Below are 59,947 nucleotides of genomic sequence, written 5' to 3'. Positions count from 1 at the left end.
CTAGGACTACGTGTACATTAGTTTCGCACTTACGCGTACGCGAGTGGAGGAAAACCTTATCTGCAAGGTATTTTGGGCATTCTAATTTCCATAATTCACTAAGATGTATTTCTTTTATGAAGCTGTTTTTCTTTCTTTCGAGAAACAGAAAGAGCATGAGGCAGGCAACGCGGAGGGAGAAGAAGGACTACCGCAGCCTGCGAAGGTTTGGAAACAACTGAAGGTTTATTGTCGCTCCTCGCGCTCGCCTTAGCTGAGCGCTCGTCGTCATCTTTTGATACGGACCGAACGTGCTGTAGCGTGCTTCAGCGGGCTTGAGGCGGCGGGAGAAGAAACCGAGCGGCCGCCACTCGCCGTCAGCAAACTGTTGCAGAACAGCACCAACGGCTGTGGTCGAAGCGTCCGTCATCAGGCGTGTTGGGGCAGATGGAATTGGATGAACGAGCAAAGTTGCGCTCACCAAAGCTTGTTTAGCCGCCTGAAAGGAACTCTCTGCTTCCTGAGACCAGGATAACGGGGAAGTGGATGGTGTCGGTGCCCTTAGGAGGTCGGTGAGGGGATGTAGGACGAATGCGCAGTGGGGAATGAAACGACGGTGGAAATTGAGCAAGCCCAAGAACTGGCTGAGCTGTCGGACTGTTTGCGGGCGCGGGAAATCGCGGATGGCTTGAACTTTCGACTCCAGCGGGCGTATGCCGTGCTGGTCGATGTGATGGCCAAGGAACTGGGCTTCGCTTTGTCCGAAACTACACTTTTTTATGTTGATCACCAGGCCATGCTCTTGGAGGCGTGTGAACACTCGGCGGAGATGAGCGACGTGTTTTTGCTGGGAGGGGCTTGCAATAAGGAGATCGTCTATGTATGCATAGACGAATGGGAATCCCCGTAGCACGTCATTGGTGAACCGCTGGAAGCTTTGCGCTGCATTGCGCAGGCCGAATGGCATTCTCACGAATTCATATAGCCCAAAGGGTGTAATAACGGCGGTCTTCGGGATGTCGGGCGGGTGCACAGGGATCTGGTGATAAGCCTTAACCAAATCCAGGGTGGTAAATACTGTGTAGCCCGCAAGATCAGCCGTGAAATCGTGAATATGGGGCAGCGGGTACCTGTCCGGCATTGTCTTGGTGTTGAGGGCTCTATAATCCCCGCACGGCCTCCAGTCACCTGGGTCTTTCTTCGGTACCATGTGTAATGGTGATGCCCAACTACTGGAGGACGGGCGGATGATACCCAGGTCCAACATATGCTCAAACTCTCGTTTGGCTATGGCAAGACGAGTACCGTGGAGCCGGCGGTAGCGAGAAGAGACAGGAAGGCCGGTTGTAGCGATGTGGTGTGTCACGTTGTGTTTGACTTGGGCCTTCAGGTTACAGGGCTTCGTAATGTCCGGGAACTCGTCCAGGAGCGCAGCGTATGGCGAAGGAGGACGAAGCGCGCGGACACCGGTCGGAGCTTGCGGAGACGAGGCACCTGTCACCTGAAGCGCAGTGGTGCTGTCACATAAGCGGCGATGGCGGACATTAACGGCAAGGTTGAAGAATGCCGAGAAATCGGCGCCTAGTATGGGTTGCGTGACGTCGGCAATAACGAACACCCAGCGGAAAGTTCGCCTCAGTCCAAGGTCGAGCGTTAAAGAGCGTAGCCCATACGTCTGGATCGCTGTGCCGTTTGCGGCTTGAAGGTTTGAGCCGGAGTGGGAACGGCGACGATCAGCAGCAGACGCTGGAATTACGCTGAACTCAGCGCCAGTGTCGACCAGAAGACGATAGCCAGCGATGCGGTCGCGTATAGTGAAGAGGCGGCTGGGAGTAGGGCCGGGATCGCCTGCCGCCATCAGTGATCAGCCCGTTGGTTTTGCTGCCAAGCGCAGGGTGGGACGCAACGTTGAGCTCTGTGCCGAAAACGATGATGGTACCAGCAAAGCCGGTTAGCGGCCTGGGGTTCTTGCGGAGGAGTCGGTGATGAGCGGCGGCGGGATCGGGGAGCGGAACGGCTACGGCGTCGAGGACCGGCAGCCGTGAGAGATTGCAAGGCATCAGTGAGTTGTTGAAGCTGGAGCTCAATGCGGTCCAAGCGCGGGGACTGCTCCGAGGTGGCTGCGGCCATGATGGACGGCTAAGGGCTGAGTAATCCGCAACCCGGTCAGCCAACGTGGCCAGTCGGTCAAGGGATAAATCTTCCGACACTGCCAAAACCACACGCATCGCTTGCGGAAGTCTTTGAAAGAACAGCTCTCTCAAGATGGGTTGCTGTGCTTCGGTAGCGGAATCGCCGAGGAGTTGTTTCATGCGATGGAGCATCTGCGATGGCTTTCGGTCGCCCAAGTCTTCGTCAGAGAGTAGCTGCTGGAGTTTTGCGCGTGCGGAAACTTCCATTCTATCCAAGATGGCGGTCTTCAGAACGTCGTATGCCTGATCAAGCTGAACTGCGGCTAGGACGTCGTTCAGTTCTGCCGCAACTTCCGGAGGAAGACCAGCCAGAACGTGAAAATACTTTGACTGCTGGAACTGGATATGTCGAAGCTGAAATTGGGCCTCGACCTATCTGAACCAAGACCGCGGGTTCTGGCGCCAAAAAGGGGGCAGCTGCAGCGTAGTGGTCGTCGAAATAGGCGGGTCATCTGCGCTGGAGGAATGATTGCCTGAGGATGATGCCATCGACTCAGGCAAAGGCTGCGTATGTTCGACGCGGGTCACCAAATGAGGCACGTAACGCGGAGGGAGAAGAAGGACTACCGCAGCCTGCGAAGGTTTGGAAACAACTGAAGGTTTATTGTCGCTCCTCGCGCTCGCCTTAGCTGAGCGCTCGTCGTCATCTTTTGATAGCTGGGCTACAAGCAGAATTGCTGGCAATCGGTTTAGGTATGAGATGAATCCTTCATTTATATGCTTTAAATTATTATCCACACAGGTGACATTTGTTTTTAGTGCACCGTTTCAGATTTTCCATTATGGAGATACCTCGCTCGCACTAACTCGGAAGTCGGCAAGGGGGAGCAAGCCCTAACCTAACCTAACCTTACCCAACCCAACCTAACCTGAAGGAGAGCACTGTGGGACATGGAGTTAGAGATTGAGAAGTACGGCATTTTCAAAGAGGTCCTCGGAGGGAAAATTCGAGGGGGGGGGGTGGCAGAGCCAACACCTTGAAAACTCGAGGAGCGGTGGACTGTTCTCCCTGCCCCCACATTCGGATTTATACCGAAACTAAAAAGGAGCAGCTTTTCAAGCTAGGGCTCCGGAACGAACCGACAACAGTAAAAAACATTAAGAAAAAGAAAAAAACAAGACAGAAAAAAAGAGGAAGGAAGCACAAAAAAGGTATATTCGCTTGAACCGCAACGGGTTAAAAAACATTGGAAACACGTTTTTCTTGTGCCGGTCATCGGCATTTAGCAGCCTTTCTGAACCGCGATGTGGATTACAGGCCCAAATAATGACAAATGAGCAAGCAAGCATCCTCGCTGCTCACTTTTTGGTCACTTTACGTCGTTTGAAGAATTGCTGCGCCTACCACTAGCGCCACATTCGCGTTCAAATTGGTCCTCTATTGAACTGTCCTTGTCGGCTCGAATGGCCGCGCCCATGAAATCGGCAATCAGCTGTTCTCGTTTTCTGGAGTGTCCACCAAACTGTTCACAGTTCAAGGTACAGATACTTAATCCGAGTGGGAAAGCCTCGGCAGTCTTCCTGTGGATTCGTGGGTGCATCAACGAAGATGGGCATAGTTTTCGGGATGGCTGTGTGTTCGACAGCTGATATATGTGCGCTGAACTAACTTCTATTTTATAAAAACAACTTCAATATATTGCAGTTGTAGCGTGATAGTTTTCTTGGTTTTGTCGCATATTGCGTTCACTTCATCTGCTTTTCCTTTTCGCCAAGTGGTGTAACCCCCGCTTTGACTATTGCGGCCTCCCTAAGGTTTATGTGTCAGTTTTGGAAACACTGATATTGTTACATGTGACACATTGTAGTGTACTGCAGCCAGCTTCACTGTTTGACTGATAATTTGCACGGTTACTTCTTTAATATTATTTGAAGTACTTTCATCTGATACTGTACCATTAAATAGGATAGGAATCCGTTATGGTTTAGAATTATGTTTCCTTTGCAATGTTCCCACACTGTACTTGGTGACAAGTTGTCTCTCATTAAAGGGATAGTCGCATCCGGAAGCGTGTTCCGGAACTATTATGGTCATGTTCCCTGTCGTTCATAATGTACGCCGGCAAATTTTCTCCGCACAAATCCACTTGGTTGACTCAGAAACGATGTTTAAATGTTCGCGCTTCCGGCGCGCACGGCAATCCCCGCAAGGCTCCGACACTGGATGACGTCACCCGGATAAACCAACCATCAGGAGGCGCTCCTTCCCGCCGCAGATTCTGTGTGTGTCTGAGCGTACGTCTGACCCTTTTTCTTGTTGTCTTGTCGCGTTTGCTTTGAAGTACTTTGAACCACGGCGTGTGGCCTAGGATTTCACGCCGTTGACGTGCGATGTCACAGCCAGGAAACAGGTGCTACGTGCTCGGGTGCAGAAAGACTTATAACGCGAATCCCGAGCTTACATTTCACCGACATCGCAATGGCGAAACGAAACGAAAGTGGAAGGCAGCGATCGCCAGCCACTACTGTGGTGTGGCCCAAGGATTGAATGTTTCACGCGTCTGTTCCTGTCATTTCGCCGACGACGCCTATTTTGATGAAGATGTATTGCAAGTTCGGCTTGGGCTACGGCAGAAACAGAAGCGGCTGAAGATTGACGCCGTGCCTACCACATTCGATCAGGAACAAGGGCAGGAACCAGTAACGGAGGTAAGTGACAATTTTGCGTGGTCACAGCTACGCTGCGATAAAAAATATCAGTTGTCACAGTAAACATCATCGCGAACACCTGGCCTCGCCGCCGATTGTAACGTCACAGTCACACCGGCTACTAATGTACACAAATTATTACAATAATTGCAGCATCCTGACGCAATAGTACGCTACTCTAGAGAAAAAAGATTGGTGTGTTGTTGCTGTGCTAATTGTCGCCAGTATTATGCAGGAGTAACGTAACACTCCCACATGATAGCATTATTCTAATGTTATTGCAGCTAGTGGATGTTCCTACAGTTAATGGTGTAAGCCTGATGGCTGCATTCAGGGATGTGAAACCATCGCAATCTGTGTTTGGCTACGTCCGAGACACTTGCATCAGTATTCTACTGCAGCCTTGTTGCTAATTTCTGGCTCTATTTCAGGCGGCAGCAAGCACGTCAACGGAATCAACTGGATTTGGTATGTTTTGTCAAGCCACAAAAATATTGCAATTCTTTTTGCACGTTTCCCAAAATAATGGATATGTACGAGCCCTGAAAATTGTCGAATTCTGTGAAAGGAATCTTGTGTGATGCGGCTGCCAGCGTTTATAACGTAATGTCGACAGGAAAATAACTGTGCCAGTGAAATAGGGACCGCAAAGGGGAAGATTTATTTCCATAGTCATTTTTATATTTGTTATTGTACCCGCTAGGCCCTCCACGTATTCTTTTGAGTGTTAACCCTCAAGGCCATATTTCAGGTGTGGAGGTCATGGCTGAAGCAAGTGCTGGGGACCCACTTCCCACTTCACGGCACCTCTCACAAGGGGGTTGTCATCCCCTGATTCCAGGAAGAGGAAAACAACGGACACAGACTTGCATAGCATATTAGTACACCAGATATGGATCTGCCAACATGAACCCTCCTAACATCCCTGTGCCAGCATACCTGTAACCACCCAGACTTCACACCACATTAATTTAGAACCACAGCACAACATAATAAACCTAAGCTATTTTGTTATTCCCACTCCGTCATACTCCACTGTACAATAAATCGATACAATTATAGGGTCATTCTTTATTCCCGTCACTACACCCCCCTCGGCACTAACTTAGTGCAGTACAGTCTGGATTTGATGCCAGAGCTACTACCGCCACGTGTAGTAGTTTTTGCTGTACCGACTGGTAGACAGTCTGTTGACTGCAACTGGAGATACACAGTGACAAGACAAAACGTCCCCCACGCTGCAATGACGAAAAGACCACACCTAAAGTATCCTCGAAAACCTCTGATGGGAGGCAAGGGGGTTGACCACTTACACGAAGTGTGCCTATGTCAGCAAAATTTATTGTCTTGCCACTACATGTCTCCAGTTCCAGCCATCAGTATGCACCAGCTTGTCTCTCTTGCCAAGACACCCTTGTTTCGATGGTCCTAATGCTGATAGCCTTGATAAGACGTAGACGGGAACTCCCTCCTGACTGCTCGGACAACGCATCCAGGAACCTGTCATCTGTTCCTTGGGCCAAGGTATCCCCAGACCCATCTTGTGAATGATGAGTATGCCGTGAACCTCAGGCAGCTGGAAAAGACAACACCACAGGACATTTCTTTTTGTTTAGCATCATATCTTGTGGGCATTTGCATACCTGCCAAATCTCCAGCAGTGTTGGGAAGACAATGGCCAGAACAGAAGAACAGACACCATTCCAAACTTGGAGTTCAAAGCCTGTGCATTCATTCCTTAGTTCCAGGGTCTCCCTCATTTTGAATGTGTAAGGTTGGCAGGTGTACAACATAGTACAACAGAAAAATGTCCGCCTCTTTCAGGATGAGCCTGATTCCAACTGTTAACTCCCTCCCAAACCAGCTTCCCTACAATTTCGGCAAAATCCAATTTCTCCCAAAATATGTTACTCTTACATTCTTCAGTAACATGCTTCCCCCCTTCATTGCCACCTCAAATGCTTCTGTTTTCAGACTTGCAAGACTTTCCTTCAGAGTTTAAAATTCCCACTGGATTTAATCAGGGTTTTGTGTTGCCAATCAAGGCATGGCTAACTGGCATAATTGAGAGCATGTCGAGACTAGCTGAGGCGGCTGTGTTGCTTCACTTTTCCTAATGGAATTGTTGGACCAGGATTCTCTGGATTGTTCCACGGCTGTCGTCCACGCTTATGATTTATGGGGGACAAACTTGTGTAGGCCAAAAAGCTGCTGAGAATAGTCTCCCTTCTGTATACAGCCCTTGTCCACTTTAGGTGCGACAATTTGCATAACCAACAAGACCCGACTAGCACTCGAGTTTACCCTTCCGAATCTTGATGGGGGGCGGGGGGTCATTTAAACCGAAAAATTCATTACTGTCGTAATCATATAGCAAACGAGAGTGCACTGCAGCAGGCTTACCTGTGGTCCTGGGGATTGAGTCGTATAGAATGTTGATCGTAGTGGCAGCATTGAGGCGCGTACACCACTAGAAGTTATCTACGGAGGCAGATGTCCCTGAGTAATGGGTGTTGTGTTATGCACTGCACGGCGGCACTGTTGCACATTTCTACCACCCTGGCAACAGAATGGCAACACAGGCGCTCGTCGGGCTCCTGTGGGTCGCAGACTCCACACAGTCACCTGCCGATTTCAACATTCTAAACTGTTTCGCACATCCGACGGCAACCATGCAAAGAGGTACGTCACCTAAAAATGTCATCCCGCGGGTTAGCCGCAGCCACACCTCGTGGATGGTCGGCGGGTTCCAGAGGCATTGGGTCCGTAAGTATGGGTCATCATCCAGCTACCGCTAGCGTGTTCGTCAGAATCTCCCCCATACAGGGAAACATCACTCTCGTTTTCCGACTCCATGTTTGCGCCCTTCGCTTCGCGATCGCCAAACAGGCGCGCGGCTCGCATTTGCCCAGGGCGCGCGCTGATTGGCTTTATCCCTGTGACGTTTGCTCCCACTTTTAGAGAGCGAGGGCGCAAGGATTCCGGTTTCTTTTTCATTGGATTGCGCGCAAAGTACGCCGCGGATCGAAATGGTGTTTTCGGGCCCACTTCAGTGGTCGGCAAGGAATTAGAATTCGCATTAGTTTCGAAATTGACCTCGGAGAATGTGACTGTCCCTTTAAATTCCTTTTGGGTTGTATTTCACACTGCTTACAGCATAATGTGAGAATGAGAAAATGTATGCTTCACATGTTCTCAGCATCCTCTAGAGCAACTGCTCCTGGGCTTAAAATCCAGAAACTACACACGAAAAAAACAACGACTGTACAACCGACGACACATCAAAAAGGACACGACAAAATGATTGGGACTGTGTTATGCTATACTTTTTTTGTGTGTGTGTGTCTCTCTGGTTCTGCATTTTTATGAACATGTGCCATGTTGCCGGCACCCTTGCCCTCTTGTCACAAAAACACCCTCAGACATAAAAATGCAGACAAAAAAGTAGAGAACTCCAACTTAACATAACAAGAGAGAACAAAGATAGGGACCTAGAAAGCTCCTAGAGTCTTGGCACATACGCAGTGACCCCTCGGTTTTTAACAAAAACCGTGGCCCCTCCCCGAACAATACTCCCATTTCCTTAAACAGTGACCGGTTGTGCAATCTCTCATTCAGTTTGGCACTGATGATGTCCGTCGCATGACGGATGAAACGTCCGAGTAAACCTTGTTATTTTGTTATGTTAAGTCGGAGTTCTCTACTTCATTGTTTAATTATGTCGTCTCCCAGCTTTTGGAGTATTTTTGCATAAAGATGCAGGTTGTGAGAGGCACATAAACACTGCTTACATTGCTAACCTGTCTATCACAAGACATGTGAAAGGATTGCCAAATTAAAATTCAGTAATACAAAAATGATTCTGAAATACATAATTCCAATAGAAGGGAGAGTAAACATTGGAATAACAGGTAAAGGCAAAGCACTGAAGTGTTGGCATTCTTCTGATGTGTATGATATACTGCTCTATTTAACCCATGACATATATATTGTCAAACATTAACTTCTTGCATTCAACATCAAGATGCTATACCTATTCCATCTAAGCGACTCGTCTTTACACGGACACGTGGCACACCATTTTGGCACAAAGATTTGATATCTCTGCTTGTTGGACATATCAAGCAAATACTGTGCGAAAATTGTGTTACCTACATGACATACTGCATCTGCTGAGATATGTTACGGGAGAAATATTCCTGAAGCGATTAAAGGAAGTGCATACGAGTACATATGCTTTGCAAAGTTGTTCCAAAGTTCCAAGTAGTTGTTACAAAGTACGTTCATGTTGAATTGGCAAAGCATTAGTCATCTCATAAAAGAAACTAGTGAGAAATGCGAAGCCGCAAGCACTGTTGCATGGCCATTTTCACAATGGGCAATGACGCTTTTCACTTTGCGTACCGCGGACTGACTATGCTCAATGAGTGGTTTGCAGTGTCTATGATTGATGTAGGCCATGGCAGCTACCGATGAACATTGCAGAGTGTGCAATGATATCTTTTGTGAACGAGACAAACCTCAATATATTCCCACGTAATTTTGATCCTACAATTAATTGAGTTGAGGGTTTCAGGTATTTAGGTGTGCACCTCTCTTCCGATATTTAGTGGAAATCACACAGTAGTTACGCATCCTCTAAGCTTCTTAAAAAAATTGTCTTCTTGAAGTAGACACGAAAACTACCTTTCGCAGACAGTACGCTGCTGGCACACAAAACCCTCGTACAAAGTGCCTTAGAAACGGTACAAATGACATCATACTGTTCATCATAAAAACAAATGACATCGCACTGTTCAACAGAGCCATCAATTTGGTACGGCTGAGCTACGCTCAAAGCTAGGGGGGACGAATTCGCCTCTAAAAGGCACGGTCTTGAGGGGATTACGATGGTCTCTGAGAGAGCACGCGACTTTCGGTCTTACTTTTCTTTCAAGAGGAGGCAGCGAACAAGTGCCCATTCGTGGATCCCTTTCCGATTTCTTTCGGTATCAGTCTGTCTACCAATGTCATGATGACATTTCTATTCTGTTGAGTTTCTTACGTGCTGTCCGGGACATGAATGTAGGTAGGTATGCCACGAATTTTTTTTTTATTATTAACCTTTTTTGTAGTTTGAATCCCTCGAAAAACCATTGCACAGCACCAGAACACAAAGGCTACATAATGACCCAGTTTCACCAACCTTTTCAGCATCTGAACTAAGATGAACAGTCATTAAACTATCTGCTTCACTAAATGAGTTATTACTGAAATATTCCCCACATCACCGATGGAAAAAAAGAAGTGTCTGTTAAGTTCAAGAATTGGCAACCCTTGATATTGGTTCAGTTAACCAGAGTTGGTGAAACCGGGCCTATGGAAGTCACAGAAACATTCATCACATCGCAAACCAAAGTTTGTAAAAAGAATTGAGTGCTAGCATGAAGTTTTGGCAATTGTGAGTAGCATTTGAACTGTTACCTATGTAGCTGCAGCATAATTATGAGTAATTCAGAAAAAGTAGTACACAATTTGAGGGTACTCTACTCTATCTTCCTCTGCATGGTACTAAAAACTGTGATGATTCCAAGTGCTCATCCTCTTGGCCCAGATTCCCACTGATCTGGTCCTGGTGGCAGCTTGGTCTGGTCCCCAGGGTTGACAAGACAAAACGTCCCCCACGCTGCAATGACGAAAAGACCACACCTATAGTATCCTCGAAAACCTCTGATGGGAGGCAAGGGGGCTGACCAAGGGCTCACTTACACGAAGTGTGCCTATGTCAGCAAAATTTATTGTCTTGCCACTACATGTCTCCAGTTCCAGCCATCAGTATGCACCAGCTTGTCTCTCTTGCCAAGACACTGTGGTACTGTGGCAAACTAGCCACTCCACCCCCATACCAGCATTTCTAGGTTACACATCCCAGTCAAAAAAAAAAAAAATGAATGGGTCCAGTTGGAAAATTCCGAATTGGTACCAACTGGTTGTGCTCAATTGGTTCCACTTGTGTTTTCGGCTACCCATTGCTCTCATCCAACTGGATCCAACTGGCGCCCCCATTGCAATTGACTGGCATACGAACACTTACCAATTGAAAACATACTGGCCTCCCAGCTCGATCCAATGGGTTCTAGCCAACCGAACCATTTGGCACCAACTGGCCTCCCAGCTCGATCTAATGGGTTCTAGCCAACTGAACCATTTGGACCAGTTGGTGCCAACTGGCCTTCCAGCTCGATCCAATGGGCTCTAGCCAACTGAACCATTTGGACCAGTTGGCACCAACTGGCCTCCCAGCTCGATCCAATGGGTTCTAGCCAACCGAACCATTTCGACCAGTTTGCACCAACTGGCCTCCCAGGTCGATACAATGGGTTACAGGTAACCAGACCATTTGCACCAATTGGCACCGTCTCCTAGATCAATCCAGTGGGTTTTATGCAGCCTTTGGATGCAACGATTTGAAAGCTATTTGTGTCTTAGTGAGGAATAACTGGCAACTCGTGATTTACTGACGGGTGCCTTACTCGTCATCAAAATAAACCCAAATGGTAAGCTTATTTGGTAAACCCAACTCGAAACAAGTGTTTATCGAATATGAGCCGACTGACAAAAAAGTGTACTATGCAACTGACTGCTGTCCACACTTTGTTGTCGCCTCGACGAAGAAATATTACAATGCACAAGTACACCGCTAGGAGATGGTGGAAAATAGATGTGAATTTACTATACTGCCTTTTTTTACTAGAGTTAATGACTGTATAGTAGCACATCGATGGAGAGCTGAACTGTGCCATCAGACATATCAATAGAGTGCTTCAGTGTTCCTTGAAGGCCTGAAAACATATTCGGCAATTAGAGCTTGGGTACATGCTTGGCTGTCGAGCTGCCAACAAAGCATACTGTGCTGCTGTTACCCGCATATTCGATAGTATTTACCTTTTTGTACAGTATCACCTATTCCACTGGAGTGCTTCAGTGTCCCTTCAAGCCCTGAAAGTATATACAAGCATGAATAGGATTAGCATATGTTCACTGTACATCTGTACACACAGCTGTAGTGCTTGTGCTGCCTTCATGTTCAGTAGTATCTACCTTCTCTAGCAAACGTTTTAGGCACTGTCATGTGCAAAGACTCTATATGAAATCTAAATAGATTTGAGAGGAAAGTAAAGTGATTTCCACATTGTAAAATCATCAGTGTGGCCCGATGGTCATCTGTGGAACGTCTAAAATCCCAAACGCTGGGCAAAAGACAGAACACGACGACAGAAAAGGACACGACGATTATTAAAATGCGCACACAAGCACTCTGCCTGAATATGTGCCGTACCGGAACCCCGAAGCGTACACGCAAATGTATTTTCTGTTTGACTTTAGTGGAATAGTCAAATGTCACGTGCGGTGTGTCATTTTCATATATGACACGCGACACAAACCGAAATCACACTCGAATGTCAGAACGTTTCGACTGGGTCGGATTTATAAGTTATAACAACGAAATGACAGAAGCGAACATACCTCTATGAGTCCGGATCGGTGGGCGGTGGTAGCCGCAGCTGACGTCCGGGTCTGTCGTGTCAGTGTAACGTCGACGACAGCATGGATACTAAAGTTTACGAGCACACGGTTAGTAGTTAGTATTCAGGGGTAGTCGTTTATCACGAAAGCACTGAATTACGCGGCTGAGATGTCACCGCGTCTCTCGTGGCCGTTGGTCGCTCGCGGATTCAAAAATGGGGCGTGAGGGCGCGCGACACTCAAGGGGGAGGCGGGGCCGGGAGAGGGGGCGGAGTCACGGGAGGGGGGCGTGGTCGCTCCAAAATGAGCCAATGAGAGCGCGCCATGGGGAGCGGGCGTTCCGGCGGCGGCTAGAGGAGGAAAACGATGTAGTGGGCGAAGTCTCGCGCGGGGCTTTGGACACTTGTCTTCCGGAAGTGTGGTGGCGCTGAGGGATGATATGCAATGCCAAGAGAAGTCGCGGTGGCGCTGTAGGCGAGCGTGGTGTTGAACGAAGGATCGTGGTTGATTTACCTGTTAAGATCGCGTGCGCCTGCTCGGTGTCGCCATCGGAGAGGTCGTTTCTCTGGATCGTTTTGACCGTGCGCGTAATTTACTAATTTACGGACTGCTGTGACTTGTTTTTGACGTTTCCCCTTTGACCGTGATATCCGTGCCTGTAATTCACGAGGGTACGGTTTCATGAAGTGAAGACTGGTGGTCGTTGTGATTTGTGATTACATTTTTGACCGTGATATCCGCGCGTGTATTTTACGGAAGCACGCGTTCATGAAATCAAGCGTTTGACGACTTTTTCGCGTTGTTCATAGTTACACAAAGAGATACGATGTCGTTGCGATGACTGCTGATATGAAAACTGCTGTGACTCGTGATGACTTTTCCCCTTTGACCGTGATATCCGCGCCTGTAATTCACGGAGGTACGGTTTCATGAAGTGACGACTGTTGGACGTTGTGATTTCTCTCTCTTTTTTAACCACGATATCGGCGCGTGTAATTTACTCTACGGGCGAACGCATTCACAAAAAGCGTATGACGTGTTGTGGCGACCGTGCGCGTAATTTACTAATTTACGGACTGCTGTGACTTGTTTTTGACTTTTTCCCTTTGACCGTGATATCCGTGCCTGTAATTCACGAGGGTACGGTTTCATGAAGTGAAGACTGCTGGTCGTTGTGATTTGTGATTACATTTTTTATTTCTTTGACCGTGATATCCGCGCGTGTATTTTACGGAGACCAAAGAAAACGATTTTTGACCCCAGCCACGTGTGCGCCTTGGAGTCTGGGATCATCTTATTGTCCCGCCTGTCTCTTTGGTGTACTCTTGAGTGACCTTGCCCTTTGTGGTGTGGGGTTCTGTAGCACAAATATACCAGAGTTCATTGTAAGGAAGAGCTCCAGAATCTGCGCTGGCACAATCTCCCTTCCTCCCCCCTTTTTTTTTTCTTTTGCCTGCAAAACGCACGATAAGGCAATGGGCATGCCTTGTGAAATTGAGTGCTAAATTTATTCTTCGGTTATCTCGGAACGGCCGTTAATAGGATTTTTTTTTAAATTTCGATTTGTTCCAGATGTATTCACATTACCTCCTAAAAACAGACTCGAAGCAAATTTCCACTTTTAGCAAAGGAAACGCCATTAGTGACCTTCATAAAGCAGGCTCTCCGTTCCTTGGCCTATCTGCTATAAGAATTTGGAGATGTGAAAGTAATCGCAAATGCTATGAGCTCGATAGAGAGAATGTGCCACGAAATGAAAGCAAGATACGTATAGAGGATAGCTGAAGTTTTTCAGATGTAGACTGTGACTTTCGTGTGATTCGTTCAGAGTAACCATGTAACGCATGTGACATGCGACTGCTACATTCTTGTCATTTTCCCTCCTCAGCCATCGCTTTCTTTAGTTCACTGGATAGGTAATTGCACTAGAACAGCTGGGTCTATTCATGGAGCGCCGTATTATCCATTTTATTTCCCCCTATACTTTAACAGAAGTGTCATTGGAAGTGTGCGGGCAATTGATCACGTTCAAAGCGCTGCAACTTTCACAAATGCATGTCTTTTACGGGTCACATGGTGACGCGTTGAGTGAAGCAGCATGTGATGAAACGGCACTCGATGAAACTGTTCGATGAGATGGACGGACACCAAAGTAATTCGCTCACGTGGGCAGGGATCGGAACCGTTGAGTTCCGCAATAGCGCAAGATACAGATTCGAATCGATTCAGGAAAGTGCATTTTGAGCAGATCGCCAAGGGTAACTTAAAAGGGTCTTAAAAGCAGGCACATCCTACGGTTCTGAAACAATACAAGTGTGCTTTTTTGTTGCCGACACAGCACTCGTTCACCTCAACACTGCGCGTTTCAGATCTGCATTTCAGGTGCAACGTTACGGTACATACTGTTCTCCCTATGTTCACTCATCGGGTGTAGGAAAAAACGGTCCCGGAAGAAAGGGTCCCGGAAAGAAGGGTCCCACTGGCAAAAGGCGGGAAAAAAGGCATAGAAAAAAAGGCCCGCAGGCATGGAATGGTTTTGCCATCGCTTGTGCACAAAAGCACATCTTTGGTGAGGCAGATGATGCTCCTCAGACAAAGATAGTTATTATGTTTTGTGAATACGGTGTTTCATTTGCTCTTTTTTTTTTTTCTTCTTGCTTTGAATTGCCTAGTTATAGGACCTGACTACCCCGCTCAAAAGGGCCAGTAGCAGCCCTGCAGTCAGCCGCTTTACACCACAGTTTCGTAAACAGCAGCGATCATGGCATATAAATAAGATCAAAATAAATTGTTTTTGCTTATATACGCCTAATTAATTATTGCGGTATTTTCAAGTACATTGTATCTGCATTATGTCAAGAATTGGTATCACGAAATGAACAAAAAATGATAGCTGCAATATATCGGCTTGATATCACTCAGAACATGGCGGCCGTGGCGGCCGTTTTTTTTTTCTTCGGAGGGTTGATTTCAGTTGATGACGATGATCTGGGTGTTTTGTGATGCACAAAGTAGTGTGTTTAATTATACATTTTGAATCACCATCCCCGCGTATCGGCATCATGTATGGAACGTTTACGTGATGACAGTTTAAAATTTGAAAAATAATTGGGAGTGCCAGTTGGATTTCCAGTTCGCAATGGTGGTGTGTCCAATTGGAACTTAGGAAATTAAACCTTAGTAAATTAACTAAGTAACTAAGGCCCAGTTTGTCAAATTGGGTGGTCAATTGAAGCATGTGATGTGACAGAAGTATGAGTATTGGAATTTCAGTTACCAATTAGCATGAACCGTATGTGACTCCAGCGTCTAATTGCTTATCCAGTTCAACATTGACTGAGCAGTATACAACTAATATGGCCAGGAAGCCGGCTGGAGTTGGAATTTGGTTTATGAATTCCAATTGGGCAACCCGGTTGGAACTGAAGTGCCCAGTTGGTCCCCATTGGTTTTTGTATTGGTCTAGTTGATTCCAATTGTAGCTTCCAATTGGACCTTGACTTTCCAATTGGCTGTCCAACTGGAGTCCAAGGAGCCAGTTGGACTTAACAATTGGTTTTAAAATTTCCAACTGGACATCCAGTTGGAATTAAAAAATCCAATTGGCTTTTGTGTTGGTCCAGTTGAGTCCTATTGGTACCAATTCAAATTTCCAATTGGACCCATTTCTTTTTTTGACTGGGATAACATGTAGTTGAAGTGTATACGAAGAGGGGAGTCAAGTCCTGTAGATCACATAAACAAAATACAGAAACCGACACTGAAGATTATTGTTTAAGTTTAATTTGTACAAGCTTTCGCGTGGAGGTCCACGCGAAAGCTTCTACAAATTAAACTTCAAACAAAAATCTTCAGTGTCGGTTTCTGTATTTTGTTTATATAACATGTAGTCATAAGAGTGGTTTAAACCACCTCGCAGAAGTTGCAGATGTTGTTCATCAACTTTATTTTGAGATGGACAGGGAGTTTCATTGCCTGGGGCGATACTCTACCCCATAGCTGCTTGTGGTGTGAGGAAGGAAATAATGTCCCATGGAGTCCAAAATTGCCAAAAGAGCTTTGAGAGCAGGCGTTCGTGGGCTCGATTTAGCCATAAGCCAAGCAATTTTATCTGAAAATGGCAGTTTGGAAAGCTTGGTAGTGTGTGCAATGACACAGAATATACTCTGGGTCTTCTACAGCACTGCAGTGACAGTATCTGAGAGAGTCAACTTGCCTCAGATGGTAATGACACTGAGCTGTAAATGCCCCATTGAGCCACAGTCCATGAGTCACAGTGCACTATCTTGGCGAGAAGTGTTTTGTGGCATCCTAAAACCAAGCTCTTGGTCAATATTGCTCAGTATAGACGGGAGGAAAATGTCAGTTGTCCATTGACAGGAAGACTATTTATACAATCCATTGATGTGTTGGTGAACGAGATCTGCTGTCTACATGACCAGTAACAGTCCTTTGCTATCTTTCACTGTGATTTAATTAAACACGTCCTCATGTGGCAGTGTTCCCGGCACAGTTTTACCTTGCTGGACCACTTTTTGCGGCTCTTATCAAACGTAATATTACCGGTTGTTCGTAGGCTGCGGCCGAGGAACGCAAGAGACGTTTACATGATGTTTACGTGATTACCGTCGTGACAAATGGTCGACACAGCAGTTTTGCGGTACGTTTTATATGTTGCTCATCCTGGACATTTTTCGCTACCCGATTTTCTGTCCGAGACAGCTACGACTGCAATGTCACTTCACCCATGAATTCCTTCATGAGTTGCACGCGCGTGTTAGTACACGAAGTCGTCACACGTCTAAAAAAATCTATACCTGACGAAATCGGCAGAAGAAACGTATGCTTTATTAGAGCTTGCAGTGATTATCCTTTTTATGCAGCACATTGCGCAACACCATACGGCTCCATCATTACTCCATTTTCTCAAATAGCCTCGTCCTCAATGGTAGCCGAACAGCCGAACCGCTGAAGCATTGTTTTCCTAGTATTCATACGCGTGGTTATTTACGCCTGTAACTTAATTAAATTAATGGATAATTAAGAGATACATGCTGAATACGACACAGAATTGCATAAAGACTCGTTATTCTGGACTGTGACCCTCTTAAACACTGATTTTCTCACGTAAAACCATGCTTAACACTGGACTGCATAGACCCAGTGTGATTTATTTTGACAGCTTGGATTTCAAAGCATTGGAATTTGAAGGGTGGATTTCTTAGCGTGGATTTCAAAAGTTTTATTATTTAGAGTGTGTTACAGGGTACACCCGTTCTGTCACGCTTTCCCTCTGCATGTAGTTATGTTTTTTTTACAAGAAACATTCTTGTCCTGACGATGTCAGTAGTGCTGCCCTGAATAGTGCTAGAATGATTCTTAATAAGTTTGCGGTTCATTTGGTTCAGAGAGTAACCGCAAGGGGGACAGGTGTGTGGCTTTATTCAGGAGGAACAAAGCGTCATTATTCAGTTATCTGCCTGGCTCTCGGATGAGAAGGACATGTCTCGCTGAGCTCATCGCATTTAGTCATTGATGGTGTTACTTGTTAGGATATCTTGTTTTTCCTCTATTCATAGGTCCCATTTAGGTCGACTTTGGAATTGAAATGCTTAATTCCTACAATCAGCCTTCGTGCATGGTGCTTTTCTGCAGTAGTTTTTCTGTTTCCTCAATCATTATAGTAGAATAAAAGAAATAATCTTGGAATGGTGATTCAATAAATAGCAGGTATCCTGTCTAGAGGATATGTGTCCTTGAACAGTGCAGCTGCATGCCTGGGTGAGGACGTCATGCCACAGCTCTCTTGTTTCAGGTGGACCTTGTCCAGGGCAGTTGGGTTGAGCATTAATGAAAAAAAAAAAGTGTAGCCGTGAGACAATGGGATGACGTCACGACCAATGAGCAAGGCCGGCAGAGGTCACAATGATTCACTTCTCCCTTGGACACTGGCGGGTGTGGACGTGTTACTTCTGTTCCTAGCAATTGTGTTGGCCATTAGTGAAAAAGCGTAGCTTCTGTGGGATTCAGTTTGCTTCTGACAGGGTACGGATGTGTTGTTCAGCACTGGTGAATGGTGTGTGACGATTCCGGTGGATTTGCAATGAGGGAATGCAGTGTACATGAAATCCTCCGATGATGATGAGTGTCTTTTTCACTCTGTTCAACTGTTTCTCTGTGTTTGCTTTCTTCTGCTGCACATCAGTCGTGCAATTTTCCTCGTATAACAGCGCTTGTTGACCAGTGCCCTGACGTGCCCTGACCTGCATGTTTTCCTTTGTTGACGCATCTAGCTGTGTATTTTTTTTCTTTTTTGAACGAGAAAGATTCACGTTGATCATTCTTGTCTTGACGATGACACTAGTGCTGCCGCACCCTTGATTTGAATGGGAATAGTGCTAGAACGATTCTTAATAGTTTTGCGATTAAATTAGTTCAGAAAGTAACCACAAGAGGGACAGATGCATGACTTTATAGAGGAGAAAAAGAGAAAAAGCATTACGATTCAGTTCTGAGCCTGGCTGTCGGATAGAATGGACACATCGTTCTGTGCTCCTCGTGACTGCCGTCGTAGTGGACTGTGGGCTGATTTGTTGTGTAACTAGTTCTTTCGCATGTGATTGTCCCTGCTTTGTTTGGTTGTTTGTTTCATGCCTGTGCATGTCAGGCGCTGGTTGTTGTTGTGCCTGTAAGCGCGTCCCTGCCATTTTCTATCTTCCGCAAAAGCTGCCTTGGGAACGGCGAGAGCACTAGCGTGATTCTTAATAATTTTGTAATGAAAATATTGAGAAAGTAGCCGCCAGGGGGTGCAGGTGAGTAAGTTCATAGAGGAGAAAAAGGATTATGAGTCAGTTCTGTGCCTGGCTGTCGGATGGAGCAGTTGCATCGCTCTTCACCCCCTGTGGCTGCTGTTGTGGTGGGCTGTTTTGCTTCTGTGCCTCATTCTTTTTCGTGTTAGCTACTGACGGTGAGCATCTTACTCTTGCTTTCACAGCAGTTTGCATTCCTCCATATGATGCGTGTTTTTCTTCTTGCATGTCCAGAGCTGTCTTAACCTGCCCAGGCATGCCATGATGATCTCACAGATGATGTCACAGCTGATGTCACAGGATGCCCAGAACTGGTGGTCACAAGGACGGTGGTGCCACCTGGTGTGATGCTTTGCAAGTAGGTAGTCACTTGCCGCTGTGCTCCGTCGCCCAGCGATGGTCAGCGCCGTTCCAGACCGCTTTCTTTGTGTCTTTTATCTTCAGCTGAACTTCTTCTCTCCACTCTATTTCTATCTATTTTTTTTATGGACACTGGTTGCCCACAACACACAGGGTGGTCTGGACACGACTTGCATGCTCGCCAATTTGAGTGATGATTAACTGCATGATGCTAATTACAGTGGGGGTCCAAATGAGCTCTAATTGCTAATTGACCCCTCTGGGAAAGCAACACACCGCTTTGGCCCCTGCTTCCCATAGTCGGGTGGTCCTGGAAGGCCCGGCCAGGATTATTCAGTTAGTCGCCATCTCCCTTTTCATCACTTTCTCTTCCTTGGTCTCCTTCTTTCTCTCCTTTTCCTCTTTTCACCATCCTTGGCGGCAAGGGTCAACCTTGGGCAGTCTTTCACTCTCCAGAAGCTGCACTTGGGTATAGTGCAGAGACAAGTGTTAGCGTGTGGGACACGTTCCCTCATTGGGCTCGATGGTGGGCGACACACCTCCTGCACTGAATCAGTCTTCTCTTTTATGGATTCTTCTCGTACAAAAAAACATGATCAGCGCCAAAAGAGGCGCTGCACCGATGCACCAGCTATGCAAATCCTCGACTTGACTCCTGAACCTTGGTTTGCGAAGTTCCTCATAGTCCACTCGGAAGATGAGACCAAACCTATGGCTAAGGTATCACCATTCACGATTGCAAGAGAGTTAGAAAAGACAATAGGGAAATCTTATAATGCTCGAAAGCTGACCACAGGAGATCTACAAATTGAAGTGACCACAAGGCAACAAAGTTCCGCTCTCCTTTCACTTAATAAAATTTCTGATATATCAGTCACTGTGACCAGACACCGAACACTTAACATCGTGAAGGGCGTCATCTCAGAGTCTCAACTCCTTGACTGCTCAGACACTGAGATCGAGGAAGGACTTAAAGACCAAGGCGTTGTGACAGCAAGGAGAATTGTGATGCGTCGGGATGGTAAAGACATCCCGACGAAACACATTGTCCTTTCCTTTCAATTGCACAGGCTTCCTCAGACCATCAAAGCAGGGTATCTTAATTGCCATGTACGTCCGTATATCCCGAATCCGCGACGCTGTTTCAAGTGCCAGCGTTTTGGACATGGGTCGCAGGTCTGTCGAGGACAGGCGATCTGTCCAAAATGTGCTGGCGTGGACCACTCTGCAGAATCCTGTGCAAACAAAGTCCGCTGTTCGAACTGCAAAGGGAGCCGCCCTGTCTACTCCAGGTCCTGCCCCCGTTGGCAGGAAGAGAAGGAAGTACTCAAAGTAAAAGTGACGCAGAATATCTCGTATAAAGATGCAAAAACACAGGTAGAATTTGCCAAAAAAGGCACGTTCTCCGAAGTGGTGCGCCGGGGAGTGGCACCACTGCGGAAATCTGTGGAGGCGCAGACTTCTGGGTCTCCACCCCACACTCCCCCCACACAAGAAAAGCCTGCGGAGAGCTTGCTTCCGCTGGCACCAGCTGCTCAGGTGGGCAGCCGGGAAGTAGCGGCCACAACCTCTACGGAGGTTGATGGCGAGCTGTCAGTTTGGGACGGGCTCACAGGGGGCTCATCCCAGGCTGCCACACACACGATGGATGTTGACGATGATGACTGCATGTCGCAGAAATCATCGTCAAGCCTTCCCCCCAATCCTTCCCCATGGAAGGAACAAAGAACGAAAAAAGGAGGCAGGGGCAGTACGTCCCTAGGGAAACACAAGCAGCCCCCCCAAGGGTTACACCTCCTACATAATGTACAGTCTCTCTTTGTTCTTATTCATCACTACTTTCATTATGGGACAGGTAATCCTTCAGTGGAACTGTCGAGGCCTCTACACTAACATAGATGATGTACACGATCTCTTTGAAAAATACACTGCAGCTTGCTTCTGTTTACAGGAAACCTACCTTCAGGAACAAAGTCTCAATCCCTTCCGCAGACATACTATTTTTAGGAAGGACCGTACAAATACCACACGTGCGTCTGGAGGTGTGGCTATAGTCCTTCCGCAATCTGTGTCTGTAAAACAAATCCCACTTGTTACAGGGTTGGAAGCAGTTGCTGTTCAAGTGTGCCTCGATAGGGTTTTCACTATATCTTCACTGTACCTTCCCCCATCAGAATTAATAGAACAAAGAGATTTTGAAAACTTGTGTAATCAACTCCCACAGCCATTCATGATTCTGGGCGACCTGAATGCCCACAGTCCTTTATGGGGCAGCGCAAGACTGGATACGCGAGGAAAAATGTTGGAGAGAGTTCTTCTTTCAAGGTCCCTTTGCATTTTGAACACTGGGCTGCCTACATACGTCAACTCCTCAACACAAAGTTTTTCTTGCTTGGACATTTCACTGTGCAATCCTTCCCTCTTCCATTGTCTGGACTGGACCGTGGACCAGAATCCTCGTGGAAGTGACCACTTCCCGGTAGTTTTGAAATTTCGTGGTCCTACAAATTCAATCTCGACGCGACCGCGAAGGTGGAAACTTCAAGAGGCTGACTGGAGCTTTTTCCAGAACGAGGCAAAGCTTGTTTCTTCATATTTTGAACACATGTCTATTGAAGAGGCAAACGAGTTTGTCACAACGGCCATCATAAATGCCGCTGAACAGTCTGTCCCGCAGACATCTGGCCGGCTCCCCAAGCGTCCCAAACCTTGGTGGACGGATGAATGCACACAGACACGAAAGCAACAAAACAGACCATGGGGTATCTTCCGCAGATACCCCACTCCTGAAAACCTCCTGACATTCAAGAGGGCACGAGCCAGGGCAAAATGGACCAGAAAACAAGCAAAACGGACGTCGTGGCGTAACTTCGCCTCTTCGTTAACGCGCACAACACCGTCAAAGGTTGTGTGGGATAGACTTCAAAAAATTAAGAGTGATTACACTAGTTTTTCCATTCCCCTGCTTCAGGTTAATGGCATACCGTGTCAGAGCCTAGAAGAGCAGGCTAACGTCCTTGGTCAACATTTCTCTGACGTATCGAGCTCCTCACATTATGATAGAAACTTCCTGCGTATTAAGGAGCAAGCCGAAAGGCAAACAATTCCAATTACGGGTGGTGACAACTACAAGTACAACCAGCCTTTTACCATGGTAGAACTCCAACGAGTGCTGGCTTCAGTAAAAGTCAGCGCTTCTGGACCAGACCGCATTGCATATCCAATGCTTAGTCATTTGTCCGATGATTCCAAAGAGCATCTATTGAAGTTCTTCAACACGGTTTGGGACAAGGGACAGATGCCATCAGCATGGAAAGTAGCCACAGTCATTCCTTTTTTAAAGCCCGGGAAAGATGTGTCCAGTCCAACAAGTTACCGACCTGTTGCATTAACTAGCTGCCTCGGTAAGACATTCGAAAGAATGGTCAATAACTGGCTGACGTACTATCTAGAGGACAATAACTACTTTAATAACTACCAGTGTGGTTTTAGACCTGCACGTTGAACGTTGGACCATCTAGTTAGACTAGAATCCACAATTCGTGAGGCGTTTGTGAGACGGCATCACTGTGTGTCAGTGTTTTTTGACCTCCAAAAAGCGTATGATACCACCTGGCGCTACGGTATTATCAGGGATCTCTATGCGCTTGGCATTCGAGGGCGACTCCTACGTTGCCTGATGAATTTCCTCCAGGGAAGGACGTTTAGGGTCCGACTGGGGACAACTCTTTCACGTCCTTTCATCCAGGAAAATGGAGTTCCCCAAGGCTGTGTGCTTAGTGTTACTCTCTTTATTATAAAAATGAATTCAATAGCTGCTGCAATTCCCCCGTCCATTTCCTATTGCTTATATGTTGATGACGTCCAGATTTCTTATTCGTCAACAAACCTGAGTACATGCGAAAGGCAGCTCCAACTTACAATTAACAAATTGGTTAAATGGGCAAGTCAAAACGGATTTAGTTTCTCACCCGAGAAAACTGTTTGTGTTCTATTTTCAAGGAGAAGGGGTCTGTACCCAGACCCGATACTATCCATCAATGGTCAAAACCTGCCCGTACGCACTGAACAGAAGTTCCTCGGTGTTGTGTTTGACAGAAAGCTTACTTTTGGGGCACACATCAGGAACTTGAAAAACAAATGCTTAAAGTCCACAAATATACTCAAGGTAATATCCCACAGGTCGTGGGGTGCTGATCGGGAAACACTCCTTCGCATTTACCGGTCTGTAGTCCGCTCTAAAATGGATTACGGATGCCCTGCTTATGGGTCAGCACGACCGTCCACGCTAAAGGCCCTCGACACAGTACACCACCTTGGTTTGCGACTGGCGCTGGGGGCTTTCCGAACCACCCCTGTTTATAGTCTGTACGCAGAGGCAAATGAGTGGTCGTTAGGGAGGCGAAGGTCTTATATTACCTTGTCCTATGGTTTGAGAATAAGAGGCCACCCTCACCATCCTTCGTTTCCTTCAGTGACACAAGCAACTTCAAACAGCTGTTTCTTAATAAACCCAGAGCTGTGCCACCTTTCAGCATTCGTGTACAACGAGACGTCGAATGTTATGGCTTTTTCAGTTACAACTCACCTTCCTTGGTTGCCAGTAAGTTGACTCCTCCCTGGCAACCACCAGTTGCATATGACGTTTCACTTGCAAAGTTTAATAAAAGGGAAACACCCACCACAGAAATCCAGCAGGAATTTCTGATTCTCAAGGAGAGCTTTGGAGACCACACCGAGATATATACTGATGCTTCAAAGTCTTCCACAGGAGTGTCATGTGCTATGGTATGTGGCTCGTGCACAAAGGCACATTGCCTAAACAATGTCTTTTCAATTTTAACTGCAGAACTCTATGGTATTATCATAGCACTGAACCATGTTTTACAAACACACATGACACACACAGTAATCTACACAGACTCTTTGAGTTCGTTACGTGCCATCTGCAGTATTCAATCACATAAAAACCTCATGGCAAGACGCGCACAATTCCTGGCCAGCATTATACAAGAAAAAGGGTTCCAGCTGAGACTGTGCTGGGTACCCAGCCATGTCGGAATTTCCGGCAATGAGAAAGTAGACCGCGCTGCATCTGCTGCTTTAGGCAACGATATAACTCCTTTTGAGATTCCACTTAATGACTTGCTGCAGCAACTGAAGAAAGCCATTCACACGGATTGGCAAGCTTTTTGGGATAAGCAGATAACAAACAAACTGCACACAGTAAAACCTCGCCTATGCAAACCTACACAAGATTTTGAAAACCGCCACCATGAAGTTTTATCGAGCCGTTTGAGGATTGGGCACAGTTTTTTAACTCATGGGCATTTGCTACGAAGGGACGACACGCCTCAGTGCCCTCACTGTGGAACAGACCTATCTATCATACATCTACTCATAACATGCCCACTTTTAGAACATCATCGCCACCTACACTTTCCATTCTTTTACAAATACAAGGTCCCTCTTCACCCTGCTCTTCTACTCGGTGATGAACCTCTAGTCGATTTTAGCCATATATACAAGTTTTTAAGAGACACTGAATATTTAAAGCACATCTAGGCTCATATATATTGTTTTATTTTATTTTATTATTATTTTTTAATTGAAATAATCCTTTTAAACTACTAACCATCCATACCATTGTCTTGGCGCACTATGGCCTTCGTCGCTAATGCGCCAAAAAAACCGTAATCATCATCATCATCATCATTGCTAATTGAACATGTCCAGAGGGCTTGTAGTGTTGTGGGCAGCTAGTGTCTAGCCATTACTACTAATTGTATGACATAAGAACTCAAAACATTGTCATCGTCTTCATAAGTGCTTTCATCCCAGCATTTTACGCTAATCTGCACCGTTTTCTCATGGCTGGTAGCCATAGGCGCACCATTGGTGGCGTTTCCGTGTTTCCACTACAAAACGAACAGCTCCTGTTCAACTGCATGATCAACGCTTTTATTTACTTATGCATTACATAAACAACAAGGTTTCCCCAAAGGCAGAAATGACATTACTTTTTTTGGAACACCATAGAGATTCCCACTGCCGATACCCGAGCACTCAGCTTATTCAGTTACCTTATTTCAGTTATCTCAGTTATTATATTATTTCTTCTTAGTATTATTTCAGTTATCTTTCAGTCTCATCTTGCTTTCATCGAACAGGGTAGAAGCGTGATGCAGAGATCTCATTTGGTGACGCCCAGCGCGAAATCGCTTGCTGGCGGAAGAAGTGTACGCACCTATCGGGCGTTTTGAGAAGAGAGACGCGAGCCAAGAAGGTTTGACATGGCGAACTTTCTTCACGATGCCTGCGTGTGATCGCGCGACTCATGTTCTCTTGCCAACGAGGTCACATATGTCCAGACCCTGTCGTTTCGTTTTTCAACGTTGTCCTGGTTGCTTTTTCGAATCACCTTGATTCCCTCATGCTTACATGGCTAAGGTAATTAAAAATTGAACGTGGTGATTGCAGTAGAACCGAAATGAGAAGAAATACTGACTGGCTATAGAGTCAACAGAACACATTAAAAAGAGAGCGGACGAAGGAAATATCCTGAGGAGTCTCGCCAGCCGTGAGACATAACGGCAAACGCTCCGTGTAAGAGCAAGAAAAACATTAACAATGAAAGATACAACAAAGAGAAACAAACAACAAAGAAAAACGTGCTCTCTCCCCAACCCCCTCGACGTCACCATGCCGTGTCATCAAGTCCGGCGTCACCAAGTGGTAACTGGGCATTAAGTGCAATTATTATCTGACGAGGGCTCTTGCACGTTCGCGTACTTTTTCTTTCTCAACAAATTGGGCGGGGGCGGATATATATTTGAATGGAACATATTGGGGTTGGGGTTGTTTTATGGCGTTTACCCTAGGTTGCATGGCCTCCTTGTATACGATTCGCACGGGTGGTGTAGTATGTATTTGGCTGACGGGCCTGGATATTAGCGGCAGGGGATCTCTCTGAAGCTCGTCCACCAAATTCCGCCCATTCTTTTCTCTGGCGTACTCGAAATCTTTTTCCTGTTTGAGGAATGACAGGACTATATCCATAAAGCGCTCATGTAAATCTGGATGTTGAAGAAGGTAGTCAGCCATCTTCTTCATATCCTTTTCATTGATGTCTTTCAAAAGCTTCTGTAGTCTCTTTCTCAGTTTCTCCTTTTGCTCTTTGCTGAGTTTCTTTGCGACCGAGACCATCTTCTCCTTGTGGTCCATATATACCGCTAATGATACAAGCGTGCCTGAAAATAGCAAACACATTTTTTTAAAACTTACATAACTTACTTTTTAAACTTGAGGTAACGTATTATAACCGCACCGATAATGTACCCTCTCATGTAGGCATTACCCTTAACATATTGTATATATATGTTAAAATGTTGATATATATATATATAATATCCACATGTGATATGTGCGTCACAATGTACGACGAAGTTCAAATATGCATTTTCAAATATGTGTGCCTTCACATCGAAAGCTTCAAAACAGTGTAACTTTTGTGAACTATGTTGTGGGGCATTCATTTGTGAATGCCTATGTTGTATGGTAGTGTGTTACATTTTGGGGTCCAGGAGTTGTGATTCGACGAGCTCACGTAGCATAACGGTTAGGATGATCGCTACTCTGGAAGGTGACGCGTGTTCCAATCTCGGCACGGGCTGAGCTGTCTAAGGCTATCCCTGGGTTGTCCTTCAGGCTTATTACATGCCAGTTCCCCCTGAAATAGGACCAGGACGCATACTATTCCCCTCCCTTCTTCCTGCTGTGCATCTGTCTGCGTCTCTACGCCGTTCATATCTATAGTTCCCTCGCGGCGCTAAAACACGATTTAAAAAACGAGGTGTCATTCTCACGCGCGTGAGTCTGAAGTGTTCGTCCCTCGCGTTCCCATTCTTTCCACCTTGCTTCCTCATATACGTCACCTCTTCTTCTCTTCCTCGACTTCTGGATATTCCCAATCGTTCCCTGTCGGAGTTGCAATTTCGCTTCGTGACATCGTTTTCTAGAGCGTTTAAGAAAGGCACTGAAAGTGCCCCTTGCCTTTCCAGACGAATTATATCTCGTGTATCTAAAGCTTCCTTACGACAATTTGCATTAAATACAACTGACGTTCCGTATCAGATAACATACCTGCGCACGCGCAGAACCAGAAACGCTGGCCCTTAAGTACGCTAAGGCGATAGCGTTTCGGTGCTGTCAAACACACTATATAATCTCCTAACGATTACGTTGTAAGACTTCGGTGTCTCAAACTGTTTATTTCTATTCTATTCTCAACCTCGCTTCCCCTCTTCTGCCGGCACCGCTTCCTTACGACTCTGGCCCAGGTGAGCTTCATCTCTCATCATGTGCTAGAGGATGATATTAGTAGTTGCTGCCACACACTCAGAATGCCCGGTACTACGGAACACCGCTACGTGTACACTGATTTCGAGCACTTGGTTTTTCTGAGCTGTCTTTTAGACGATGTAGGGGCGTTGGATACTATAACCATCTTCCAGGGATATCTTTGCGTAGCATGACCAGGCCTCCTACGCGTACCGCCATGATTTTGGTCACGGCGCATATCGTAAGACCTCTTCATTGACTGTCTGTAGCTTAGTTCTTCATTAGGAGTAGTGCTTCCCTAATGCAGCTGTACGCCGTCCTTGTTACCAAGTTGCTTGTCTGCAGGGAGCACTGTTTGCTCACCGGAAGCCGCAAAGTGGGGTGAGAGTCAAAGCGCTGCTGGCTCCGATCTATTGTGGTCGTGAACGGCTGTTTCAAGAAAACATTTCCAGCCTCCGGGAAACTCGGGATACAATATATACTGCTTGACATCCTGGACTGCGCGTTCGGCGACACCATTTCCCGCAGGGTGATATGGCGATGCATGTGGAAGCGTGATGCCACGTTCGTTCTACCAGTCTTGTAGGAGCTTGCTCTTCAAAGCAAATGCGTTATCGGACATTACAGTCTTGGTGTTTTGAAGCATGCGTCGGCTTAAAAGCGCTACTATGGTGTGCGAAATTTCTTTTCCCACTCGCGCAACAGCCATCAGTGCGCATAGGTCGATGGCCAGTAGGCAGGACTGAATTTTCATCGTACTCTCTGACTTCTTCGGGGGGGGGGGGGGGGAGGGCAATGAAGAGCAGAGGTCGCAACCGGATTTGAACCGGAACCGAAAACCGCAAAAAACGCTATTTTTTTGCCGAACCGAACCGTAAACATCTTTCTCTCCCCTTGAACAAACCGGAACTGAACCGAAAAATTATGATGCGATAATCGGTTCGCCAGACGGTAAAAACTGCCTATACCTTCCCACTCGACTGCCGCGCAGCAGCTCCCTGCATCGCTCGGAATCTTGCCGAATTCATAGAGCGGACAAATCGATAAACCAGGAAGTGATGCGTCCGTCCACCTCCAAAAGGTTCAGGACATCTCCGTACATAGGATGAAAGAAAGAACTCACTGAAAAGGTTAGCTAGCTGTAGGAGTCGAAACCTTCTGGATTCCCGGTTCAGGGCTCTTACCAATACCTATCCAGAAGGTGTGGGTTCGAATCCTACAGCTGGCTAACGTTTTCAGCGACTTCCTTTCATCCTTTATTTCTTAGGCACTTGAGGCTTTGAATGTATTTGTCCTTCCTATGTGATCCAGCTTCAGAACATCAATTGCAGCTATCCGTGTACATTTTTGTGACCCGGGGCGTAAAAAAAAAAGATGCGCTACACGATAGCTACACATTGCATTGTTGCCTTGGCTCCTTCCTTTCATTCAGCGTCCCAGTGTGAATGCGACCTAAATTTTAATAGTTTACAGTAACATCCACAAGCAATGTAGACCTCTAGCGACCAGGGGAAAGAGGTTGGCGTGTGGTCCAGAACATGGAGGAAGGAGACACAGGAGCGGCCTCTCGCCCTCTTTTCAACGGGGAGCAGCGTGCCGGCCTGTGCATGCGACTCTGAGATACTCCTATCTACCACCTGACCGCGTGCTTCCTTTTTTTCTTTAGAAATTGGCGATACCCTTTTGCTATGAAGTTCAATGGTATGCTATACGCCATTGCCCAGCACATTTTGGTACAGTAAAGGATGCTGTGATGGGATCTTCATGGTTCTGTGTACCTATGAAGTGTAAAGGCGAAGAAGTAAGACGAAGGAAAGAGGAGCAAGCCATCGCCGGAACCTCTCACATGTGATTAGCACAGCACACGTAAACCGGCTCGAACTGATTAATATCGGTTCAAACCGTTATTTTGGTTACGCTGAACCCGAACCGAACCGATAACCTTGCACCGGAACTTGAACCCAACCCCCCAACCCAAAAAAAACAAAAAAAAACGGTTCCGAGCCCTGCTGAAGAGTGATCTGATAGCGTAAGTACATCGGGTTGAGGCTGAAAGTTCGCTTTCGCGCGTTGACAGGTATGACAGGATCGAACGTATTCTTTTTCATGTACCTTCACTCCTGGCCAAGTAAAGCGTTGCTTAATTTTTGCATATATACCAGGGAACCCGCCATGACCGTAAGGTTGACCGCAAGAAAAAAAAAAAAGGTTGAAAATGGGTAGAAATGCCACACTTCTTCCCGACCTATTTTTTCTCTCCCCGTCGAAGGTCGGAGTACTGCATTTCTGCCTCTCCACTGACCTATCTCCCTTTTAGGGGTCAGTAGTTTTGACGACACAGCCAAGGATAATGGTGGAAGTGAACAGTTGCGTGGGGTTAGGCGTGTTTCGCTTCCCTCTCATCCCTTTTCGCCCCTTTTCCTTTCCTGTGTTGTGTATGTTGGGGGACACCGTCGGTTTTTGTACTTCAGGAATCCGGACGCTCTTGCGTCTTAGGTAATATTTACAAATGAATTTTCGTCATGATTATTATATTGAACTTTGATGCAGAAAAAGCGGACCATTGTGAAGAAAGTCTATGTAGCTCATTTCTTGGACACGGTAGTAGCAACGAAAAGTATAAAACCGTTAAACCGATACTATTCTCCTCATTATTGATGTATCTTGGGATACCGACATCACCGACCGATACCATTTTACCATACCGATACCATCGTGTGATAGACCGTCGTGATAGAGCGAAAGCATTGTGGTGTGCAGCGACGGTGGAACGAAGTACATGCCGTCTTTGAAGCTTAAGTCTTGCCATGTGGTGGATACTGTGAGGTGGTTAACGTGATGGTTGTGTGATAGCCTTGAGAGGGCGCCCGCACACTGGAGAAGTCGTCCTGGACGATGTATGACTTCAGAGTCGTAATGCTGGAGCTCTAATATACACGCGACTATCCGGTGTTTCGGTCGTGCTATCTGAAGCAGATGCGGGAGGGCATCATTATTTGTGACAAGGTGAAACCTCCTCCCATCCAGGTAATGCTCAAAATACCGCAAAGCCACCAAGACTGCAAGTGCTTCCTTTTCAGTCGCAGAACAGTTGAGTTCAGCTTTAGTAAAGGCGTACGAGTAGTATCATATGAGATGCTATTATTGCTGAGTAGATGCGGTGCGGTTGCGCTGATACAGTACAACCCGGGTTCCATAGTAGGACGCGTCACTATGTAGCTTGAAGGGAAGCTCAGAGTTTTGCAGCGTAAAGACTAGATGGGAGGAAATGGCAGAAACCAACTGGTTGTACGTAACTTCGCATTCTGCTGTCCACAGAAAAGGCACATCTTTCTGTGTTAGAAGAGTCAGGCACTTTGCTTTCCTAGCGTAATCTTTGATGAACGCGCGAAAATGTCTAGCCAGACCAAGAAAAACACGAAGCGAGTGCAAATTGTATGGCTTGGCAAGCTCAGTTGCTACGGAATCTGCTTTTGTTGTCTTTGTGTACCCATCAAATACGCGTCATAAGAAGGCAACTTTGTATTTGAAAAACTCACTTTTCCTAAAGTTGACTTTACGTGAGGCCCAAGCAAAGTGCCTGCAGCACCTTATGCAGATGATTGTGGTGATAAGTCGATTTTGATTGGAGTACACCAAAATGACGTCGATGTATACCTGACAGAAGTTTCCTATACAAGGATGCAATTAAAACTTCGTTCATAATTTTCTGGAACCAGGCGGGAGAAGTTTTCCACTCGAATGCAATCTGTTGTACTCATACAGGCCGTTGAAGGCTACAAATGCTGTACACTGCCTAGTGTCTTCAGTGAGTGTAATATGCCAGAAACGCTTTGGAAAATCGATTGCAGAGAAAACGGAAGACCCACCAGTTTCATTGCTAATGTCATCTATTCGTGGCATTGGTACAGGAAGAGTTCCGTTTGATTGTTAAGTTTCCTGTAGTCCGTGCATAAGTGCAAGGGACAGTCCTCCTTTGGTACTGTAGCGACGTACAGATGCCGGTCATCGTCAGCGCGTGGAGCATCGCGCCATCATCGTCAGTACTGATGCGCGGCTTATCGCAGTCATCGCGACCGAGATCATGTGGCGCGGCAGGTGCAGTGGGCGTGTACCGAGTTGTGGCGGAACGCTGTATTTTGAAAATTGTACTCAGTAAAAGGTTCACGTCTCGACAGAGCTGTTTCACGAGCCTTCCTACCTACCTACAAAGTGGTGACCCGAACGGCAAACCTAGAACACACCGCATGGAAGCTGCTCAGCAAACTTCACCGCCCCTCGATGCTTCCCTAATACCTTTCGTTTGCCATCTTACAGTATTTCGGACCCTCAGCTCTGGTTCGCACAAGCTGAAGTGCTTTTCTCGGCACAGCGTATCACATCCCAGACGACGAAGTTCGGCTACGTTATCGCAAACCTCCCTCCCGAAGCAGCCGCTGAAGTGCGCGGCCTCAGCATCGACCCAGATACAAGGCACCGTACAGCGTTTTGGAAGACCAACTTATCAGTCGAACATCCACATCTCAGGAACGTGGCGAAGACTTCCCCACTTTCTATTTCAAAATAAAGTTGTTGTTGTTCAGGAACGTCGGCTACAGCAGCTGCTTACCAGTGAAGAGCTCGGCGATCGTCGACCCACACAGCTTCTTGGCCGCAAGCTTGACCTTGCCGGTAACCAACAAACAGATGATACCATTCTGCGTGAACTGTTTCTTCAACGGTTACCCTACAACGTCCGAATTATTATTGCCGCCGCGGAAAAAAACAGCCTAGACGACTTAGCAAAAATGACTGACACAATTTTTGACTTCACTGGTACTCCTACTCTGGGAGCCGTCGCCACGCTCGCTTCTCGACAGACTCCCGTCACTTTGCACTGACACGGACATGTCCTCCGTCAAGGCATCACTACACCAGTTGCAAGATGTGGTCTCAGCCCTCGTGGGCGAGGTGGCCTCTTTGGCACGTCATCACTCCCCGTCCCCTCGACGTGACTTTCGCCGACAACCCACACCTACACGAGGTAGGCATCGCACCCAGTCGCCGACTCAGGATACGCACTGTTGGTAATATCGCAAGTTCGGCAACGCCGCACATAACTGCCACACTCCTTGCTCTTTGCCGGGAAACGAACCCCCACACCATTAACGGCTGGAATGGCTGGGGATGCCAAAAGCCGACTTTTCCGCATCACCGACCGCGTTCCAGGTTGTCGCCTCCCCGTTGACACTGGCGCCGACGTCAGCGTCATTCCACCGACTCCCGTCGATAAGCGCCACGGAAGATCCAACTGTACCTTACAAGCAGTCAACCTGTGCGCCAGCGCAACATACATCAAGAAAGCGACACAGCCAGCCGACACAGTCAGGGACATCAAGAACTTCCGGCCGATCGAAACAATAGGTGTACGTGCTCCGACATGAGTCTGTTTTGTCATCGTTTGTAATCTCAGTTAAATACAACCATCTGTAAAAATGTAACACTGGTCACCCCAGGGAAACCGCTAACATGGCGCAGCACGACAGGATTGACGACAGATTTCGGCCGTGAGTAAAGTTTCAACGTGCCCATCGAAATGCCGACACCCACGAGGCTACAGACGTAAGAAACATGGCAGAAAACGGCTCGAACGATGATTTCCGCAACGAAATACTGGAAAACAAGGAGCAAATACGTGCCATCACGGAGGCATTGAGTGCCTTGACGAACCCAACAAAAACGAGCGGAACGCAACACGAAGCTCTACCGAATAACGAACAACGCAACGGCGAATCGGCACAAGCTTTGGCAACGTCAACCTCCGCATCCCACACGTCAGGTTCACTGAACGTAACGGACGATACGGGCATCATCGAAGCTTTAGTGAACACCTTACAACGTCCCTCACAGCCGTTCTAAGTCCACTCCACGGGTGACACGTGCGCTGCTATCCCAACCTTCGCTGGCAACGAAAGAGAAAGTACTGGGGTAGAGTATCGCCTGTTGCGATGAAACTCCCCACTCTCCTAGGCCGAAAATAAAGTTGTTGTTGTTAGTCTCAAGGACTGGATCTTGGAGGTCGAACGAATCGCATTACTGGCGAACTGGACGCCAAACCTGACTATGCTCAACGCAATGACACGTCTTCGTGGCGCAGCCCGTCATTGGCAAAGATCGTATGGTTGTCTCATCAAGGACTGGGACAAGTGGAGGAGCGCGATTACAAAACGCTTTAACCGAAAATGACTCTCCGAGCTTTTCTTGGTTATCAAAAGGAGCGAAAGCTGCGACGAAACGAAACCATAGTCCAGTACATATACGCCAAAAACGCCATGTTGGAAAAGGTCCCGCATCGACTGGACGCTGTGGAACGCATTTCTCTGATCTTTCACGGGATCGAGGACGACAGATGGGCCAACCCTCTCACCACGCAAGGCTGCAAATCAGTGCTTGAACTTGTCGACTGTGCTGCCATGCTCGACACTCATCGATATGTCGTCCCTCAGCCATCATTTCAACGTGGCAACCAGGAAGATGACAGAACGTCTAAAGAAGATGACAACCCCTACAGATCTGGGCACACGGACAAGACGCCTCCAAAGACTGTAGGCAACGTATGCTTCAACTGCAACAGCCCGGGGCATCTTGCTCGAGACTGTCCCGAACCGAAAACTGTAGCGACAACACGAGCCGAAGAGAGACGCGCAGCCAAAGAAAAAGAAACTGCTCAACGTTACCAGCGGCCGCACCTACCAAAGAGTGCACACTGTTTCCTTCACTCAAGCTCGAAAACATTACCACCCATTGATGCCACTCTAAACGAGGACACGTCAATCAAAGGATACATCGACACCGCAGCCAATATATCAGTTGTTGACAGCAAAGCTTTGCCTCCAAATGCGAATACAACTCCTTGGTCAGCATCGGAACATATCACAGTTCTGAATCGACAAATCCAACCAAGCGAGTACACCGCCATAACAGTCTCGGGTGGCGAAACTCAAGTCACTCTTCCGAAATTGGTCATCATGGCCCAGACTTGTGCCCGTTACTCGAAAAAAGTAATTGATTACCGTTACCGTTACTTCTGTGGAAAAAGTAATTGATTACCATTACCAATTACTCGACTTCAAATGTAATTGAGTAACGAGTAGAAAAGTAACGCGTTACTTCAGTCGTTACTCTGCATTCACACAAATTATAACCGTCTTTGTGTGCCTCAGAAAAAAAAAAAGTTCAATAGCGGAACTGCTGAAATAACAAGACAAACAAAAACACGTAGGACAAGGAGATCTGTACGCCCGGGAAGACGTTGACCCGATTGTGGAAGAGCATTGTGTGGAACTTCCCCATGACTCACTAAACCTCCAAAGCTTTAGGTACCATCACACTGGTGTAGGAAGAGATTGGGGAGAGAGACTCTGAAATTCCAGAGCGTTATTACAATGACCTCCGCTTGCTATAGTAGAACAGCCCAACAAAGGCTGATGACACCAGGGGCTTGACATGGGGCAGAGCATCTGAAAGATAAGCTAATCTCTGCCAGAAAAGTAATCAATTACTGAGTAGTCGATTACTCAGAAAAGTAATTGATTACTGAAAAAATTACTTTGACATTAAAGTAACTGATTACTCGGAAAGTTACTCAAGAAGGTAATTGATTACAAGTAACGCAATTACTAGTAACGCGTTACGCACAAGTCTGTCATGGCCTTACCGTCTCCTATTGATTTACTTCTTGGTTCAGACAGGAGGCATGCATCCAACGTCGATGTCACCTTCCACCCATCAAATGATGTCACGGTCATCCCACTGACAGACATAAGATCGAGTTCCACAGTATTGCCAAAGTCAGCAGTAGCAGTTACGTACGTCACATTTCGGGAGAACAGAACGCGTCGCTGACGCCCTTCCCCGAAATCATAGGTGAGCATTTTCTCGTGGCCTCACTCATCCTCACCTCACGAAGCACAGACTTTATTCGCCTCACTCACCCTCACCACATTTTTCTCACCAGTAGCTAACCGTGTATTCACACGAGCGCCTTTTCTGACTGCGCAGCGACTGAAGGAGGAGGAGGAGGTATCAGCGTAATCACCCAATCATCCAACCATTCGGTCGCGGGCGGGGCTTATCGTACAGCAGAATCTAGGAAGCGCGCACGTTCTTATCTTATTTTTGGCGAGATATGAAATAGCACCATCACTTGTGATGGTGCTATTGTGCAAATTGTGCACCATCACTGCGCTCGGCAGCTCCGTCCGTCAGAAAGAACCACGCGGATAGTTTGTTCGCGGGGCACATAATCTGACGACTGACGCGCAGAGCTTTCCGGGAGAACAAAAAAAAAAAAAGGTGAAAAGAAGCCACCTTCTGTTGCAAATGTGACAAGCTCTTTTGTTTCTATCTAATACACCTCCTAGAGCAACACTCGATTTTGTGGAAACTTGTCGATGAGCAATACCGAAATGTACCATGGAAACATGCCATGTGAGAACAGATCGTTTTTGAAATCAAAAAGAGACACCTGGATATCGAAGCAACGGTATGTACCAAAGCACTTTTTGGGTCCCCATATTCACGGCGTAGTCGTTGTATCAGTTAAGAACGCGTTAATTATTAATAACGAGTTGGCTGCATGCTCGCATTCCAAACCAAAAGGTATCGGCTGAGGATGCTGGTAGTTTCGTTTAAAAACGAGAAAATATGTGAGCAGTCACGCCAGATAAGCCAAAGGAGCTCAAAATTTAATCCACGAGCCGGCCACTGCGGAGGTCGCGCATATTCATAGTTGTCTTGGGTCATAAATTAACCGTGTAATGCTATAATATTTTAGGGCTGTAATTACACAAGCTTACAGGTAGCACCCTGTGTTCACCATCACGTCTTGCAGTGCGCTCGCGGGAGGCCACTGTGTGCATACATTGTGTCCTTACAAGCATCAACGAGGACGAACAGTTGTAATACAGGGAGCCAGTTTTCCTCGGTTTCACTATTTTTGCGTGTTTGCCATCCATCGCGGCCACAAAGTTTGGGAACTGCCACAGCGCTTCAAAGTAACGTGTTTAAAATCTGGATAAAGCTAGTGCTAAAAATGCAACATATTGACGAACTTACGTTATAGCGTCTCGCTTTGCCATAGCATTATTTCGTAATTATTCACTGAGGGAGCTTCTTATACAACGCGATACGCAAAAAGTGCGAATTCGTAAATTTCGTTTTGTTCCCTAATTTTACATGTATGGATGGGACGGTAACGTACCCCCCCCCAAAAAAAAAAAGAAGAGAAAAGATCAGGAAAGGTCATGAGGGTTGCTTGATTGGGAGAGGATCATTTCCAAGAGAGGTTCTTCCCCCGTTCTAATTGCACTACCAACGGTGCTGGCCGATGGTGGTGAACTCTGCCTCGCTATGCCACCGGTATATGCGATGAACGTTTTACTGCAATGAGTAGTGTACGAAGGCAGTAGACACAAAAACATGGCTTGTCCAACGCCTGAAGCAATGGGCCAATGAAACGCACGAATTGGAAGCTCCCAGAGGAGGGGATCGTACCTGAACCATCCCATTTCTGCACTCTAAAAACTGAACTTCAGTGCATAGCAGGCTATGCTCCAACCATGGCCACGAGCGATAGGGTCGTCGCTTCTGATTCGAAGAGAAATGAGGGCGAACGGTTTTTTGTGTCACTTATCATATATCCGAATTGACACAAGGGAGGGGGGTAATAGCAGGATCGGCCCGCCGTTGTTTTCCACACAGAAGTGGGCATCGTCACGATTTTAGCAAAAAGAAGAAAAGAAGCAAGCCGGATGGAGGATAGAGGTGCGTAGAGGGTGCATGAGTTCGTCGGGGGGAGCAAACTGTTAGATGGGTCTTGGAGCAAGACTTGCCTTCTGCAGAAAGAGGACAAGGTTTCTTGCTTTAGCAGAACTACCACACACACGCCATTGAGACAAAAAGGTGTACGCTCCACTGTGTCTTCCAATCAGAAGTGAGCCCTATCATTTCGTGGCAATGGTTGGCGAAGAGCGTGCTATGCGGTGAATCTGCTTTTACTGTGTTCTAAAGGTGCGACCTTTACGCCACAGCCGTCTCTGCTTTACATCACACTCATCACCGTCACACTGCTGCGGCGTCACGGTAGAAAACGGAAGACACACAGCCTTCATAGCACTCTCGCCTACACTCTTTCCCGCTCAGTATTATTTACGAACGCTTTATGCATTTAGAGGCGTGTTTAAACGCACATAATTCTAAGGAACCTGTTGCAGATAGGTTACGGAAAAACGATCACTGGCTAGTATAATGCCCCTCATAATCATCTCTATACTCTCCTTGTGCGCTTTGCTATGCGGAGCAGAATGTATTCAAAAGCTGCCGCATCCATTCTCAAAACCTTGCGGTAAGCACATGGGTCCTCGTCTCGTAGCTCCCGTAGAAGGCTATTTTGCAGACCGTGCTCTTTCCTCAACACCTATTCTTTCGTCCATATCTTCCTTAACCACTTCTTTTCATGGCAGCATTCACTATCGTCAATGAGGACAGCAAAAGCCACCAAGTTTCGCTTTCTGTCGTTCATTGCGTACCAAGCGCCGCGCACATAAAATTAATGCTGCAGCCTTCAACCGTAGCGCGAACGTTATCCCCGGCATCTGAGCCGACAGCACATTGGAACACTATCTGTGTAGGCGTTCCAGAGGGGCGTAGCCTCAGCGCCTTATCATTTACCCTCTCGCTCCTTCAGTCGCTGCACGGTCAGAACGGGAGGAGGAGCCTATTTTGTGCCGTGCATAATGGCACAAAATAGGCTCCTCCTCCCGTTTTCAACAAATCGAGGGCGAGAACGTTGTCATTCGGGGTGATGGTTGGCTAGGAGCGTGCTATGTGGTGAAGTTCATTTTTAAGAGTGTATGGTTGGCGCGCAGCGTGCCGATAAAGTTGTATGCCTCGAGGAAAACACCACTCTAGCGCACCTCTACTTCCCTCCCATCAGTATCGGTCATCCTACCTATGCCGAACTTTGAAATCGTCAACTCTCCTGTCCCTCTTTTTTTTAGCTATTTGCTATTAGCTATTTAACAATTTGATAGGATCCTGTTGTCTCAGATCGAATTAAAACAGTTTCTCTCGAATGAAATGCAGTAACTGATTTGGCAGGTAGGTACTAGTATTAGGTTTCCGTTTTATTCATTAAGTTTTACTTGTATGCAGTATGTGTATTTCGACAACCTCATTGCTTGCTCGGGGTGTTAGCATTTGTATGTTTCATCTGTATGCTCTATGTCAATTGTATGTCTCAATGCTTTTCCTCAATACTTCATTGCAACTGGAAGTTGTAGCTTTCAGGTCGTCCTGTAATTTGTTATTACCTGTCGCTCTTTTCGTTTGCCCTTTAGTTATCTCGCAAGAGGACGGAGGCCTAGTCAATCTCCGTAGAGGTTTTGTGTCTCGTCCCCCGTCCACGTCTCGAGTGGGAAATAGCGTACTACACTGCCACGGATTGACTATAAAAACGGGAGGCGTGGGTCTTTTGGTGACATTTATGTAGTTACGTCCCGTCTTTTTCACAAATCACGAGTGATAACAGCATCATTATTTGCAATAGCTGGCCTCCATCGTGGTATGCGGCAGAGTGCTGTATTGACAGCACGCTTCCATCCTCCATCAAATGCTTCTCGTTCACAATTCCTGCGGTGAAGTTCACGAGTTTCCTATTTCTTTATGCTTAACTTCGAAAGCACGCAATCCCAACTTGTTTTTGCGCAGGAAATCAGAGATTTTGGACGCTTTCAACTTTGCGATTATGACCTCCAAACTTTGCCGTACTTGTACCCCCTATTTCGTCACAGAGGGGAAATTGTTGATCACATGAAGATAAGATAAGATAGTTGGTGGAAGTTGAAATGTTGATCAAAGAGGAATGTAAGGGAGTCGCACACTGCCCTGATATGTGTGTACCAGAACACCTCTGGGTCATTCCAGGCGAAATGATCCAATGGGTGCGCTCGACCCCCCACAATTTTGGTTCAAAAAATTACCACGCATTCCTTACGATACGAAAAGGCACGCCTCCGAGATTTACACGAAAATCTTTGCCCGCTCAGAATTTACGCGGGGTCAAAGTTTGTAAGATTCACGTAAACCATACCGGGAATTATGTAGACTAGAGGGCAGAATATTGAAGTTGGGGTACAGCTGTTTGGGGTGCAGAACGAGAGAGCAGGGTTCAAATAATGTGCCAAGGTTAAATTATTCCCGCTCGTTGTGCATTTGACCAGTCAAACGGACCCCGTTCGCGGTGCTATTTCGTCCCACTTTGGTCCTCGCTAAGGGCACTTTCCAGGCGAGTAAGAAATCCAAGAAAAATTCAGCATGTTATCCACTTCCAATAGAATAAGTTCGTTTATTTTGAAGATTCAATTCGCAGTAGTGTTTGCTACATTTAATCTCAAAGTTCGAAATTTGTTCCAAGTTCGGTGACTTCGATGCCAATTTTGAAAATGAAGCGGTCGGCGGGTAACACTAAAAAGGTACGCAGATGATAGCCCGAAATGCAGAGCAAAACATATAAAAAAACTAAAAAATTACTTTTCCATAAGCGCGAGAAAATATTTTTTATGTCGAACATGGTACGTGCGGACCGTGCGGGTATACTGACGGCGGCTCGCGTGGCCGTGCTTTGTAGAAGACGCCTGCCGGCGGGGTGACAACTGTACTGTAGTAGTTCTGGACCTTTCTTTTTGAGAATCTAAATGGTCTGTGTTGATACCATTTGTAATTCCCTCTTCAGCGTTCAATCGGCAGCAAAACAGGGGTCTGTGAAGTCGTGATGGCGGTGGCTGTGAGCTCAGAGGGACAATATGCTGTTTTCGCACTTCCACAGCATCAACGTGCATTCACAGGCGCTTCTTTCATGTGCTTCTTCCTTTTGTGCGACGTATAGCGTTGCGCAACCAGACGACGGGAGTTCGAGTTGGACTTGCACATAACTTCATTTTCATATTTCACATCTCATGCTTCTCGTGTAATGGGGTAGGGTACTGCTCTCAAGCGGTGAATCACCCCAGGCCATAGTCATGATTTAGTTGTTGTTGTTGTGTATTCACAGATAACGTCGGCACAAATTACTGAAGCATCGATGTGGTACTGCACAGGCAAGCATTTGCTCGTGACACTGAAGTTGGATTAGGAGGCTGGCTGGAAAGACTGGGCTGATTAGTTTATGGCCGTGTTTCCGCTGCATATGGCACCCGGTTGCCATATACGATCTATACGTATATCACACGGAAGATCTATACGTATTTCACACACTGGCGGTGAGACGGTGTTCATGCAAGGAAGCTGTGTGGCCTGGCAGGATGGCTGAAGGAGAACAACCGGGAACCTCTTCTTACTGTTACCGTAGTCCCACGTAAGCGAACGTTTCGTTGTGCTCATCTACGGGGTTGGGTTGAGATTTGCGCTCCATTATGCAACTAATGGCAGTGCAGTGTGTGCAGCACGTAACGTCACAGTATAACAAGAACATACATCTTCATCGCCTCAGCTACTGAGTCGTGCGAAAGGTGATTTGAACATCGTAAACGCGATACACAGCAACATGAATCTGTCGTAGCGTCGTTCAGTGAGAAATAAAACCCGTTGAAGTGATTCACTCTTGTGCATGGCGCCAAGTTGGCAAAATCTGTACTGTTACCAGTCGACGCGTTCACTTTTGTTTCACTTATACTCCGCAGGGTAAAATTGGAGCTGGCGAACTTGTGTTTCAGTATCGCTGTAATGTGCTGCTATCAGCCGATTTTCTGTTATAGTAGAACGCGTGTTTTCTTGTTCTCTGCAATAGGCGTGTTCCCCCACCTTGTTCACTGGGACCCTCGGACTGCCATCGCACAAGCTATTGTCATGACAAGAAGCTATTTGAGTTCGATGACTTGAGCCTGCTCACCCAGAAAACAGTTTCACTTCGTTCACGCAGAGAATGGGGCGACATCAAGAGCATCTGCAATCATCATCTGAATGTGTATATGCACAAGTACACGTCGCATGTGACATCAAAAACTGCGTCGACCCATTTAATGTACATCGGAGAGGGTGCCGCGGCACAGCGGTCATATCTTGGAAACTGCGCAAAGAGGCACCCGCACTAAACCTGTGTCCGGGAGACAGACTGTGTCCGAAATGCGTTATCCGTGGCGCTGAGGTGGTCCGCGCGAGAAGGACTGTGGACGAAGAAGCAAGCCCGGACAAAACCGACAGCCCTGGCCATGCCTTCACTGAGTCAGCCCTGGAATCAATGAACGCCTGCCTCGATGCCCTAGACGGAACGCCTCTAAGCCGAAAACGGACTCTGGCTAAACGCGCCGTATACGCAAAAAGGAAGCTACGATATGTGCAGACTAAAGTAAGGAAAAATCTCGAGCAAAGTCTATCTGTGTCACTGGAAGATGTTGCTTCCTAAACGATCTTTGTGACGAATACAAGTTGTTACTGTCACAACTCAAAACAGTGTATGTGAAAACAACATCTCACGCCAGAAAAGTGTCGATCCTCACCCTTGCGCCATCGAAGTGGAGCAGAGAGAAGGTGTGTGACTTTTTCGGCGCAAGTGATCGCATGGCAAGACAAGCCACACAATAAATTTTTTTACGCCCTTCCCGGTGTGAAAAGGGTGTACTATGAGGACACACCCGAATTACACTTATACTACACTCAACTAAGCACCCGTGTTGGTATAAAAGGGGTGTAATGTACCAATACACCCCGATCACACTTATGTTACACACCATGCTAAATTTTGGAACACTCATGTCAGTGCAACAGGGGTGTATGCCGCACAATGCTCAAAGCACCTATAGTTTTCTTTTTCATTGTGATAATCTTTGCAATATATATATACTATAACTTCTTATGTGTGTGTATGGATAGCTTGGTACATACAGATGGATGCGAGAATATATAGACCATAAGTAGCGGAGAGACTTGGGAAGCCGGATAAGGATTAACAACAATTGCTACTTTTATTGCATTAACAAAATTAAATGGGAATTATGGGAATTACTAGAAACAGATTTACAGTCGTATTGCCAACTGTAGGACATCTGTAGTCAAAATTAGGGGTCGACGTTTTGGCAGTCAGCGCTGCCTTCAGCAGGACTAAACTTGAAAATTGGTGACAGGGGCTTGACACCCTGGCTGGCACCTTACTGGCGCGGGTGATATTGAAATTAAAATACATATGTGTATGTAAGTAAAGGGCTAATTACTGTGAGTGATTGTGAAATTAATATACGAAAAGAAAAAGTAGAAGGAAACAAAGATTATGAACAGTTAGGAACAAACAAGGGAAGTTCGACAGCAGCGGCCTTCAACTGGGCTTGCAAATGTCGAAGACAGGCTACTGTTGAAGTGTCGACTTGGTTAAAGCGGAAGCACTTGGCTTAGCTAGCAAAGCCTTTCTAAGCTCTTAGAGTGCACAGCTAGCTAAACTCTAAGAGACCAGTTCCCGTGGCATAGGGGTTAAGATCATCGCTTTCCACGCCGGTGGCACGGGTTCGAATCCTGTCACCGTTCGGGTTTTCCGAAAACTTACCCAACGAATGTCAGTTCCCCCGCAAGTCGGCCCAGGACGCACACTAACCCCCTTGTTCCCCACTCCTTCCTGCTGTCCTCTGTCCACGCCTGTACGCCACTCATGGCCACAGTTGCTTCGCGGCGCTAACACGGAAATAAAAAAAACTCTAAGAGTCTAGATAGTTAAGATGTTCACACTTGCAAATGCAAGCTGCAGTGGAACTAGTGTTCCGTGAATTTCGGGAGCAAGCATTTTTTCGTTTTGGGGGTCAATACACCTAATAAACACCCGTCTTTTGTGTGTAACATGTGACACCCCTGTTACACCCATTATTGAGGTGTAGCATTTACACCCATAAGGGTGTGAGTTATCTAACACTCATTTTACACTCATAGGGGCGTAAATAAATTTACTGTGCAAGGAACTCAGACGGCAGAAAGTACCACTGGGTGAGCCTGAGCGTATGCTGGGCAGGGCTCTTTCTCAGGACGGGAAGACAGCAGTAATTAACTTTTATCAGGAAGATAGAATCTCCCTTAATATGCCGGGCAAAAAGGATGTGTTGCGTGGAAAGCAAAAGCGCATGATGCTTCTGAATCTCCGCGAAGCGTACGAAATATGGAAAACAGAGAACCCGGGCCTAAAGCTCGGTTTCTCAACCTTCGCTGCTCTTTGCCCGCGTTGGTGCGTGCTGGCAGGCGCGCCAGGTACGCACGCCGTGTGTGTTTGCCCGTACCACCAAAATATCAAACTAATGTTGGCTGGGTGCGGCGCCAGAGCCAGCTACCACGACCTACTTGACGTGATGGTATGCAACAGCAAGGATGAAAACTGTATGCTCAGCAAGTGCCCTAAATGTCCAGGAAGAGACTCGATTTTTGACTACTTTAAGGATGATGACTGGCTGAATGAAGATGATGACCATCCAGTGGTATTTCAGCAGTGGGTTCCAGGAATCAGATGTACCCTGGAAACTACCGTGCTTGAACCAGATGTCTTTCTTAATGACTTGGCACACAAGCTTGAAAGTCTTAAGCATCACCATTTTGTTGCGAAGCAGCAGGCAGAATTCCTTCGTTATCTGAAAGAGTCCCTTCTCCCTGAAGAAGGCATCGTACTCATGGATTTCGCGGAAAATTACAACTTTCTAGTGCAGGGGTCTCCCCAGTCTTTCTACTGGGATCAGGGGCAGGCTACCCTTCATCCAATGGTATTCTACTACCGCACAGTGCTCACTCAGATTTGGTTCATCGCACCTTCGTTATCATTTCTGACTGTCTGTGCCACGACAACGCGGCGGTCTCTTGCTTCCAGGCTGAGCTGATAGAGAAGATTCGAGCGGAAGCCCCAGCCGTCAAAAGGCTCCATTACTTCACAGACGGCGCAGCGTCCCAATATAAGAACAAAAAGTGTTGTGTTAATCTTTGCCGTCACTACTCCGACTTCAACATGCGTGCTGTGTGGCATTTCTACGCGACATCACACGGTAAAGGGCCATGTGATGGAGTGGGAGGAACAGTGAAAAGACTTGCCGCGAAAGCAAGCATTCAGAGGCCACTTGAGCATCAGATTTTAAATCCAGCTGACCTCTATCACTGGGCTGATGAAAACCTCGAGAACATTACTGCAATATGGATCCCGAAAGCACATGTGACGCAGAAACAGGCCATGCTGAGAAGCCGCTATGAAGCTGCACGACCCGTGCCAAACACAAGAAAGTATCACTACTTCGAACCTGTCAGCCGCTCTGAAATCTCTGTAAAGATTACTTCATTTTCTGCGGAATGTCAGGTATTTAAAGTGTCTGTATAGGATAGAACGAACAATGGTGTCCAGGACAGTATAGTTTACCCCAGCCCAAGCTTTCTGAGGTGTTGTCCTGTCATGAAACCTACTACCATTAAATAACCCAAATAAAATTGTGCCCATGACTAAGTCTTTTTATTTTTGAAAGCGGAAGGAACATTCTTCCAACTCAAGTGGAAGTAGCGTCTCAATTCCACGTGCTCAGCTTTCCAAAACTGAAAGCTTTTCACTACGCCATGCGCTCGCCTTTGCCAAGCAAGATAACGCAACGCGCAAGCCTTGTAACGCAGCTCCAGTGTCACGCTGGAATGCTTCCGTGTGCAGTACAGTCTCCATTCAGTCATTTGTGCGAACGTTACATGTGAATGCGCGCTGATCAGGGACGGACTGGGGCAGGAATTGTTACCGGGAAATTTTGTCAAACCGGCCCTCTCCCTGTAGTGATTAGCACTATGCGGCTCACAAAAGTGGCCTTCCGAGCGGCCCATGTGTGTATCCAGCCCCACCGGCCCACCGGGAAATTTCGCGGTAAGTCCTATGGCCAGTCCGCCCCTGCCGCTGATGCTGTGGAAACGTGCGAAAACTGCCTATTCCCCCTGTGAGCGTAGCGCCATCGCCATTACCACTTCACGGACCGTTGTGCATTTCTCTTATTGCGACGACTGAACGCCGAGGAGGGAATTACAAATGGTATCAACACAGACCATTTAGATTCTCAAAAAGAAAGGTCCAGAACTACTACGGTACAGTTGTCACCCCGCCGGCAGGCGTCTTCTGCAAAGCACGGCCACGCGAGCCGCCCGTCAGTATACCCGCACGGTCCGCACGTACCATGTCCGACATAAAAAAATATTTTCTCGCGCTTATGGAAAAGTACTTTTTTATTTTTTTATATGTTTTGCTCTGCATTTCGGGCTATCATCTGCGTACCTTTTTAGTGTTACCCGCCGACCCCTTCATTTTCAAAATTGGCATCGAAGTCACCGAACTTTGAACAAATTTCGAACTTTGAGATTAAATGTAGCAAACACTACTGCGAATCGAATCTTCAAAATAAACGAACTTATTCTATTGGAAGTGGATAACATGCTCAATTTTTCTTGGATTTCTTACTCGCCTGGAAAGTGCCCTTAGCGAGGCCCAAAGTGGGACGAAATAGCACGGCGAACGGGGTCCGTTTGACTGGTCAAATGCACAACGAGCGGGAATAATTTAACCTTGGCACAGTATTTGAACCCTGCTCTCTCGTTCTGCACCACAAACACCTGTCGAACTTCAATATTCTGCCCTCTAGTCTACATAATTTCCGGTATGGTTTACGTGATTCTTACAAACTTTGACCCCGCGTAAATTCTGAGCGGGCAAATATTTTCGAGTAAATCTCGGTGACGTGCCCTTTCGTATCGTAAGGAATGCGTGGTAATTTTTTGAACCAAGATTGTGGGGGGTCGAGCGCACCCATTGGATCATTTCGCCTGGAATGACCCCCCTGTACTGGAACGGCATATACTCGTTTCGGCTCATCAGTCCAGTTTGAGCGCACTTTACAGGACAAATCACCCGCGGAAGCATCGCAGTGATATCTTACAGCCTGTCATCGAAAAAGATAATGGAAACTTTCTAAAAAAAAAAAAGTTCTTAATTCCGTAATGATATTTTGTACATGGAACTATGAATACGCATGATACAACGTGTTTTACCTCTCATTGTCATCAGTCGAAGCGGTGCTCAATTGGGGTAATCATCGGCTATCTTCCGATGCTAGACGGAAGTCTCGTTACAGTTTATATGTTCATCGCCTGTATACTAACACATTAATTATATGGTTCCCGTTCTCTCTTCTGCTGGAGCTAACGGTGGTGACTCAAATAAATAGAGAGAGGCATGTTATAGAAACTAATTTCAGGTACACTCACCGAGAAGAAATCCAGGAGGCCCAGCAACAAGGCCGCCTAGAAAAACGGAAGTCGCCGCTGCAGCTGTACCCATGACCGTGTTTTTGATGTTACGCCATGTCGTATCGACCTCGTAGATGACCTCTAGGACCTCTATAAGTTCTTTCCGATCCATGCTCGTTGCTCTTAGATGTTTCACGAAACTTTATCCGGGAAAAAGTAGGAACACGTCTAGCTTCGCCCGTCCCAGCCACCTATTTCATCAGAGCGTGAAACTGTACTGACGCAGCAGCCCATCCCTAGCAAACGGGAGGAGCGAGTGTGACGTCATTCCGTGCATGGGGGAGGAGAATCAACTGGGCAAACAATTCTCCTCTCTCAGCTCCCCGCAGCTCGGTTTCACGTTTCACTGACGCTCCTCCGTCAACTGGGAATCGACACGATGGGTTGCTAAAACTTCAAGTTCACACATAACTCGTTTTCACAGGGGTACGTCGGTGACATAATGAAAATTTCGGTGTCAATGACTCCATTCGGTGAAACAGAGTTGAGCGTTCAATCCAAGCAAAAGGACAGTTGATTTCGATTCGAATGCTTTTCCCTAGTGATGCAGATGATATCATGGAAGTTGCAAGCAGCGTCGCTATTACATATCCCCAGGTGGGATATCGGTTACAAGGTGCACTGACAGGCTACTGTAACAGCCCTCATAACACTTACACAATACTAAAAGTACTAAATGCTTTCTCAAACTAGTGGTATCAAGCTATCACAGAAAAAAATCGCAACTATCACGTTTACATTAAGACAAGCAAAAAAAAAAGAAAAAAGGAAGGCGCATTGAACTCTCGAGAAGCATGTAGACTGAAGTCTTTTCGGTGCTGTTCTACTAATTTTCAGTACGGCAACCAGGGTGTCGAACCGAAACGTTTTTCGTTCCAGTTTTCGTTCCGGTCCGGTCGTCCGGTCATAAACGGTCCGGCCGGTTCTGCTCCGGAGCAAAAAAATAACGGTTCATACCGGTTTTAACCGGTTCCGTTTCTGGTGGACATATTCATTCCCAGAAGAAAAAAAAATCTATGCTGCAAAATGTAAACCCGTTCGTATGCAAACATTGTATTTAATATTACTAGGCAGCTGTGAAATTGGTAGCTCCTGGTTCCTGTAGGTGACTGTCTGTTCATTCATTGAATGAATGAATGAATGTTGATTGAATGAATGAATGAATGTTTTCTTGAAGCGCATGACACAGACGGACTTGTTTGTCGTGATGCCATACGTACAGTAGTTTCTTGCTGGATTGGTGCGATCGGGTCCCATCCGAATGCCTGTTGCTGCTGGCTCGCCAGTAAGCACTACCGCACGAGTACGACGCAAATCGAGGAACACCTTCACTCACAAACGCGCTCGACGGCTTCGTTTTCTTTTCTTCGTGCCCTGTCCACAAAAGAGGCGCCACTTCGCACGCGCTTGCCTCGCGAATACGTACATGTTTCATTCGCCTACTCGTAGTCCAAACCGGCGAAGTTTTTGCTTGGACCGAAAACCGTTAAATAAATTTTTCGGTTTCCCTCCTGAGCGAAAAAAACGTATACGGTTTCGATTCCGTTCCGGTTCGCACCAAAATAGCGTTTTTTTTTTCGGTTTTCGGTTCCGGTTTTCGATTCGTTCCGACACTCTGACGGCAACTAAAAAAAGAAAATTTTTTATTCTTTCTTTGTTCTCGCAGCATCTTAGCATTTATATGAGAGGACTGCCTTGGTCCTACACTCTTAGAAATGAACTTCACCGCATAGCACGCTCCTTGCCAACCATCGTCTCGAATGGTATCGTTGCCTGCCCCGATTTGTAGAAAACGGGAGGCGTACGCCTTTTTTGTGACACTAATGCTGTTCATAATCGTCACAAAAAAAGGCGTACGCCTCCCGTTCTCAACAAATCAGGGGGAGATAACGACATCATTCGAGATGATGGTTGGCTAGGAGCGTGCTATGTAGTGAAGTTCATTTTTAAGAGTGTATCCTCGATGTCTGACACACAAACGCTCCGATTACGTCATCACTGACGAAATGTTGCGGGTAAAAAATACCAGTGATAAATTTAAGTCTGATTTGTCAATAACTACAATAATTCTAATAATAAATAACTACAATAATAACAAATAACAGAAAGCTATATGTAATATATTGAACAAACATTTCTTAAGTGTTGTTTCACCGGTAGTTGCTGGCGATAATGAAAGGCAAGACAATATTTTGCCATCCCACAATGAATACACGTGTTTCTTTTCACCTTCTTGTCCCGGCGAAGTAGAATCAATCATTCGGAGACTGAAGCAAACCGCAGCTGTGGGGTATCGGTTTCTTTTCTTGAGAGAGATCGGTTGAGAGATATCGGTTTCTTTTCTGAAGAACACAGTATGCTTGATATCTGAACCCTTGTCGTGTATTTTTAATGAGCTGATAAGCGAAGGATGTTTTCCTGATGAATTAAAAATTGCCAAGGTCTGCCCTATTTTTAAAAAAGGCAGTAGAGTACAACCGGAGAATTACAGGCCAATATCTATCTTGCCCACACTTGCTAAAATATTTGAACATCTACTGCTTACCAGACTTGAGGACTTTTTTCAGAAACACACATTTATTATCAGACTTTCAGTTTGGATTCCGTAGAAATAAATCAACGGAATTGGCTACCCTCTCCATTAGTGAACTAATTAAACTTAATATAGAATCAAAATTGTTAACCATGGGTGTTTTTGTGGATCTTAAAAAAGCGTTCGACACTATAGATCATTCTCTATTGTGCATAAAATTGGAACGCTATGGAGTCCGTGGCGTCGCTCACAGTTTAATACGTAATTATCTCCGGAATAGAAGACAATTTGTACAACTCGGGGAATAAGAGTCGGTCGGGGAATAAGACTCGGGGGGTCTTCATTTCTTGGGTCCAAATCTACTGGTGTTCCACAAGGATCCATTTTGGGACCATTTTTATTTCTTGTTTACGTAAACGACTTGGCTTCATACCTTAACTCTCAAACAATCTTATATGCAGATGACACATCAATCTTTGTTGAGAGTCATGACGTTGTGGACTTGTATGCAAAAGCTAATAGCGTTCTTTTAAGGTTAAACACCTAGTTAACTTACAATCAACTCGTAGTCAGTCCAGCCAAACCATCCTATGTCTTATTTAAGCCACCACAAGTGCACATTCGACCACACGGCATATCTCTGGCCCTAGGTGCACATATCATTGAGAGACGTTCGTCAGTTAAACTGTTAGGCTTAGTGTTTGATGAACATCTCTCATGGCATGAACATATTTCGCACATCTGTCAAAAAATCTATTGAGGTATATATGCTATTGTCAAACTTGGATATCTCTTTCCCTTATCAGTTCTCAGAGCAGTATACATGTCACATATTCAAAATTATATGGCATTGAATGTTATGCATTGACATACCGGTCCACGACACATCCAGGGCGCATAGCCCAGAATAAGGCGCTTCGTGCCATGTTATCGCTATCGCCTCAAGAAAGTGTCTCTTTTGTATATTGTCTTTTCAATATACCATCGGTTCAGGTTTTGCTTATGCGTAGATTGTGTGTAATTGTTTTCAAACTGCGGCACAGTCTGATTTCCATACCGTTTGTAAGTTTACAGGCCAAGACCTGCGTAATCCCATTAAGGAATCAGAGATCATTTGCCTTGACTTTGCCCAGTATTCGAACCAACTATGGCTACTTTTCGTTCCAGTATTTCGCGGCCAAAGTTTGGAACTCGCTTCCACCTTATATTCATACTTGTAATTCGTTAGTGGTTCTCAGGAAGATGATTCACGATTATTTCATGGGTGAAAGCGCTGTGCAATTGTCGTTGGTGCTTTCCATATCAGGTGTTGACTCTTCATGTTGTTGATAGTGGTGTTTTCTTCTTTGATCGAAAGGTCCTGGTCCTGTATGAGTCGTTTGTAATACTAATTATTTTTTTTCTTTTGTGTTTCCTAGCGATCAGTGTCGTGTGTCAGCTTGAGTTGTATGCATACAATACTGGATCAATTCCACGTCTATGGCGTTTGATCCTTCTAATTCGTGCCGTATAATCCATTCAATTTCTTTACCCCATTTTTGTATGGCGTTACCTCTGTACAAGCTGTAAAATAAAACATTTGAACTGAACTGAACTGATTTCCAGAATGACTCAACAGCTGGTTCCACCAGTGGTGCAGATATTGTCATATCATGCACCTGCAAGGCATGCAGAAGTTAAAATGTTAAACAAAACAAGAGCTTGACCCACCTGTGAGCATGAGTGTGTATGGACAATAGGTGTTGAATTCATCACTGGATACAGGTTGAGAGGTGTTGACGGTAAATCATGGTTGACACGTTTTTACTTCTGAGTTTCACATTCTAGTCAGTCACGATGGAAGCCTCTGTCGCTGATATGAATGAAGAATGCGGCCAGTATCCATAGCTCATAATGTATTTGACACTTATATTCTCCTGCGAGAGCTCAGGGCTCCCCAGGGGAAGGGGGATATTGCGTTTACTACATTACCCAGCGTAGGCATCACAAAAGTCGATTTGAATTTCAAGTGAACCACACATATGTATTATTCCTGGGTATCGGTAATTGCATACCTCGTCTGCACTGGTGTTCCCATCGTCAGACGTCCCATGTTGAAGACGTGTCGGGACTGCCGTCCGTGTGCGAAGCTTTCGACCGTCCGCTGCCACCATTTCGTACAACTCGTCAGAGAAATGGGTTGAGCAAATACGGCGTGGCTCACGAATGCCTTGACCAAGCGCTTGCAACAACTTTCGTTTTCGTGCATTTGCCGTTGAAATCTTGCGGTACACAACGTCCCTTGTCGAAAGAGCGCACTTGGTGTATCCCCGAACATTACAGTAGGTACCTGGCATTGCTGTCAGGTGAAGCTTTGTTCAATTTCGGCAGGAAATGAACTTTTTTGCGTACACAAACCTCGCAAGGCCGCAATAAACGCCGTCGCCGTGCAACATGGTTGGGAGGAGCAAAGAGAGAGCGCTGACCGCGCTGACAGTATTTTGGTATACTGTTTCCTCGATATTTTGAAAAATTGTCTCAGTAATTCTTGTGATTCTAAACGTAGTGTTTATTGCAGATTAGTAGCCGGTCGTAAGTTCACTGTGTATTACTAGGAATCACGTGACAGGAGTACTCCCATCATGACTTTTTTAGCTGTTACGAGGCGCAACCTACCGTAATAATTAACCCGCTTTTGAGTGCTTAGGCTCTACGTGAGGCATCACACAGGCAAACACTACCAGGTCGCACACAGAAACAGGGGGTCAAATTTCACTTTACAGTTCCTTTAAAGGTCAGCTCCGGGGATACCTTGACTTCTTGAAACTGCAACAATATTCTGGAAGCCCATGTCGAATTGTGTCTGAAACCACCCATCATCTTATTTATTGATTGATTTACAGTACCCTCAGGGCCGTGAGCCATTGCAGAGGGGGAGGGGCAAACAAACAGGCATATAACAAAGGATAAAGCACTGTAGATGCAAAATGTAACACAAAAACAATTAGCAATACATGTAAATGTAGTTACAACTACAAAGGTCACTTTCACTGCGTGATGTTAGTGGTTAGGGTGGTGAAGAAGGTATTCGAGTGTGTCCTTGAAAGCAGAGGAGTCCTGGATATTAACAACGTTACGCGGTAGACAATTCCATTCACGAGACGTGCGGATGAAAAATGAGAAAGAATAGGTGTTGTAGAGGTGCACGAAGACCTTCCGTGTGTGATAGATGCGTTGTGAAATGTATAGTGGAGCCGAGAGACGAAAGACGAAAGATCGGGGTCATCGTGGTAGTATATTTTTTGGAATAGGATGAGACGGGCCATTTTACGGCGATGGGAGAGAGGTGATAAGTGTAAAAGATGTTTCGTGTGTGTCACGCTAGATGTGCGGTTATAATTTGATGGGATAAAACGCGCGGCTCCATTTTGCACTGATTCGATAATTTTCACTAGGTTATCACCCAAGCAGCACAGTGTACTGAAAGTCGAGTGCAATAGGGGTGGACGGGTAGGTGGAAGACCTTGAACAGACTCTTGAAACTAAAGAACATTGATAAGACACATACCGTCCACCCCTACTGCACTCGACTTTCAGTACATTGTGCTGCCTGGGCAGTAGCCGCGGGTCCCACACCGACGCCGCATATTCGAGTTTGGGTCGAACGAGTGATTTATACAGATGAAGCTTCACATTGGCACAAGCCTGATGAAACGAGCGGCGAATGAAACCAAGAGTTGAGTTTGCATGACCGCATATAAGGGCTGTGTGGGTTTTCCATGAGAGGTTAGACGATATGTGGACACCTAGGTACTTGAACGTGGACACTCTTTCAAGGTTCACGCCATTTATGTTGTACTCGACTAGGGGGAATGGTTTGCGGGATCGAGAGATTCTCAGATGCTTGCACTTACTGGTGTTCAACTCCATGGACCAAGTGGAACACCAGGTCGCAATAGAGGCCAGGTCGGAGTGTAGCTGCACTGTTAGAAAAAAAAGGTATTAATATGGCATAATAATGTGCTCTTAAACCTCTTTTATACCTTCTGCTTCATATATATATACCTTTGGAGGGTATAGAAGAGGTACAAATTTCCTATTTATACCTCCAACCCTTCTCAAGGGTACGAAACAGGTATAAAGGAGGGCGAACGTACCATATTTATACCTCATCACCACGCGTTCATATATGGGAGAGACAAACAAGTGCGATCAGCAAACTCGCCTCTCGGAGATAGACTTCCACGATCACCTGTTATCTGCATTCCGTTTCCCAAGGTCCTCTTCATGCCAGATACCTTTTTTTTATATATATAATTGGGGCTTTACGTCGCGAGACAACTGATATCATGAGCGACGCCACAGCGGTCGGTCTGTGGATTGCTTTTGCCCACCTGAGGGTTCTTTAACGTGCGATGAAAGCTCATCACACGGCACCCCGTATTTAACGTCCCTCGCGGAAGACGGCGTGTCTAAGCAACTTGTACCCTGCCACCAAGTTGCTGGCGTCCTTGGCCGGGTTCGAACCCACGATCTTGGGATCAGAAGGCGAACACGCTACCGATTGAGCCACCGAGGCATGTCAGATACCATAACCTGCAAAGTGTTATCGGCGTGTCAAAACAGTTGTTGCCTAAGACTCACCCTAAACAGTGGTGCTTGTACCCAACGAAGACCGCATCCTCTCCATTGATCCCTGCGATGAAGAATATGAATGGTGACGTGTAGCGAGCAACGAGTAAAACAGATGCAGCTACATACTCCTTTCTTCACAAGCACACTGCAATCTGGAAATCAACGGAGGCTACATCGTTTCCCATTGTTCCCATAGTCACGATTTATTTGTTGTTGTTGTTCCCTTGATCCCTGCGACAAAAAAATAAAAAAACGTATGGTGAGGGTGTAGTAAGTAGCAAATAACAAGCGACATAAGCGCGTTGCAGCCTGGAAATATGAAACGCATATAACAACATCATTCAGACGGCGCCGGCACGACGACATGACAAAACACGGACACAAGCAAGCGGCTGTCTGGAACATTGCCAACAGGGCCCTTCCACGCGAAAGGATCCAATGAGCGCGCTTGACCTATCACCATTAGAGCCGAAAAAAATTGTGGCACCTCTTGGGTATCGATAATGTAACATGACAAAATATTCTAGTGGTAGCCGTTGTCGCTCCAGGCGCCGTGAAAGAGTGAGTTCCTTCTAAACATCACCAATCGCACGAAAGTTTGTAGCGACGCTCCGGAATCTCCTAGAAACTTGGGATTTGTTTTAAATTTAGAAGGACGTCTATTTTATAATCGCAGCGAAATTCCCGTCTTTTTACCTTCCCCAGTCATTGCCTACGGAACCCGTCACGAACGAAAATTTCAATGTAATTTTGCGTTTTTTTGTTGTTGTTTTTTATGCCTGATGGGTCTGCTAAATTTTCGTGAATATTTTTTCGCTGGTGGCTCTCGTGATGCTGCTCATGCAAAAAAAAATCGTCAGAACTGAGGGTGTAGTCGGTAATGTAATAAAAATTCGTGAAGTAGTCAGGCAAGCCTGAGCCTTGCTAAAGTAGCCATTTTTAGCTAAATCTTCAATGTTCGGAGGCGAAATTCGGAATGAGGAGGTCGATTTGGAAAAATATAGTTTGCGTCGTTGTATGCGACGGACCTTACCATACAACATATAAAAAAATCTCGAGGGTATTTCTTGATAAGCGCGAGAAAAAAAAAAAAAAATGCCGACAGATACGTCGCCACTCCGCTGGGTGAATTGGCACGGCGCTCGTGCTTCCGCACTGAATGTCGGTGGCCCTTGACAGTTTCCTTTTTCTACTTGCTGTGCATGTCTCGTTCGTCAGGATAGGTCGTCGTGTTTCTGTGATTTCCACGTCAACTCACCTAGTCTTAGTCTTAGACTACTCTCACATTGAATGGAACAGTTCAGTTCCTCTTGATTTGTGTTTGCGTAAGTCTTACTGTGTATTCACACGAGCGTGTTTTCTGACTGCGCAGCGACTGAAGGAGGAGAAGGAGGTATCAGCGTAATCACCCAATCACCCAACCATTCGGTCGCGGGCGGGGCTTATCGTACAGCAGAATCTTGCGCACGTTCTTATCTTATTTTTGGCGAGATGTGAAAGAGCCTTGTGCAACATCACTGCGCTCGGCAGCTCCGTCCGCCAGAAAGAACCACGCGGGTAGTTTGTTCGCGGGGCACAGAATCGGACGACTGACGCGCAGAGCCTTCCGGGAGGACGAAAAAAGAAAAAAAAAGCCACCTTCTGTTGCCAATGTGACGAGCTCTTTTGTTTTTATCTAATACACCTGGTAGAGCAACACTCGATTTTGTGGAAACTTGTCGATGAGCAATACCGAAATGTACCATGGAAACATGTCATGTGAGAACAGATCGTTTTTGAAATGAAAAAGAGACACCTGGATGCCGAAGCAACGGTATGTAGTACACCAAAGCACGTTTTGAGTCCCCATATTCACGGCGTAGTCGTTGTATTAGTTAAGAACGCGTTAATTATTAATAACGAGTTGGCTGCATGCTCGCATTCCAAACCAAAAGGTATCGGCTCAGGATGCTGGTAGTTTCGTTTAAAAACGAGAAAATGTGTGAGCAGTATGTCGCACGCCAGGTAAGCCAAAGGAGCTCAAAATTTAATCCACGAGCTGCCCACTGCGGAGGTCGCGCATATTCAAAGTTGTCTTGCATCATAAATTAACCGTGTAATGCTATAATATTATAGGGCTGTAATTACACAAGCTTACAGGTAGCACCCTGTGTTCACCATCACGTCTTGCAGTACGCTCGCGGGAGGACACTGTGCGCATACATTGTGTCCTTACAAGCATCAACGAGGACGAACAGTTGTAATAAACGGAGCCAGTTTCCCTCGCTTTCACTATTTTTGCGTGTTTGCAATCCATCGCGGCCACAAAGTTTGGGAACTGCCACAGCGCTTCAACGTAACGTATTTTAAATCTGGATAAAGCTAGTGCTAAAAATGGAACATATTGACGAACTTACGTTATAGCGTCTCGCTTTGCCATAGCATTATTTCGTAATTATTCACTGGGGGAGCTTCTTATACAACGCGATATGCAAAAAGTGCGAATTCCTAAATTTCGTTTTATCCGATAATTTTATATGTATGGATGGGACGATAACGTACTACCCCCCCAACCCCCCCCCCCAACAAAAAAAGAAAGGAAAAAATCGGGAAAGATCATAAGGGTTCTTCGAGTGGGAGAGGATCATTTCCAAGAGAGGTTCTTCTCCCGTTCTAATTGCACTACCAACGGTGCGGGTTCATGGTGGTGAACTCTATCTCGCTATGCCACTGGTATATGCGATGAACGTTTTACTGCAATAAGTAGTGTACGAAGGCAGTAGACACAAAAACATGGCCTGTCCAACGCCTAAAGCAATGGGGCCAATGAAATGCAGGAATTGGAAGATCCCAGAGGAGGGGATCGTACCTGAACCATCCCATTTCTGCACTCTAAAGACTGAACTTCAGGGCATAGCAGGCTATGCTCCAACCATGGCCACGAGCGATATCGTCATCGCTTCTGATTCGAAGAGAGATGAGAGCGAACGGTTTTTTGTGTCACTTATCACATATCCGAATTGACACAAGGGAGGGGGGTTATGGCAGGATCGGCTCGCCGTTGTTTTCCACACACAAGTGGGCGTCATGACGACTTTAGCAAAAAGAAGAAAAGAAGCAAGCCGGATGGAGGATCGAGGTGCGTAGAGGGTGCATGAGTTCGTCGAGGGGAGCAAACTGTTAGATGGGTATTGGAGCAAGGCCTGCCTTCTGCAGAAAGAGGACAAGGTTAACCAGTAACGATCAGTAACGATCAGTAATTAAACCAGTAACGATCCACCAGATGATGATCGACACCACGACGGTGTTTCTGCACAGGACTCTGGTTCTCTCAACCGGTACCCCATCAGAAGTTCAAGAGGTGTGCCACCAGAGAGGCTAAACTACACCTAGAGCTGCAAGAGGGAGAGCTGTGACTTTTGAACCTTTTGTTATCTCGCGTTATCCATTTGTGTTTTCACCTATATTTCTTCCAGAAATCGTTTCTACATATAAGGTGGAGGGGGAATGTCATATATTACCTGTACTATTATGTCACTGTATTATCCACGTCCATACAACCTGCCCCGATTGTTGTGCTGGTCACCAGGGGGATTCTCAAGATGGCGGAATAAAGAGTATACCGTGAATCTGACGGTGCGTGCTTCTCATCATATACCAAGCAACACAACAAAAACTTCCACCAACTTCCAACCATTTCCACAAAGCATCCCCATATTTTAAATAATCGTAAATTAACCATTTCGAAACAGACATGGGGGCCGCCATTTTTATGACGGCAGCTGTTCACACAGTCTATACCGCTGACATAACTGGTATCAGTGTTCTTCAAGACTTCCCTGCCACCTTCTACGGGGCATACGGGGTTGTATAGACAGGCGATGGTGGCAGGGAGCGTCTGCTCGATCGACGCAGGCTCCTTGATCGCATCGTGTTTTATTTGTGGGACGATCTGCCAATGCCAAAATACGCTATTGCAGAGGCGGAGAGTTTTCATTTTCCCGGGGGAGGGGGGGGGGGCAAGGACGCACTGCGAAGCAAGTACTCTGGCGGTGCGGGGGGGGGGGATATGTTTATTCAGAAAAAAAAAGAAGGAAAGGAAAGGAAAGCCAGATGGATGTCGGCTTGTTATTCCAAAAAAAAAAAACGAAAGGGGGAAGACAAAAAAGGCAAAGAAAAAAGAAAACAAAAGAAAACAAAAAGAAGGAAGGAAGAATCACACACTCTGGCGGGATCCTATGACGTATGCAGAACTGGTATAGAAATAAGAGGAAGGAAGAACAGAAAAAAAGAAGAAGAAAAAACAGACAGAACGTAAACAGTGAACATGTGCACAACTGAAGGCATTACGCATTTGAAAACTCAAAAGGAACCTTTTTTGAAAAAAAAAGAACAAAGGAAAGGAAGAAAAGTGCAAACGGAACAAAATGCATTGAATCCTCGGTGTTTGACCCGAAATGCGCGCAATAAAATGTATATGGTCAATGAAATGGAGCAGCGGGAGTTGAACCCGCTCCCAATGCATATGCGTTCCGAAGACTGGCAGCTGCTGTTGCCTTTTCGACTGCTTCGTTTCATTGATCTGATTGCTTTGGGCGAAATTCAGGGCTATGTGTTATGTCATCCTCTATGTTTCTTCGCCTCACACCTTCTACTGTGACAATGAGTATGGTGGGCGGATACATATTTTACAAATTGCAAGATGCATTTTTGGGGTTGGTGCCTCTTCGCTCTTTTGACCCGTGCGCGCCGAGCCAGTCAGTGGTGTCAGTCTCTTTCCCGGGGGAGGCGGCGCCCCCCCCCCTAGTTCATGTTTCGTGGGAAGGGGGGGGGCAAGGGCCCCCGCAGTCGGCGCCTATGCGCTATTGATACCACTTGTGCAGTTAGGATTCGTGCAATTATGCTGTCACGTTCCGGCCAGCGACAAACTGGCAAAGAACACAATGAACGTCACGTATATCGTCAACCGAACTGTGTTACGCCTACATACGAAAGATATGTTTATTTGCATTGCAGGTGTCTTTGATAAAGTAGGTCAATTCATTGCTTAATTGAAGACTTCACTCTCTTATCGTTACGGCTCACCACTGCTGCATCACTGCTGCACGCTGCTTGTGTGCATTTGCGTATATCTTTCTCCCTCTTCAATGTCTGGCGTTAGACGTTACAGGAACAGTAATCAAACTTCTTTGCATTATAACCGGGTGAACGAGTTGTGTTTTCACCGCCATGTTATCGTATACACACTGTAGGTACATACGTAAGAATTAGGCGTGAGTGACAACCTTACTGCAGATTCGGGATGCAGCAAGCAGCAAGATGAGAGCAAGCAGCAGATACAAGAACAAGCAAGATACTTACACGAGGGCATACGTGGCCTATATGAGAGCTCAAGAGTAGCACAAAAAGAAAGGAAGGAAATAATAATAATAATAAAAAAAAACTGCATTGTACAAGGACACCGTGCAAGTGTAATTATCAGGGATATCTTCGCATCTTATTTCGGCTGGTTTACTAGTCCAATGCAGTCGTGCGCCAACACATTAATCAACAACAAAAAAGAAAATGAAGATGATGAGTTGCTTGCATACGTCATCTACACCTGTATTATATCTGCACCTGCATGCTGGTTTCAGGAGCCGAGTTACTTCTTGTATCAATGCACATCT

The 59,947-nt window shown here is 46.2% G+C and overlaps 1 long non-coding RNA gene across 1 annotated transcript; it reads right to left on the bottom strand.

Annotated features, from left to right (window-relative positions):
• Positions 1-25,434: 25,434 nt before the first annotated feature.
• LOC135372559 (uncharacterized) lies at positions 25,435-47,391 on the bottom strand. Its single transcript, XR_010416026.1, has 2 exons — positions 47,111-47,391; positions 25,435-26,745 (listed from the first exon to the last, which is right to left on the bottom strand). It is a non-coding gene; the product is annotated as an uncharacterized LOC135372559 (long non-coding RNA).
• Between the last annotated feature and the right edge of the window lie 12,556 nt (positions 47,392-59,947).

This window comes from Ornithodoros turicata, chromosome 1 (assembly GCF_037126465.1).
Source record: "Ornithodoros turicata isolate Travis chromosome 1, ASM3712646v1, whole genome shotgun sequence".
In the NCBI taxonomy this organism is placed as follows: domain Eukaryota; kingdom Metazoa; phylum Arthropoda; class Arachnida; order Ixodida; family Argasidae; genus Ornithodoros; species Ornithodoros turicata.
This window is presented reverse-complemented; position numbering and strand designations above follow the sequence as displayed.